This window comes from Eriocheir sinensis, chromosome 41 (assembly GCF_024679095.1).
Source record: "Eriocheir sinensis breed Jianghai 21 chromosome 41, ASM2467909v1, whole genome shotgun sequence".
Classification (NCBI taxonomy): domain Eukaryota; kingdom Metazoa; phylum Arthropoda; class Malacostraca; order Decapoda; family Varunidae; genus Eriocheir; species Eriocheir sinensis.
Genome location: NC_066549.1, coordinates 10,189,829 through 10,261,917, shown reverse-complemented (window position 1 = coordinate 10,261,917; position 72,089 = coordinate 10,189,829). Strand labels below are relative to the sequence as shown.

The 72,089-nt window shown below is 42.8% G+C and overlaps 2 protein-coding genes across 4 annotated transcripts in view; both read left to right on the top strand.

The window, feature by feature from the left end:
- The first annotated feature begins 15,144 nt into the window (after positions 1–15,144).
- On the top strand, positions 15,145–36,728 carry LOC127009630 (lactosylceramide 4-alpha-galactosyltransferase-like). The gene is made up of 7 exons (XM_050882867.1): positions 15,145–16,123; positions 16,594–16,770; positions 18,524–18,696; positions 20,746–20,991; positions 31,100–31,186; positions 31,366–31,565; positions 32,417–36,728. Exons 1-6 carry the CDS (start codon positions 16,022–16,024, stop codon positions 31,562–31,564), a joined length of 984 nt encoding a protein of 327 aa, XP_050738824.1. The 5' UTR covers positions 15,145–16,021; the 3' UTR covers position 31,565; positions 32,417–36,728.
- Positions 36,729–71,831: 35,103 nt separating this feature from the next.
- Positions 71,832–72,089, top strand: part of LOC127009629 (probable G-protein coupled receptor No9) — a 219,498-nt gene continuing 219,240 nt past the window's right edge. For 2 of the 3 annotated variants that reach the window (XM_050882864.1, XM_050882863.1), the window contains exon 1: positions 71,832–71,872. The gene's annotated coding sequence lies outside the window, so the exon portion shown is untranslated. The remainder of the gene's footprint in view (positions 71,873–72,089) is intronic. The other variant, XM_050882866.1, reaches the window with a different exon arrangement.

The window sequence follows — 72,089 nt, the reverse complement described above, 5'->3', positions numbered from 1 at the left end:
CAAAGACGTTTTATCAACGGGGACGTTATGATATTTCGGTCACATAGGTTACAAACTCCATTAAGCTGTGCTTACCTTGCATAGAGGGGCCCTTGCTCAGAGCCCTGAGTAAGCACGATACAGGAAGGAACTTTGTCCGAAGGGGAAGGAAGAGGCAGACTGTTAAGGGAATTGATGAAGAGAAGACGTGTCTTCCGACTTCGCTATCTGCATGCTTCTGCAGGAGCAGAATCTCTTGGTCCTAAGGAGGGCGGACGAACGACCGAGAGCCCGAGGTGCTTAATAGACCCCGAAAAGTGTAAGTTCCGCTGAAGGTGTGTTTTTATATGATATAATACTCCATATGTTGGATTTGTATGTATGTCAGTCAGTTGGAGAGCTGACGGTGTGGTATTATGTGTTAAACTGATCAATATATTGTTTTTTTGTGTACGTTCTCGGCTGGACACCAATTAGTTATCATTGATGTATTAATACAACGGTGAATAGTTAACGATAGATGATTCTTGGAGTGTGATAGTATGTACTTCATTTGATGGGTCTGATCGATAAAATTAGAGATCGCATCAGACAGACGGGTCTTTCAAGAGACCAGACGGACTTCATATGGCAGCTCCTGAAGATGAGTTGTTCACCAAATTCTCTTCCCCATCCATAAATGCATCTAGTCTCCATTTACAGCTGTCAATGGTGATAGCCTCAACTACTGACCTGCTCAGTCCATCACCTTGTTCGTGAACTAATTCGTGCCTATTTACTTACTGAGCTTAAGTTTATCCAACATATACCCGTTAGTGCGTGTCCTCACATCAGTTTTCATTATAAGTAGTACATTTAAATCGCCCTTGTTAATTCCCTTTAATCCATTTAAATACCTCAATCAGATCCACACAAAGTTTTTTTAAAAATTCCAAGTCTTTATGGCTTTCTCTGTACGGGAAGTTTCTTAGCTATTGGATAATTTCAGTCATTCTTCTCTCTATTGCTTAGAGGGAAATTATACGCTCCCCGTAATAGGGATAATATTATTGCTGAACAGCATAATCCAGGTGAAGCCTAGCCAGTGCAAATACAGATTAGTGATAGGTTATGGGCTCCAGTTCCTTGCGCATCTCGAAATAATATTAATAATTATAATAATATTAATATTAATAATAATAATAATAATAATAATAATAATAATAATAATAATAATAATAATAATAATAATAATAATAATAATAATAATAATAATAATAATAATAATAATAAGAAGAAGAAGAAGAAGAAGACGAAGAAGAAAAATAATAATAATAATAATAAGAAGAAGAAGAAGAAGAAAGAATTATATGTGTGTGTGTGTGTGTGTGTGTGTGTGTGTAATAATAATAATCATAATAATCATCATAATAATAATGATAATAAAAATAATAATAATAATAATAATAATAATAATAATAATAATAATAATAATAATAATAATAATAATAATAATAATAATAATAATAATAATACAAAGAATAATAATAACAATAACAATAATGATTATAATAACTGATAATAATAATAATAATAATAATAATAATAATAATAATAATAATAATAATAATAATAATAATAATAATAATAATAATAATAATAATAATAACAATAATGATAATAATAATAATAATAATAATAATAATAATAATAATAATAATAATAATAATAATAATAATAATAATAATAATAATAATAATAATAATAATAATAATAATAATAATAATAATAACAATAATGATAATAATGATGATAATAATAAAAATCATCATCATAATAATTATATAAAGACTTTGAGTGGTTTCAGGTTGTAATGCAATGATTTCTGGGTCAAAGGTAAGAGAATTATGGATCAAAGTTCAGAGCTTCTGGGTCAAAGCTATAGTTTTCTTACAATGCACACACACCAAACAGGAAACATTTACCTCCCCGCCACGCGGATGGTAAGCAATAAAGGTGAGGATGACAGCGACAGAACAGGACAAAAAGAGATTCTAGTATTTGCTCTGAAATGCGTTACTCACACACACACACACACACACACACACACACACACACACACACACACACACCTCTCTCTCTCTCTCTCTCTCTCTCTCTCTCTCTCTCTCTCTCTCTCTCTCTTTCTCTTCCCCTTTCTCTCTTCCCCTTTCTCTCTTCCCCTTTCTCTCTCTTCTCTCCCTTTCGCTTTCCCTCTCTCTCCCCTCTTCTCTCTCCCTCCCTCTCTCTACCCTCTGTCTCTCTCTCTCTCTTCTCTCTCCGTCTCTCTCCCTCTCCTCCCCTGTCTCTCTCCCCTGTCTCTCTCCCCGTCTCTCCTCTCTCTCTCTCTCTCCCTCTCTTCTCTCCCTCTCCTCTCTCTCCCTCTTCCTCTCCCTCCCATCCTAGAGTCAGAACAACCGGAAAATCAACTTCGCTCTCCCACGCTTAGATAATGAGATTGTTGCAAATGGCCTCAGATTCCCAAATGGTGATTGAATCTAGCCCGTAACGTAGTTTGTCCCATAGAGCGTCTGCTGAATTATGAAAGTTGAGAGAGAGAGAGAGAGAGAGAGAGAGAGAGAGAGAGAGAGAGAGAAAGTTAGTGGAAGGGAGGGAGAATATGAGCAACCCGACTCCGACCTTGGCAGATCACAACAACAAAGCTATATTCTCTCTCTCTCTCTCTCTCTCTCTCTCTCTCTCTCTCTCTCTCTCTCTCTCTCTCTCTCCTCACTGTCCCCTCTCTCTCTCCCCTCTCTCTTTTCTGCCTCTTTTTACTGCTTATTTTTTCTGCTTCTCTCTTTTCTTCTCTCTCCTTTCTGCCTCTCTCCTTTCTGCCTCTCTCTTTTCTGCCTCTCTCTTTTCTGCCTCTCTCTTTTCTGCCTCTCTCTTTTCTGCCTCTCTTTTCTGCTATCTCCTGTCTGCCTCTCTCTTTTCTGCCTCTCTTTTCTGCTATCTCCTGTCTGCCTCTCTCTTTTCTGCCTCTCTTTTCTGCCTCTCTTTTCTGCTCTCTCCTGTCTGCCTCTCTCTTTTCTGCCTCTCTTTTCTGCCTCTCTTTTCTGCTATCTCCTGTCTGCCTCTCTCTTTTCTGCCTCTCTCTTTTCTGCCTCTCTCTGTTCTGCCTCTCTTTTTTCTGCCTCTCTCTTTTCTGCCTCTCTTTTCTGCCTCTTTTTTTCTGCATTTCTTTTTTTCTGCATCTCTCTTTCCTCCCTCTCTCCTCCCTCTCTCTCCCTCTTTCTCCCCTACTCTCTCTCCCCCCTCTATCTTTCCCTTTCTCTCTCCGCTTCTCTCTCCCCCATTTTCCTCTCCCCTTCTCTCTCCCGATTTCCTCTCTCAACCTGTTTGATCCCCTTCTCTCCCTCTCCTTCCCCCCCTCTCTCTTCCCTTTCGTCTCCCTCTTGTGTGGCAGCCATAATAACCTGCCACAGAGCACACTACATCAAGGATATGCCAGGCCCACTTAAAGCCTTATAACACAGCAGACGCGCCACGGCAAAACAAACCGAGAAAGAAAAATAATAAACACTCGCTGCTATTGGCCACGAGGCAGAAAGGGAGCAGGAATGTTTGAAGAAATAACAAAAACAGACGCGTGACAGAAACAGTGGAAGCTCAGAAGGACGTTGGGAAGAAAACAATTCAATCCATTTGACCTTGAGGAAACGTGGACTCGCTGAAGAGGATGAGGAGGCGGACGAGGGAAGGGGAGAGCAAAGGAAAGAGGAGCAAGAGGAGGAGGAGGAGGAGGAGTAAGAAGAGGGGGTGAAGGAGGTGGAGGAGGTGGAGAGGGTAGAGGGAGAGCAGGAAAGGAGGTGTTAATAGATTCCCCTTCACCTGTCTATTACCTCTTCTCTCCAAACTCTGATACCTCGATGATGGTGCGGCTCCTCCTATTACGGATCATATAACAGACAGACACACAGACACATAGACATAAACAATCAGAAGACAAAGAAGGAGTAGAAGGAAGAGAGACAGACAGAGAGAGAGCTGGGTCAGACAATCTTGAATTAATTTTACAGTCAGTGATTTAAAAGGTCAAAGAAAAGGAGAGAAAGGGAGAGCGAGGGAGTGCGGGAGGCTGGGAAGGAGATTTAAGTGGTATGGAGTGGAAAGAGTTACTGAGGGGGAAATGCGAGAGGACAAGAGAGAGAGAGAGAGAGAGAGAGAGAGAGAGAGAGAGAGAGAGAGAGAGAGAGAGAGAGAGAGAGAGAGAGAGAGAGAGAGAGAGAGAGAGAGAGAGAGAGAGAGTAAAAGCTCCTCGTTTATGGCAATCTAAGAAAGGAGTTCGGTCCGGTGTTAAATCTGTGGCCCGGAGGACGAGAAGTTTTGGGCCACCAAGTTAAGGCCTCCCACTCCCGTCCCCCTCTTATTATTATGCTCCCTCTTCCTATTCCTCCTCCTCTTACTTCTTTTATTTCTTCTTCTTCTTCTTCTTTTTCTTCTTCTTCTTCTTCTTCTTATTATTATTATTATTATTATTATTATTATTATTATTATTATTATTATTATTATTATTATTATTATTATTATTATTATTATTATTTCTTTTCTTCTTCTTCTTCTTCTTCTTCTTCTTCTTCTTCTTCTTCTTATTATTATTATTATTATTATTATTATTATTATTATTATCATTATTTCTTCTTCTTCTTCTTCTTCTTCTTCTTCTTCTTCTTCTTCTTCTTCTTCTTCTTCTTCTTCTTCTTCTTCTTCTTCTTCTTCTTCTTCTTCTTCTTCTTCTTCTTCTTCTTCTTCTTCTCCTCCTCCTCCTCCTCCTCCTCCTCCTCCTAATCATCATCATCATCATCATCATTATCATTATTATTATTATTATTATTATTATTATTATTATTATTATTATTATTATCATTATTACTATTATTATCATTTTTATTATTTATTTTCCTATTCCTTCTCCTCCTCCTCCTCCCCCCCTTCTCCTACTCCTCCTCCTTGACCTCATTTTTCCTCCCATTACTCCGCTTGCACATATTCGTCTCTCTTCATCTTTTCCTGCTCCACCACATTCTTTTTTATTTTCCAATTTACTTTCCGACCTTCGATCAGGAAAACGACACACGCAAACAGAAAGTTTCCAACGATGAGACGCCACGGAAGGAAAGAAGAGTAAAAGCGAAAAAAGAACTACAGTATGTAAAATAAAGACGAGTCACGTGAAAAGAAGAAGAAAAAAACACGAGCATCATAAATTATTACAACTTATGTACACATCTTTTGTTAATAAGACGGGATGAGTGTAACTGCAGGATTTTAAGCCATGTCACCCAAGCAATACTACACTCTAAACGTGTGTGTGTGTGTGTGTGCGTGTCTCTGTGTGTGTGTGTGTGTGTGTGTGTGTGTGTGTGAAAGAGAGAGAGAGAGAGAGAGAGAGAGAGAGAGAGAGAGAGAGAGAGAGAGAGAGAGAGAGAGAGAGAGAGAGAGAGAGAGAGAGAGAGAGAGAGAGAGAGAGAGAGAGAGAGAGAGAGAGAGAGAGAGAGAGAGAGAGAGAGAGAGAGAGAGAGAGAGAGAGAGAGAGAGAGAGAGAACAGCGGTAAACAGAAGGAAAGTTAGACAAGATTGGCAAATTGAGAAAAATGAACTTAAACAAGACTTTTAAATAAGAAACGACGGAAGATGAAGAAGAGCATTAGAGTCGTGACTAAAATATGATCGGGATCAAAAGATTGAAATTAGGAGAGAGAAAAAAAAAGATGTGGAGGAAGTGGAGTTGGATCCGGAGGAGGGAAAAGATTATGATGATGAGGATGGTGAGGAATAAAAGATGGAGGAAAGGAGTATGACAAGGACGGGAAAGAGATGAGAGCCAAGAGGAGGAAGGGGAGGAAAAACTAAAGGAGGAAAATGAAGAAGAAAACGAGAAGGGAAGTGGAACAAAAAAAGAAATCAGAGGAGAAAAATGAGAAAGGGGGAGGAAAAGGAGGAGGAAACGAAGAAGGGAACAGAAGATGAGCTTAGGGGAAAGAAAAAAAATACTGAAGAACATTAAAGAAAGTAGCCAACATGATTCTTACATTATATTATTTTTTCTATCACAAGTCTTCGTCCATGCACAAGTAGAATCATGCAGCAATTCTTTCCTACCTGCTTACAACGCCTCGATCTTATTTGTATGGTAAGTGAGTTCCTATAATGTGAGATAGATCGATATATACAGAGAGGACTCTTTATCTAATGCTCTGCCTTCTGCTTGTCATTATAGATCAATTCCCCCCTTCTCTCTCTCTCTCTCTCTCTCTCTCTCTCTCTCTCTCTCTCTCTCTCTCTCTCTCTCTCTCTCTCTCTCTCTCTCTCTCTCAGCCATGCATGTAGGATAAAAAAACAATGAGCTGAGAAGTGAGAATAGTTGGAGCACACACACACACACACACACACACACCACGCTCCCAAGCAAGCACGCAAGCACAAATAAACAAAGGCGTCTAGAGAAAGATGCCGTGGTTCATATGAGGCTTGGAAAAAAAAGTCCGCGAGAAAAATATACATAAGCAAACAAGACGCCGATGGAGCCACATCCTGGAGTTTTGGAACCTGATCTTAAGTGAAGGAAAGATGAGAAAAAGTACGCCACGGGGAGGAGAAAAGAAAGAGCAGGAATGTGAGGTCTTGAAGGACGTGAAGGGAATGGAAGGAATGCAGTGAACTGGACGTGAAGAAAGAGGGCAAGGAGAGACAGGAGGCAGGGGAAGAGAAAGTGAAGGGGGCAGAAGGGAAGGTGGGGAGAGAAGTGAGGTCAAGTGATGTGAGAAGAGGGGGAGGTATTTGAATGGAAGTGGAGGAGAGAGTGAAAGTTAAGGGATGGGAAGAGAGGGGAAGGGAGGGGAAAAGAGACACAAAACAGAACGAATTGGAAACGAATGGTAGGAGAGAGAATGGAATGGAAGAACAGGAAAAAGAAGGGAAGGGATGGGATGGAAGGAAAGGGCTGGAAAAGAAAGGGAAAGGAGGGGAGGGAAGGGAAGTAAAGGGAAGGGATGAGAAGGGAAGGGAAGGGAAGGGAGGGGAAGGAAAGGGAGGGGGGAAGGGAAGGGAAGGGAAGGGAAGGGAAGGGAAAGTAAAGTAAAGGAATGTAAAGGAAAGGAAAGGAAGGAAAGGAAAGGGAAGAGAAAGGAGGGGAAGGTAAAGGAACATCAAAAGAAGGAAAAAGGAAACAAAGAAAGAGATGGGATGAGAAGAGAAGGGAAAGCAGGGGAATATAAAAGGAGGGAAAGGGAAGAGATAGGAAGAGAAGGGAAGGAAGAATAAAGAAAGGAAGGGAAACGGAACGGGGAAGGAAGAAAAGGGAAAGGAAGGAAGCGGGACGGGAGAAAAGAAAAACATATGAAGGTGTAAGGAGGAAAAGAAAGGAGTTATCAATGGCTAAAAACCCGTGTTGAGAAAGGCACCAGCTTTAATGCGTGATACTGTGATACTGATTCCTTTATTTCGGCTTTCTTTTTTAATTACCCGCCTCTTTTAAATCCTTCCACTGCCACACGAGGACACGTAGAGAAAGGGGATCAACGAGAACATCCGGCCTTCCACTGCCACACGAGGACACGTAGAGAAAGGGGATCAACGAGAACATCCGGCCTTCCACTGCCACACGAGGACACGTAGAGAAAGGGGATCAACGAGAACATCCGGCCTTCCACTGTCACACGAGGACACACAAATATAGAGAAATTACGAGCGAACATCCGGCCTGCATATGGCACTTCCTGCGAATCAGTGAGTTACTATCTTCTCTTTCAAAATCTATTTAAACTTCATTTGAAATTTTCTATAGTATTTGCGTCAAGCACATATTTACTTGATTTGCTCCATTGATCCCAACCCTGTTCATGGACCAGATATTACTTATCTCCTTAAAACGAACTTTACCCAGTTTGTTTACACTGCTGGGGATTCTAACATTTTTGCAGAGTGAATACCTTATCGATATTTCTCATTTTAATCCCTAACTAAGTATAAATGCTCAAGTAATCGCCACCTGACCTAAAACTTCTTAAATAGCAACGCAAAACTGGTTGGGTCATTTTTGTCATTCTAATCCGCACTGATTTAAAGGAATCGACGTCCCTTCCTCGGTAAAAGGACCAAACCGAAACCACATAATTAAGGTGCGGACGAACAAGAGCCAGATACGATGCAAGGGCAGGTTCCGCACTCTTGTTTTTTATCGTGTCAGCAGGTAATACGTATCACACAGTTAGTCGGTTCCTGACCGTTATACAATGATTCCTGGGTATTGTTACTTTTCTCTGTCTCATACACACACACACACACACACACACACACACACACAGCACAGAGCACTGAAAACACATACAACTGACAGTGTGGGTCATATTGGTGACCACTCTTGTGGATACCTAAGTGTGTGTGTGTGTGTGTGTGTGTGTGTGTGTGTGTGTGTGTGTGTGTGTGTGTGTGTGTGTGTGTGTGTGTGTGTGTGTGTGTGTGTGTGTGTGTGTGTGTGTGTGTGTGTGTGTGTGTGTGTGTGTGTGTGTGTGTGTGTGTGTGTGTGTGTGTGTGTGTGTGTGTGTGTGTGTGTGTGTGTGTGTGTGTGTGTGTGTGTGTGTGTGTGTGTGTGTGTGTCTGTGTGTGTGTGTGTGTGCGTGTGTGTGTGTGTGTGTGTGTAATTCACCTCTCGGTCTGCTGCGGGTCTCTCTCGACACAGCCAGCCGTTCGCCTACGGAAGAGCAGAGTTCATGTGTGTGTGTGTGTGTGTGTGTGTGTGTGTGTGTGTGTGTGTGTGTGTGTGTGTGTGTGTGTGTGTGTGTGTGTGTGTGTGTGTGTGTGTGTGTGTGTGTGTGTGTGTGTGTGTGTGTGTGTGTATGCTTGTTTCTTGCAACCTGCTTTCCCGTGCTGGCCTCACTTCCGTCAAGTGGGAGCAATGAACCATTAAAACCTCATTAAGCCTCACTTCAAGAGCCCTCTTCACCTCGTGACCCACGCGCGCCACACCTGCTAGGCCAACACGCTCTCTTTTCAATGCGAAAACATCAACCGCAAGATAATTTTCGGTAAAGCTTAAAACGCTCTTTAAGCAGCGATCAAGGAGAAACCTGCTTCTGAACTAAGAATGAGGAATAAGAAAAATGGGTATTCCCTTTTTTCATGCAAGTAAAGTTTCCGTCGTTTTTTCTTGTGGGAGGATCGCAAAACTCATACACAAAATCTCATGCACGGATGCGCTCCACTGCCTTCTGGCGATATGTCGTGGTAAGTTTTCAACAGTGATTTCTTTTCTTTAATATTGGTGTACTTTTTGTTTCAAAGAGCAGGATCATTAGGACAGAGCGCTATCTTGGGGGACGCGGGAGGCCAGCCCAAGACAATCCGTTGTCATCGAGGGCAGGAATTTCGTAATGACGCAGATTGTTCATGTTTCCAAGCTCATGCTGCCTCCGCTACTCCAAATGATCGATTCGTGGTGGTGAGGGAAAGTTTGACAGGGCAACATGGAGGTGATCCTCGGCCACCTACTGGTGAGTTGAAAGTCAGGGGTCAGGGAGACAAAAATCAGAACCAAACATAATTGCTCGGCTAAATATTCCTCAATTATCCTTCCTAGTTACAAATTCGTATCGTTAATCAAGATGTTTAAGTTAACTGAGATGTTTTCTTAGATTTTTAGAAATTATGTTATGTGTGTAGGCAGGGTACAGCCAGTACAGCCTGCATGGTGGCGTAGTGACTAGCGCGCTCAGTTCACAACCAAGAACTCACGGGTTCATTCCCGGGCATAGTGGAGACAGATGAAGTCTTCTGTTATTCGCCCCCTCCGTCCACCCAGCAGTGAATGGGAAGCGGGGTGTCAGTCGGGGGTTGTATCTCGCCTCCCGGGTGCGTGTAAGTGTGATTCACTCAGGAAAAATCTTTGCACTCAGGAAGGCTGACTAACTGACAGGCTGGCGACTGCGAGTTCAGCCCATGATCAGACGATGATGATACATGTGCATATCTATCTATCTATCTATCTATCTATCTATCTATCTATCTATCTATTCATTCATTCATTCATTCATTCATTCATTCATTCATTCATTCATCCATCCATCCATCCATCCATCCATCTATCCATTCATCTCTCTCTCTCTCTCTCTCTCTCTCTCTCTCTCTCTCTCTCTCTCTCTCTATATATATATATATATATATATATATATATATATATATATATATATATATATATATATATATATATATATATATATATATATATATATATATATATATATATATATATATATATATATATACTTTTTCACATGTTGACAAGGTCTTATACTACCTTCGACACGCGCCAACATTTTCGTCTTTCACTCAACAGATTACCTATATATTTCATCAACACCATCTTTTCCGATTTTTCTATTTATAGGTTCAGTGGAAAAATGAAAAGAGGCAATTGTTGAGGAAAGAGTCCTCGCTTTGAATACCTTATGCAATTTTCTGGTGTCCCTTCCATTTCTCGTGCACTCAAGGGATGCAAAGAGCAGGAGTGAAGGAATCAAGAAGGTGAGAAGAAATAGAGAAAAAGGGTTAGGATGGAGTGGCGGAGTGAAGAAAAGTTAAGCTATTTTGAGTATTCTCTCTCTCTCTCTCTCTCTCTCTCTCTCTCTCTCTCTCTCTCTCTCTCTCTCTCTCTCTCTCTCTCTCTCTCTCTCTCAGGGCCTGTTTACATTCTGACAAGGCGGACAATCTCATTAATTAGAGACATTATTTCACAGACCTTTTGCATTCCCTTCGTTACCTGCCATGTGTTCTTCCAATTAACTGATTATCAAGGGAGGTGGAGTCTCTCAAAGGGTCCATATCTTTTCCATGTTTGACAACACTAATTACTCGACCTTTGTACCACCTCCCACACCCCTTCCCAACCCTTTCTAATCACACTCCCTACACCTACAACAACACTTTCACTTCCCTTCCCAACGAACCAACAGATAAACGCATACTAGCCAATAAGATAGACAGTAAAACAACCAACAACCAGCAACAGCTATATAGGAACATTTGACTATTTCCCACAACACACACACACACACACACACACACACGCACACACACACACACACACACACAATGATGATATCCATGCGTATTCGTATATACAGAGTGCGCCGAGGCTGCTTAGCAAGGGTACTCAGCTCTCTGTCTGATGCCACTCCAGAAAGAGTAATGGCTTTCTAACTTTACCCCCACTCAACCAGCATCATGAGAGGTCCTATTCTTTTGCCTGTCCTCTAACCAAGCCACCAGCCAGCAATCTACCTACCAGCCAGTCCATCTAGCCATCCCGCACGACCATCATCCCGCCAAAGAACCTCCCTATGCGTTTGTTTACTGGCTCGTCTTGCCCGCTCGGCCCTCCGCGTCTCCCAAACACTTGCGCCCTGAGTAATGACTTGCTGCTATAAACACCTGTCAGACATGTCTCCTGCTGGGGCTCTCCACCCGCAATGAACGAGTGCAAGTATTCGTTGAGGCCGCTACTCACTAGCTGCCACTCACTGCACGATTAGCACGTCCTCGTTATAGCATTATCTTCTCTTCTCTCCTCTTCTCTCTTCTCTTCTTTAATATTCTTTTCTCCCTCTGTGTATGTCTGTCTGTCTGTTTGAATCTCTCTCTCTCTCTCTCTCTCTCTCTCTCTCTCTCTCTCTCTCTCTCTCTCTCTCTCTCTCTCTCTCTCTCTCTCTCTCTCTCTCGTTATTTTAGGACAATTTTATTTTTCTTTGTGTTTTTTATCTCCTATAGCCCTTGACCTCTTCTCAGGAAGCTTGATTTTTTTTTATATATCAAAGTTTTATTTTCTTTTATATCTCAAACTCAACCTATACAGATTTTAGCACTTATCTCATTATGAAGCTTGATTTTATGGCATTTTATTGTTTTTTTTTGTTTTATAACCCAGGCTCTGCATGAAATGATTTCGTTATTGTTTATCTAATGACTCTAAGGCTTCTGTCTTTAATTTAAATTTAAATTATCTTTTTACTACATTTATTTACTTTTGATGAAGAATAACCATTGTAGTATGGAAAATAAACGTTTGACTTTGACTCTCTCTCTCTCTCTCTCTCTCTCTCTCTCTCTCTCTCTCTCTCTCTCTCTCTCTCTCTCTCTCTCTCTCTCTCTCTCTCTCTCTCCGTTTTTGCGCTAATGTGTAAGTACCCACATTTACAGATAGGTACACATAAATGTATAATTGCATAAGTATCTATGTATGTATGATTGTGTGTAAGCGTCGATAATAAATGAAGATACGTATATTCCACTGAAAGCATACAGGCATGTGTGCATTCTATTCTGGTAGTCGTCCACTATGCTTATGCTCTAGCCATTCAGCTACAGCTCAATCCCTTCCAATCTTCCTCTCCTCACCTCCAGCAGGCATTACGAGTCACCTGCCGATAAGGAGTGACAGTATACCCTTAAGTCTACACGGCTGCAGTGTGTGTGTGTGTGTGTGTGTGTGTGTGTGTGTGTGTGTGAGAGAGAGAGAGAGAGAGAGAGAGAGAGAGAGAAACTTACTTCATGGAAAGAGGGAATATATACGAGATGATTATCTTTCTGTTATCATCCTCCCCCGTATGCTCACTGTTTCCTGCCTATCTCCCACCAAGCGACGGACTTTTGTGTTCCTTTCCCGCCCCTCCACCTCAAGAGAGAAAGGACAGCACTGGAGAAGGTGATAGGTGAGAAGCGGAGGTGTTGTTGCAAAAGAGAACAGGTGATTAGAGACTGCTAGTGGAGCAAGCAAGTGAAACAACGAAAGAACAAACAAAGAAAAGGATGGGAAGGAGGAAGGAAGCGCCAGCGGCTGTCCTTGAGAAGCTGGAATGGGTGAGGCAGAAGGCACTAACAATACTGGCGGTAGGTGGAGCCTCCTGCGCGTGGCTTGTATGCTGATGACAGATGATAGACAGCCGACAGGAACCAGGAAATATTTTCTAACTGTTATACTATATGAAAAACAATAACACGTAAGCCTAAGAAACAAGTTCTTGGTAAAACTAAAGGTGAAGGTAAACACACAACCCAGTCATTGCCTCGGGATGAATTTTTTTTTTCACTTAATAATTTTAGCAAATGTTCGCAGTTGTAGTGAGGAAATGAAATCCATAAGTACCGCAACATCAATAAGCTGCCGACCGAACCCTTGTCGTTATCAACGTGTTAAAGGCTAGAAATCAGTGTGTTCTTCGCGCGCGCGCGCACACACACACACACACACACACACACACACACACACACACACACACAGAGTTGCCAGGCCTTATTCAAACATTAGAAGCAACAATACCATCTCTTATCTTCGTTATCACTCGACTATCACGGTGCGCCCACACGTGCCTGTGGAACACTTGTTGGCAACACTGCTACCAACATGTACGATGACATGACGGGAACAGCTAATGCCTATGTGTTTCCTGACAAGTTAGCAACTTTGTTGTTAACATGTTTGCAATTAGGCTGCGGTAACAAATGTGACCACACGAGGTGGATGAGATAAACTCAAATTGTGAGCCGCTGAAAATGCTGCATTGGCGGCAGGTCTTGTACAGTTGATCTTCATCATCACCAGATTTCCTCTCCTTAATCTTGCTCGTGATGGCAATATGTCAAACATTATTATCAATTACAAGCTGCCAACTTTAGTGTCCAGTGTTTTAAAGTTCACAGTAAAACAAGGGTTCTATGATGAAGTAGGTACATCAGACATCCTTCCCCAAAATTAGATAAGAATAGGCATCACAGAGGATCCCCGGCAGTAACGAAAGTTGAAGAGGGAAAGCTCCCGGGGCTTACTATTATTGTTTACAAATTACTCATAAAAACAAACACTTTTAGACATATTCTAACCAGTCCAGACGACAAGCTGGCCTTCAAAGTGGGTTCTTAACATTGCAAATGAGCGCAGAAAAACGTTTTGTTTGACATTCATCAACTACTCACTCGACTCGATGGAAACTTTAGCGCAGCTGTAAGCGATCTGACAACAGTGTGTGAAGAACTTTTGTCAAACAGTTTTCTTGAGGACAGTGATACAACAGCAGCTATTAAGTTTCATACATCTATGAAAAAGGTTTAACTAAAAAAAAAAAAGTCAGGGCGATACCATGACACTTAAACTGAGGTTAAAGTATTAACATTGGATTCAAGCACCTATGTAATCACCGATTTGCAGATAACTTTTTTTTTTTTTCATAAAGTCGTGTGGCACTCTGCAAGAAATTAAATAAGAACCGAACAGGGAAAAATCTACAAATAGTCAGATAGTCAATAAAGGAAAAGCTGAAACAGTTAAAGAATATTTTAAAGACAACGGATACAAACCAATATCCCACTCGAACTGCCGACAAAAAGACGTCTACGTGGAGTGGAGTGGAGAGGGAGCGCTTTCGGGAAACATAGTGCGTCTCTCCAACGTTAGGGCTAAAACGAAGGGTTTCCAGAGATTGAGTTCTCTCTGTCATGATATATGTATCAGAAACACGTACACTGACTGGGTCTCTGGAAGTGAAGGTAAAACTGCCGAAAGAGAAATGGAGAGAAGTATGTAGGAATCATTACAATGGATAAAAAAAAATCCAAATGGATAAGCGAGAACACAAACACAGATGTCACTGTATAGGCGATTAAATCAAGAAAGAGCAATGATCAAGATATTTATGTAAGTGCCAGGACAAGAGATAAAAAAAAAGTGACTGTTTGGGAAACAAATTTTATACTCCTAAACGAGAGTTGAAAATAATTAGAGCAAGATAGAATGCATTGTCATCAGGCAGGAGAAAAATAGTGGAAAAAACGTTTGTCCTGTAGTGGACTAATAATATGCTGCTGCTGTTGCTGATGATGATGATGATGAGATTGATGAGGAGGAGGAGGAGGAGAAGGAGGAAGAGGAAGAGGAGGAGGAGGAGGAGGAGGAGGAGGAGGAGGAGGAGGAGGAGGAGGCGGGGGGAAGGAGGAGGCTACAATGATATTCACAAACAAGTTGCTAACTGTTATAAAATATCTGTTCAATTACAGTCGCCTTAATGAACCCGGACACATGGGCAGCAGCGTTGTCAGCAAGTGTTCGAAGGGAAGTGTGGGCGAAACTGGAGTCGACTGATAAGCGGTGCGATAAGCGGCAGAGGAACAACTACTCAGTGTGTGAGCGAGCTGTAGCTGGTTCAGACACTCATATATTGCCTCCACGTATTGGGGCATCCGAGTCACACCTCCGCCCTAACCGATCACACTGATAGGTCCTGTGTATCAGAAATGAAAACCTGATTATGAAAGAAACAACGAAAGCGTGCAACAGTTCTCCTCATGTGATCACCTTCGGCTGGACATTGATTATGTGTCGTGACCGAGGTGAGCAGGGTGTGCGGCACAGCTGACGGGTGGGCGGTCCAGACAAGATGCTGCCCGTGACACCTGACCCGACCAGTGCAAAATAAATTCTTCAAATTGCAACAGCCATTTTGTCGAAGAGATGTGCTGATTTTAAGTGCGAGGACTGTGGTAAACCTCAAGTGAAGTGAAGTCTAATACGAAGAAAATATGAAACACAACAACAATGATAAAGTTTCGAGGGACAGCAGAGATGTCGCGAATATGATGCAAATTCAAGCAACTAAAAACGACCCAAGTAGCACAGACGAAGCCTCTAGTGAGCGATGGCGCCGTGAGTGATTAGGAGATTATCCCGTTATCAGTTATTTTTCACGACAACAACACCGCTTCAGGACAAGAAAACGTGATAAGTGAAATTTATTGTGATAGGAAACAAAGGAAAGTCTGTTACCTACAGTATGTAGGGGGACGTCATGGGTGCATAAGTTACAACTAAATGAAAGATTTTAAAATTATTGGGATTCCCAAAGTGAGAAACACCATGAAAATGTAAACAAGCACCAAATTAACATATTGAAACACACACACACACACACACACACACAAGGACAACTACTGAGAGAGGAAGATACTGATACACAATGAAGGACCCAAGTGAAAGAAAATGAGATTCAAGTTCAAGACAAGTTTAGCTGTGGCCTTGACGGTGGCGGCGTGCCTGACGGGGCTGTGGCAAGCGTGTTTTCACCGCGTCCCGCTTAACCTGGTAAGGACAAAGAAGGAAGAGGGGAAGGAAGAAAGAATGGGAAGAGATGATGTTGTAAATAAGAGGTGGTAGTGATGGAGGGGGAGGGTAAGAATAGAACGTTGACCAAGAGAGGCAATTTGAGGCGCAAACATCAAGAACAGTGTATTGAAGGACATAATGAGGAAAAAGTGAGAAGTGAATCTTAACTTAGAAACGGAGGGGGAGAAAAATTCCTCATGAATATGGATGAAAGAACAAGAAAATGAAAGTTGCATGAAATCATTTTAATGAGAAAGAAAATTTGGGAGTCAGACACTCATAAATTTGTAAGGTGACGTGGGGGGGGGGGGGAGAGAGAGAGAGAGAGAGAGAGAGAGAGAGAGAGAGAGAGAGAGAGAGAGAGAGAGAGAGAGAGAGAGAGAGAGAGAGAGAGAGAGAGAGAGAGAGAGATTAATCATCTCCCTTACTCCTCCCTCCCTCCCTGCCAGGTCCCCCCCTCTCTGCCCCCGCCCCTGGTCCTGCCCACGGAAGAGCCAGCCCCTGACGGCGTGCTGCTGCTGGAGGGCCATGGCGGGGCGCGGATCACCTACAGGATGTTCTGCTCGGTGGAGTCGGCTGCGAGGCATCACCCTGACCTGCCCGTGACCCTGCTTATGACCTCCCCGGTGAGTGCGGTGATGGGCGGTGAATACTGACAGAGAAGGGTGGAGGTAAAGGAAAGGGGTGTAAGTAAAGAGGGGTGGAGGTAAAGAAGAGGAGTGGAGGTAAAAAAGAGGGGACCAAAAGAGATGGGATGGAGGTTATGAAGTGTTGAAAATGGAGGAATGAGTTTAAAGAAAATGGCTATGAAAAAAAAAAGAGTGTAAAAATATAAGCTGGAATGCAGAAGAAAGAAAACTGGGAACGTGAGACAGTGCAGAGAAGGGGGCATGTATGGCTGATGAAAATGTTGGTATTGTTTGAGATAGAAATACTGAAAACCTTTCAAAGTGATACTATAAGTCAGTGAAGGAAGTGTGAGGAGCGTTAAAATGAGTGTCATTCGCTATAGATATCCTGTTCGGACATTTTTTTCTGTTGCGTTTCGGCCTCTGGTGGTCTTCAGGACAGCATGTGGGTAGTCTTAGGTCACTCGACGATGACCGAAAAATGCCAGCTGTGGCGGAGGGCAGGACTCGACCCAGCGTCCTCCTGGACACGGCGCCGCCACGCTAACAACTCAGCCACCGCCTTCCCATGTTTACCTTAATGCCTCCTTGCTATAAACCCTGTTTATTTAAATGATTATGTCTTCAGGAACCTTTTTATGCATATCACTAACTTTTCGTTCCTTCATTATGACCTCGTCCCTTGTGTGTTTTTAGCCAAGGCTCCCTCATCTTTATACAAATTGTTTGAATAACACAAAAATAAGACAGTAAATGTTGAATAATATCACCTTTAACAAACGAACCATCGTAATGTTTGTTTTTTCTGTGAAACTTGTAATAAACTTCTCATATGAAAGGAGCGACTACCCTTATGCATTTTATATGCACCTCAACAAACATAGGTCTACGAAAATCATTGCAGTGCCTCTTGCAGTTATTGCGTCCGGCTCTCAACTCATCGATTAAAAAGTCGTCAGGTTCCTGGAAGTTAATATATAAAAAGAAATCTCGATTTCAATGAGGGAGAAATTGAATGGTGAATAAGTGTGCAGGCGCCCTCATATCCGACGTCCTTCGGGAATACTGAGAGAGAGAGAGAGAGAGAGAGAGAGAGAGAGAGAGAGAGCAAGAGTGAGCGTAAGTGAGCGTGAGAGTGAGTGAGTGAGTGAGTGAGTGAATGAGTGAGTGAGTGATTGAGTGAGTGTCTGTGTCTATCTGTCTGCGTGTCTGTCTGTCTGTCTGTGTGTGTGTGTGTGTGTCTGTGTGTGTGTCTATATGAGTGTATGTTTGTGTGTGTGTGTGTGTGTGTGTGTGTGTGTGTGTGTGTGTGTGTGTGTGTGTGTGTGTGTGTGTGTGTGTGTGTGTGTGTGTGTGTGTGTGTGTGTGTGTGTGTGTGTGTGTGTGTGTGTGTGTGTGTGTGTGTGTGTGTGTGTGTGTGTGTGTGTGTGTGTGTAATTCACCTCTTGATCTGCTGCGGGTGTGTGTGTGTGTGTGTGTGTGTGTGTGTGTGTGTGTGTGTGTGTGTCTGTGTGTGTGGGTGTCTCTGCCTGTCTGTCTGCCTGTCTGTCTGTCTGTCTGTGTCTGTCTGTCTATCCCTCTGTCTGTCTATCTGTCTGTCTGTCCCTCTGTCAGTCTGTCTGTCTGTCTGTCTGCCTGTCTGTCTGTCTGCCTATCTGTCTGTCTAGAGTGAAGTGGAGTGGAGTGGGATGAGAGGGAGTCGAGAGCCCATCACCCCCCCACCCCTGTCAACCCCCACTTCTTGTCGCAGGTGGTGGACGACTCTCACCTCCTTCGGAATCTCAAAGCATCCCTGGGCAACCTTCACCTAGCGCACCTGGACTCCCCTCGCCTCTTCAATGGCACCCCCCTCGAAGCCTGGCACAAGCGGCGGGCGTGGGAGGACAGCGCCTGGCCCGCCTACCACTACAACGACGCCCTCAGGTACGTGTACATAAATACTACTGCCCTACCTGGCCCGTCAATGCGTGTGTCCTCTTTCTCATGAATATGGCTACCCTCGAATTGTGTGTGTGTGTGTGTGTGTGTGTGTGTGTGTGTGTATGGGTGGGTGTGGGTGGGAGGGTGTGTAGGGGGGGGGGTTAGTGGGCCGGGCATGCATGCATGTGGGCGTGCAGGAGTGCGGGAGTGCGGGCTGGTGTGTGTGTGTGTGTGTGTGTGTGTGTGTGTGTGTGTGTGTGTGTGTGTGTGTTATATTTAACAACTCCTTTTGCATTCACTTAATCAACTATTCATATGTCCACATTAGTACACTCCGTGAAATTATACTACCTTATTTTACGTTTCTTCTTTATAATTTTTTTCTTCTCGTGACTTCTCTTTATCTCTTTTCTTATCTTTTCCATCAGCGTTGTCACCCATCTCGTAGCTCCCTTGTGCGAGTACTTCCAAGAGCTTTACTATTCTACCTTGACTTTAAGAGGTTGATAGATTGAGAGATAGACGGATAGATAGGTAAACAGACATAGAGAGAGAGAGAGAGAGAGAGAGAGAGAGAGAGAGAGAATGGAATCGGTGTGATCTACTATAAGCATGTTGGGCAAAAGGTAAAGTGGATGACTGAAGTGCGTGAGAGGCACAAGGCGAGGAAAAACTCGATGAAAGTGCAATCAAGGAAGAATGCAGAGCGAATGGCGCCATAGATAATAAAAACAGATTAAAGGAAGACCTCGAGAGAAGACAGAGTGGCTGGATGGAGTGTAATTAGACTATGAAGGACATGAGGAGAAGAGCCAAACAAGTGAAGCTGGGAAAGCGAAATAAAAGAAATAAGAGTAAAATGTGAAATTGAGAAAATAAAACGGTGTGATTGCGATGGACTCATAGAAGCCGAGGTCACGTGCAACATCTTTTTTTTTTATTCTACCAAGCGATTTTGAGCAAGTAGTACATGTGTGGGATATATGAAAAATGTGCGGTGAAAATGACAATGGAATAATACTAATAAAAAAGTGAGATGTGCAGAACTGGCGGACGGTGAGTGGGTGACATTGAAAAAAATAACTCCAAGAAATGAAAATGAAAATATGGACTAAATATGGATAGAAGTAAGGCGGTAAGCTGAATGACATAAAAAAAATGGTTACAGTGTAGGAGGCCGATTAGGAGTTTGTGAGAAATAATGAAGATATAAAAAGGAGGAAAATTATAGTTGGAGTCTCACTAGCGTGTGTGTGTGTGTGTGTGTGTGTGTGTGTGCGCGCGCATAAGTCAGTGTGGGGGCAGTTCCGCTTGTGTGTGTTCCAATAACTGCAATTTCTCTCGGCTATTCCGCCTATATTAACTTTCCAACAACTTTTTTGCGAGGCGAGATTCATTTCAATGCACCGACGCTTTTTCTCTCACAAGCTAATTTTCGAGCAATATCCTATACTCCCGTTTTCTTTGGACTCACATCCTTGGTAATAAAAGCGGTATCCGACTCTCCATTCCCACACACACACACGCATGGGCGGCGATCCCATTTTTTTCATCAAGTCTGTATGACTGCACCCGACTGCGTTCCCGTTTTCAATAATATTTCATTTGAATCTTTTTAATTCGTTTAACTCACTTTTACATCGCTGCTAAAAGCTCTTCCGCTCGCAACTAAGTAGAATTTATAAATGTAAACAAATCCGCGTCATTTGGAAACCACATAAAAGTAATATTTGTTTATGCCGTGGGATACTAAGCTCTTTATTCCTTTTGGTGCATTTCACGTTTTTATTTATCTCTTTTAATTCTTTACTGAAACGTACTACTTATATTTTTTTCCAAGCATCCGATTCCATCCATCTTTCTATTGATTACTAACACAGCTTATGAAAAATATGGCACAAAGGATATGTTCATAACCTGTATTTTGTTTACACCCCCGCCCACCACCCCACACACGTCCCAAACCTACGCCCCTTCTCACCAGCACACAACTAACCACCTCCACCCTATACCCACTATGGTCACCTTCCCCTCACACGCGGTCCTCGTCAGGTGGCTGTTGTTGTGGCGTTACGGCGGCATCTATCTTGATCTGGACGTGGTGGTTTCGCAGCCCCTCACGACCCTCCCCAACTGCACGGGCCTCGAGTCGGACCGGTGGGTGGCGGCGGGCGTCCTCAAGTTCTCCCCTGCCCACCCGCTGATCCTGGCCTGCCTCAAGCACTTCGCGGCGCACTACGACGGGCAGGTGTGGGGAGCTAACGGCCCGGAGCTACTGACACAGGTGCTGATGGACAGGTGAGGTGTGTGTCTGTGTGTGTGTGTGTGTGTGCGCTACGGGTGACATGGGACAGCTGTTGTCATTGTGGTTGATGTTGTTCTTGTCACCATTCCCAATCTGGTGGCGGTGGTGGTGATGGTGATGATGGTGGTAATGGTGGTGGTGATGGTTCCAAAAGTCAAGGCGGTGGTGGTTATGTTGTTATTGAATTTCTTAAGGGATAGTCACTATACATCACACGTAAAGGTGTAAATAGCCACACCTTTATGACACACACCAAAAAGAGTAGCTAAGGTGTTAAAAAAAAGCTATCCCACAGCCTCAGAAGGAGTGACAAACACATTTAATATTCATAGCGACGCTCACATTGATTTTTCTTCCAATCACGGCGAATAACACACGGGTGGTGAGGATTTTTGCGTTGGCCCTGTTTTATTTGCATTGATGGGAGATCCATAAAGAAATTAACCTCAGTCCTTCCAGGAGAGTATAGAGCGACTTTTCTTCTAGGCTTCTCTGATTGTTGAAAAAAAAATACACGCTTAATGTTTACACTGGCTCTTGTGCTGTTTTTTTGTCATCCTTCCCTGTTTAGTTTCCCGTGGTATACATTCCTCCCTCATCCCGTGTCACCCTTCCAACCCTAATCTCTCACTCTCACAGGATTCTGCTTTAATCTCTCTCCTCTTTGTGAATATTGCTTCTACTGTTCCGTTACCATATTCCTTTCCTTCCTCTCCTCGGTAGACTATTCATCCCTACACTCCACTCCTGACCTCTACCATCCTATATTCTTTCCCTCTCGAATTGGTATGCAACACTTCTTCTATCACATTGGCCTCTCCCTGTTCCTAATTTCCGTAGTATACAGCCATGCCCTCCACCCCCGACCTCTGCAACCTTTCCCATCCAATATTCTCCTCCCTCTGACTCCCCTTCCTTGTTTTTTTTTCCACCTTCCCGTTGTGTGTATCTCCCCTTTTTTACCTCCTCCCTTTTCTTCCTCCCTTGGCACTAAATCCCTCCTTCACCCCACGACACCAGCCACAAAACCTTTCACTATACTGTTCGGCACCGTACGTCTTATTTTCGCAGCAGCGGTCTCCTTTCCCTTCAATATTCATCTTCTTGTGTATGGTATATCGTCTTACGCCCCTGACACTTTCCTTTATTACTTTTTTTTTTACATTTTCTTCTTCCTCCTCCTCCTTCTTCTCCTCCTCCTCCTCCTCCATCTCCTATTCATTCTCCTCCATTACCATACAGTATCACTTTGAGCCAAGTGCCAAAGTGTGACCTTAACTGCTTTCCTGACTCGATTACTTTTCCTTTTACGGCGTCGTTAAGGTCATAAAAATCACACACACACACACACACACACACACACACACACACACACACACACACACACACACACACACACACACACACACACACACACACACACATACACAGACACGCACACACGAGACTAACTCCTCAGTTACATTAAAAACTACAATCGCAAAATCATTAAAGAAAACATGATTATTCTTCGAAATGTTATCCTTCGACACATAGCCAACTGCTGTCCATAATTTGTTACACACATGTACCCCCGAACCATTAAAATTATCAATAGTTAAATAGTTAATAACCGGTTATTTGTACCATTCATATATTACATTGTTATCCCTGAAGCGAAAACAGGCAATATACTTTGTAACCAATAGTTGACTGGCCTCTATACATGAATGATTTTTGCACACCATTATCCCTGAGAGTTCAATACCCGTCGTACGCGCGTTCAGCAAAATTAAACACGTTAGTCATGTAAACAATAAATCTCTCTCTCTCTCTCTCTCTCTCTCTCTCTCTCTCTCTCTCTCTCTCTCTCTCTCTCTCTCTCACACACACACACACACACACACACACACACACACACACACACACACACACACACACACATACGCACGCAACCTCCCCTTTTCAAACCATGCAAACTGTTTCACCAACTCTCTCCCTTTGGCAATTCGTAAATTAATGACCAACACGAACCGCATCATTTAGGGCGATGCCACAGTGCCATTGAAACCAAAACAACACCAATATAATATAAACAACAAACAATGAGAGCAACAACAACAATAACAGTGATAGCAAGACCGACAACTAGAGCAACAACAAAAACAATAACAACAACAGCAACAACAACTAAACACTCACGCTAGACACCAACCACAGAAACAAAAATACCCACCCCTATTGCCCCCTCTTCCTCGCCATCGACCTTCACCACTTACAACTAACGGCTGGCGGGGAGGACGGGGAGTGACGAAGTGCAGACATCACCAAAGCTTTCCCCAGTCCCCCGCCCTCCATGCCGTTCCGACCCTAACCTCACTGGCGCACTGCCCAACCTCGCTTCCCTTACTTCCCCTCATCTTCCCCCTCCCTACACGACCTTGATACGCCGCCACTCAGCTGATTCACACTCACTTTTTACCTAACCTGCAAACCGCTATACAGTCCCGTTGGAGCGCCACAGTAGTAGTAGTAGTAGGAGGAGGAGGAGGAGGTGTAATAGCAGTAGAAAGCAGCAGTAGTTTCGGTTTTGAAAGAAGTCCAATTGCACACAAAAAGTAGTTTTAATTCTCTTTAAATTTCTAATGGATAATCGATCAATAGATGATGCTCGTCATTACTGGCAAACATTTTCCCCTGCACGGCACTCTGATGTTGCTGCCAAGAACACCGATGATGCAATCGTTGCTTGTTTTAATGCACTAATTATAAAAATACATGTAAAATTATAATAGTAATAATAATAACTAATATAATAATAATAATATAATAATAACTAATAATAATAATAATAATAATAATAATAATAATAATAATAATAATAATAATAATAATAATAATAATAATAATAATAATAATAATAATAATAATAATAATAATAATAATAATAATAATAATAATAATAATAATAATAATAATAATAATAATAATAATAATAATAATAATAATAATAATAGTAAAAATAATAATAATTATTATTAAATAAAACGCCAAAGAGGTGCACACCAAGCTAAGGAGAAATAAGTACAATACGAAAAAATATCTGACGTAACAAAATAAACGAAACGTCTCACTCACTCTGACAGGCTGCTGATGGGACGCCTTGATGGAGGTGCATGCAAGCAGGCAACCACGAGCGCGCGCGCGCATACACACACACACACACACACACACACACACACACACACACACACACACACACACACACACACACACACACACACACACACACACACACACACACACACACACACACACACACACCTGGGTCGCCACCAACCTGTCGAGAGAGAGAGCAAAGGTGTTAGTCAAGATAACCAATAATAATTTTCTTCCTGCTCTCATCATCACCATCATTACAATCACTGTTCTTGCATATAAAACTTGCCTGTCTGTTTAAATTAGTTCACTCCTTGCAAAAAAAAAAGATAAAATGAATAAAGGAAACAGAAGACATACATACATTAGAAATAATGAGAATAGCAATTCACTGAAATTCAATGATTACAGAAAGTGGTCATGGCTTCGAACTTCTTTTCCTTTTTTTTTTTTTTAATCACGAATGTGTTTTACAGACCTTAGCAGATTAAAAAAAAAGAATAATTGAGTTCATGACCGTCTTAATCGCCTCCACCGGCATCAATCTTTGGGTTTCTCTTGAAGGTGCTATGAACAAACCAAGAAACTGTTCAGATTTTCGTCCAACAGAATCAGCATTACGAGGAACCAAGTATATAATGCACCTGCACACAACTGCGTCACCTCCCTGATGCGCAACAGAGTTTATCGTTGTCATTTGCATGCCACGCATCATTACCACAATCGCCTGCATTCTCCAAGCCGGATAATACCTCAGGGGAAGGTCCCAAAGCTCCACTTTACAAATGGAACAATTAGCAGTGTAACCGGAAACCCCTGACTCACTGAAGGGCAAAGAAAGATACGACACCAAAAATAGTGACAAGGACTAAGAAGGCAGCCAAGATATATCATCAGTCTGATTTTCCCTGAGAACACACCGCTCCCAGCACCACCACGACCACCGCCACCAACGACGAGACAGAAGCGACGACAAGGACAACAATAACCTAGAAAGCATGACTATCGATACCAATAACAACAGCTACAATGTCGGTTGATGGGCCGCCAGCACGAAGGCACATGCAATAGTCATCAGCAATAAAGAAAAATGACAGGGAGAACAAGATTGGTGTGCGTAGTTCCCCAGTAATAAGAAATAACATAGGAAAATCAAGAAGAAAAGTAAACACACCCGCTAGCACACTAAGTCCCCCGCTCCCACTCCCCCCGCCTGGAATGTACAGCAAGGGACACAAAAACAAACACACTCGACATGATGAGTAACAAGACACAAAGACAGCCGAATAACAGATTGATATTCTCTTTGAGAAAACCAGAATGAGAGTATTTATGAACAGTACAAAAGACAAATAAACAACAACAGCAATAACAACAATAATGATAATAATAATAATAATAATAATAATGATAATAATAATAATAATAATAATAATAATAATAATAATAATAATAATAATAATAATAATAATAATAATAATAATAATAATAATAATAATAATAATAATAATAATAATAATAATAATATTAATAATAATAATAATAAAAATAATAATAATAATAATAACAACGATGCCTAACATGACATCATTAATGCTCCCCATATTGGTTCCGCTCTGTCCATAACGAGAGCACTTTATTTTTATATTGAATTTCACTCCCGGTATATTCACCTCCCCAAATCTCACACACACACACACACACACACACACACACACACACACACACACACACGTGCCCCATTACTTCCCAGTGAAGGACGCCTGGCCACCAACAGCGTACTACAACATCGATAAAGAACTGATCATTTTTATTTCTGGGCACAATGAGGCGCTGGTACATCGAACTTAATGAGACAAAAACGGGCCCCAGCTGGTCGAGGGGGCGTGTCTTCTCTCCACAACCTTCCTCTTCCTTCTCCTTCCTCTTGACACATCTTCAGCAACTCCATACACCCAAGGCCCTTTCTGTCTCCCAACCCTTCCCTCTCTCTCTTCCTTTTTCTTTATATCTTTTCCACTCTTCCTCTTGTTCCTCTCCTTTTCATCGATCTTTAACTCGAGTCCCACTTCTCCCGTTCCCCGCTTTCCTGTTTATTCGGGTCTTCCTTCTCTATGTTTGTCCTGAGTTGTCTTCACCCCTTCCTCTCTCATCATTGTACCTGCTCTTGGTCTCTTTCCTCTTTCCGTTCCGTTCCTTTCTCCTGCGCTCTCATCATCTTCACATTCCGTTGGCCTTTGTCCCCTGTACCTCGAAGGAGGGGGTGGCCGGGGTGGTGCAGAGGCTGCGCCCGCCCGCGGGATCAGGCCAGGGGTTAACCTTCGGAGGGCTCTGCGTGTGGGCTCCTGGAACGTCCGCTTCTTTCCCGTGAATGCTGGAGTGAGGCAGGACTGTGTCCTTGCCCCATCGCTTTTCAACACTTGTATGGACTGGGTACTGGGCAGAGTTGTGGACCAGAATCATTGCGGAGCATCCATTGGCAATACCAGGGTCACTGACCTTGTTTTTGCCCATGATGCAGTAATCCTGGCGGAGTCGCTGGAGGTTTTCGTGATGGCTCTCGAGGCACTGCACGAGGAGGCGAAAACCTTGGGACTTCAGGTATCCTGGGCCAAGACCAAGGTACAGGTGTTTGGAGGCTTGCTAGATGAAACAGTACAGTCTGTTCATGCATGTGGCGAGGACGTTGAGATCTCAGAAAGTTTCACGTATCTTGGTAGCGTAGTTCATAACAACGGTGAGTCTCGCCAGGAAGTCTTACGGCGGATTGGCCTGGCCCACGGTGTTATGGACTCGCTCAACACGAGTATATGGCGTTGTCGATACTTGTACAGAAGGACAAAGATCCGGATCTTCAAGTCCTTTGTGCTCCCTGTCTTACTCTATGGTTGTGAGACATGGACACTAAATGGGGACTAAATGGGCGCTGCTGTTGCTCTCTCTCTCTCTCTCTCTCTCTCTCTCTCTCTCTCTCTCTCTCTCTCTCTCTCTCTCTCTCTCTCTCTCTCTCTCTCTCTCTCTCTCTCTCTCTCTCTCTCTCTCTCTCTCTCTCTCTCTCTCTCTCTCAACCCCTCCGTTCATTTCTCTGCTGCCGAACCTTTTCCCATAAATTGGTCTAATTATATTGTATAATTCCATCCCAGAAGATAATTACAATTTTGAAAGTTCTGAACTTGTCCAATCAAGAGACCATATAACTCGTTTAACAATAATCAATAACCCACTCATTATATTATCTATCTATCGACCTATCTATCAATCTATATATCGCTTTATTCTCAGTCATCCAATCAATCATCTGTGCACTGTTATTCTAATATAATAGGCGCACCTAACATCACCATAGCCGATCCAGGATTCAGTACGTTTCCTAACTTATAGGCGGTAATGTTATTTTTTTTTTTTTTTTTTTTTTACAGCAAAGGAGACAGCTCAAGGGCACAAAAAAGTAAACATTAATAAAAAAAAGCCCGCTACTCGCTGCTCCTAAAAAGAATCCAAAGAGGTGGCCGAAAGATAGGTCAGTTTCGGGAGGAGAGGTGTCCTGATAACTGTATTTCATAAAAAAAAAATAATTATAACCAAAAACTAACTAAAATCATGAGTATTCTTTTTTCTCGAGCAGAACATTGAATAAACAACAAAACAGTAGTATGAAAATACGTTCATATTTTATACGGCAACTGGGGCCCGAGGCAGCGGCCCACGCCATTATTTTTTACTGCGCAAAGCAGGTGATGTTACTTAATGTGACTTCGTGAGCTTTCCTATTTATGTATTTGTGTATATTTCATGGAGGCATAACTTACATTACTACTTTCAATTATACTAGTGACACGAATTTGTGACTGTTTATCACAATAGAATTTCACTCACTTATGTGAATCAGACACCATAGAAATATAACCAGTGTGTGTATGAATGAATACAAAGATAAGCACATACATTGATTTAACTCTAGGATGTCTCGTGGATCATTTATAAATAAATAAAAAAAAATCAGGATAGGTTAATCTTTAGCCCGCTACCGTCACTCGAGGCACAAAAACAGTCCCTCCACCAAGTTTGTACCCTACATTTGGTGATGTTAGGTGCGCCTATTAGCTGTACGACTTGTGTTGAGTCCAAATCGACCAATAGGAGTCACGAACATGCTTTACGGGAATTGATGTGCCACACGCGAATAGATGCAACCAAAAGCTGTAAAATAAACGGAAACAGAAAACAAGAAAACAGACAATTACAGCTCTGCAAAACACGCGCTATATAAGTTTCTTGAACAAACTGCTTTATTATTATTTTGGAGGATGTTACTTTGCTCTCATGATCCAAATAATTGCAAACGCCATCAGTAGTCGATAGATTACTTATTCCTTACTCTGGCAATGAAAATTAAGAAAGGCATGTTAAAAAAGAAAGCACAGGAAAAAAAAAGCTATTATTATATGCAGAGTGAAAGCCCGCTGCCCAGAGTGACCTAAAAGTGGCCAGATACAGAAAACGATGGGCTAAAAGGGGTGACTATCATAACACGGTGATGAAAGTGAAAAAAAAAATCACTCACCTCATAACACATAATCGTAAGAACATACAGGGTATTTTTTATGTTCTTCTCTAGTTAATGAGGACTGAAGCAGCAAAATAAGTTACAAAATCAAATATAAAAGACAATGAATCCCAGTGAGAGAAAAACACGAAAAAGCGTAAAAAGAAAGGAAAATGAAAATGAAAAAAATAAAAAGAAATTCAAAAAAGATACAGAAAAATTCTAGTTCCTCAAAAGCTGAGCCGACACATAATAAAAAAATCAGAATCTACAGTGTCGGAGGCCGAGGATGTGTGGGGTGCCTTGCCCTTTGGTGCCCCGGCAACCCAGGAGCCACACCCACGCCCCACGTCAGGTTACCAACTCCTGTTCCTTTCTTTTACGTCCCAGCTCCGGTCTGTGCCTTTATTTTTTTCGACTTTTTCAATTAGTTTTCTCTGTTGTCTATCTAGCTCTACCTTTTCCTCTTATTTTTCTTCTCTCTCTCTCTCTCTCTCTCTCTCTCTCTCTCTCTCTCTCTCTCTCTCTCTCTCTCTCTCTCTCTCTCTCTCTCTCTCTCTCTCTCTCTCTCTCTCTCTCTCTCTCTCTCTCTCTCTCTCTCTCTCTGACCTTTGACTCTCTCTCTTTCTATATTTCTCTATATCTCTTTAATCGTACACCAGAGTCATTCGTTAAAGCAGATAAATGACCTTGATGATGGAGTTCACTAAGTTTATACAAAATTCGAGAATAGCACATTATTGACAAACATATATTAGTAATTAGTGAAATCCTAACCTGGTGTGCATGGACGTTCGTGTTGAGATGATGGAGTCTCAAAAAGTAAAAGAAATAAAAGTGTGTCAATATGAAGAAAAAGGTGGTAAAGGAGAGACAAAAGGAGAATGAGAAGCAGGAGGACCAGAAAGAGGAGGAGGAGAAAGAGATACGCAAGGAGGAGAAAGAGTAACATGGAAAAAAAGGAAAATATTGGGGGAAAAAAGTGTTAATTAGAAAGACAAATAAAAAGGTGATGAAATGATGAATATAATGAGAAGAAACAAAAATCGAATAGGCATAAAACTGGAAATTAATGGGACAATGAACACGTCATCAAGGGTTGAAGATGAAAGGAGAACAATAAAAGAGAATGAAGATGCACGAAAAGAACGATAATGAATGCAAATTAAGGAAAATTGGCCCTTCAAAAACACAAAGAGGGGAAAAAGGAGCCTATCAAGAATAATGAGAAAAAATTATGATTCCTTTAATGAATCTTTAGAGAGGAGCCCCTCTTTGCCAATACTACAGAGAAACCAGGTCAACGTAGTAAGAACACATCAGACATCGGTGAGGAAGAGAAGAAGGAGTAAGCAGGAAGAGTAGGAGGAAAGAGATGATCGGTGAGGAGGAGAAGGAGTAAGCAGGAAGAGTAGGAGGAAAGAGATGATCGGTGAGGAGGAGAAGGAGTAAGCAGGAAGAGTAGGAGGAAAGAGATGATGGGTGAGGAGGAGAAGGAGTAAGCAGGAAGAGAAGGAGGAAACAGATGACCGGTGAGGAGGAGAGGAAGTAAGGAGGAAAAGTAGGAGGAAAGAGATGACCGGTGAGGAGGAGAAGGAGGAGTAAGCAGGAAGAGTAGGAGGAAAGAGATGAGAAAGGAAAGGAGGAAAAACAACACCAAAAAGTTGCAGTATGGAATAGAAGAAAAAAAAACAAGCAGTAGGAAAACAATCTATTATTCCACTGAGGGTAAAATGATAAACACACTCCACTGAAACGCTAACATGATTTGCTGTAATGTGAAAAACAGAGGCACAAATATTATTGAGAGAGAGAGAGAGAGAGAGAGAGAGAGAGAGAGAGAGAGAGAGAGAGAGAGAGACGAGTTGAAAATGGAAAGTGAAGCAAGAGCCGCCCATAAAATTACAATGCGAATTTTACACCTCCGAGACCCTTCCCTCGACTGCGTTTGTCCTCCACATTACCATTTATATGACGGAGTGACGGTGACTGCCGCCTCCACCCATCGATCTCAGCCTCATCTTTGCACGCCGGAGGGGGGAGGGGGAGGGAGGCGGGGGGGAGAGAGAGAGAGAGAGAGAGAGAGAGAGAGAGAGAGAGAGAGAGAGAGAGAGAGAGAGAGAGAGAGAGAGAGAGAGACGAATAAAGACGAAGACGAGAGGAAGTGGGAGAAAATTATGAGGTTTTAGCAGAAGAGTAGACCATTCATAGTCTCTCTCTCTCTCTCTCTCTCTCTCTCTCTCTCTCTCTCTCTCGTGCCAAGCTGTTGTAATTCCCATCCATAATTTTTGTTGCAATCATCGTATTTGTAGTGTTTGTAACTTATCAACGTGTGTGTGTGTGTGTGTGTTCCAGTGTATCTGAATGTATCGACTGTGTCCCAAGAATCACCAAGGTGCTACTTCTCCTTTCCGCAGATGTGACCTTCAGCTGCCCTCAGGCCGTGTTCCGAAATGTGATGACGTGTCTGTGCTGCCCCCACGAGCCTTCTATCCCGTCCCATGGTGTGTGTGTGTGTGTGTGTGTGTGTGTGTGTGTGTGTGTGTGTTGCACGTATAAGACGAAGTACACCGGTTTATGTATATTGCAATTTGAGATCATGTAACACATAAACCAGTGACTTTAGTAGAGATAGCAAATCGTGTTGTGCGTTTTCTGACTCTCCTGTGACCCGTATGTGCAGGTGGGAATGGAGGCGCTATGTCACCGAGGATGCGGCGCTGAGTGATGACCTGCTGAATGACCGGCACGTCTTGGTCCTGCACGTGTGGAACCTTCACACGCAAAGCTACCCGGTGCGCCTTGACTCCCAGCAGCCCTACGCCCGCGCCGCCCTAGCCTCCTGTCCCACCACGGCTGCCCACGCTGGAGCCATCATGTGAGGTACGGTGATTCAAGTGGTGCGCTGCCGTGCCTGCTTGCGTGTGTGTGTGTGTGTGTGTGTGTGTGTGTTGGAAATTACGGATGGCGATATCAGTTATGATAACGATGATGATGTTCATAGTCATCCTAATTATTTCACTATACATATGATATGTATAGTAATATTAAAAAAAACCCATCAATATTGATAATCATCGTGCAGGGTTGGTTGTCTTGATGTGTCTCGGTAGTCGGTAGAGTGTTGCACTAATGGGCAGTGGAGCGCCATCCTGCAGCCGGCGGGAGTCTGTGTCGTTGGGGGACTTGCTTTGCATCACAAATCGCTTCATTGCTTACTATGCAACGCGAAACTATTTGGCCTTAAGATTATCTTGGGTGGGCTCCGCGACCGCCTCTTTGGCAGGATGAACTTTGCTTTGCTGCCCAAAATATGTAAAGAAACAAAAACAAAAGAGCCGCATGGGAAGAATGACTCAATTGATGATCCCCCCTAACGAGTGGCTCCCTCGGTCGCTGGGCAGAGGGTTTCGTGTTTTTACTATGAATCAGATCGTAGCAGTTCAGACCGAGGTTTTAGCCGTCGTCACTCCGTTAGCAACTGTGACCTGGCAGTTGTTCAAGGGCAAGCTAAAAGCAGCCTGGTAATTAGATGCTTGAACCTTAAAATAACAGGGGCCGTTAAGAATCAAACTGTGTAGGACACTAAGTTGTTTGTGACGGATGGGAGTGGTTCTGAGAAAACTCTCAGATTATAGACGGTTGGAGTTCACCATTAAGTAATTACATGCGTGAAAGTGTAATGTTTAGCGTTGCATATGCTTCATTTTCATTAATTTCCTGTGTTTCTGCAGGAAGAATTATTAAGCCACGCCGAGGGCAACACTTCCACAAGGGCGGGCGCTATGAAGCATCACCACGCGGACTCCCTCCTTACTCCGCTGCGCTAGAACCGAGTGCCACCTGAAATATCTACCCCCGCCCAGACCGGCAAACAATGCCTCAGCAAAAGGCCTTACCAAGAGATATCCAACCCCATCACGCCTTCCTACGGAGTAACAAAGACCATCTGATAGCCGATAAGTTACTATGTGAGAGGGCTCCCGTGGTCCAGTGCCTTGCATGCCGGCGAGATGCTGGAGCGTATAGGTTCCAGTCCTAACCGGTGCCATTGGGAGTGGAAAGGTTGGGCTCTTTCCGTCACCCCAGCCCCGTTGTTGGGCCTCCACTTGAAGGATTGGGCATCTCTCTACCCGCCGTCTGGGTGGTTGCGCGGCATGCACCGCCTTCCTCCCTTGGGGTACATTTCCCGAACGAAATACCAAAAAAAAAAGTTACTGTGTGCTTGTGCTGAATACTTGATACTCTGACACACATACACACACACACACAGGGGTTGTGTCTATCACCCCGTGTGTGTGTGTGTGTGTGTGTGTGTGTGTGTGTGTGTGTGTGTGTGTGTGTGAGAGAGAGAGAGAGAGAGAGAGAGAGAGAGAGAGAGAGAGAGAGAGAGTGCAGTGGTTAGCACGTTCGGGAGTGAACAGAGACAACTTGGGTTCAATTCCCTGGCGGAGTATAGGACTAGATTCCAGAAGGATGGGCAGTCTCCTTACTCATGTTCCCCTGTTCACCCCAAAATGAATGAGTGGCGGCGTCAGTCTAGTTGCGAATAATCCAAGGGCACATGAGCCATTAGCTCAGTCCAGGAATATATAAATTGATGAATTACAAGTTGGTTAATTCCACACACACACACACACACACACACACACACACACACACATGCACAAACACGCAAGCTGGTAACAGAAGTCAAGGGGCTGGTGAAGCAGAGCATGGGGCGCCACACAAACACTCGTCATGGCACTCAAGGATGCTGCGCGACGTGTTTAGTTGCTTGAACTGTTTGGCCCGAATACTTTGATATGGAAATAGACTAGAACGAGATGAACAAAATATATAGTTTTCGAAATATGTAATTGATTTTCACTAAACAAACACCACTACAACTATTACCACTAATAATAATAATAATAATAATAATAATAATAATAATAATAATAATAATAATAATAATAATAATGATAATAATGATAATAGTAATAATAATGATAATAATAATAATAATAATAATAATAATAATAATAATAATAATAATAATAATAATAATAATAATAATAATAATAATAATAATAATCATTAGAAGGCAGCACAACTTACAACAACTACAAAGGAAACTAACGACAACAATGACACTTTAATTCAGCCACCGTTATCATCATCAGAAGCAACAAAAACATGACAGGAGGCGCTAAATATTCAGAGGAGAAGTTCATATACGACTCATTTGATAAATCACTGATGTTAAAAAAAAAATTCTCTCTCTCTCTCTCTCTCTCTCTCTCTCTCTCTCTCTCTCTCTCTCTCTCTCAAAAGTAAGCAAAAATTAATTAGAGGCCACTTGCCAGTCTTCCATCAGGGACAGACCGCAACCCCACTTTGCCAGTCATCCTGAGGCCGCGGCTCTCAGTCCGTCAGTCAGCGTCGTCCCTAGGAAGCTTTACGTAACCCAAACACGTGTTGAGGCGGCAGTCTTCAAGGAGCCAGGCAGCATCCACACCTCACTCCCACGCGGCACTAAAACGACTAAAGCGCACACACGCAAGCACGCCCACTTACACAGACAGCCTCGCGTGCATCATGATAGCCTGACACACTTATGCACTTGGGAACACAGCCTACGCCCTGACACAACATGAGGCATCACAGCAGTCGGCTTGTCGAGTAGGTTGACCACCAATAGCATTCATTACCTCTGCTATGTTATCAGTACCACAGCATCAATAGCAGTGTGGCAGCGATACCGCCACCACCACCACCACTGTCGTCAACACAGCCGCACGCACCACCTATGTCCACCACCACAGAGAGCGCCGCTTCCAACAAACACGTCAGGGTCACCACTGCAACACCATCCCCGCCACGGCCACCATACCACTGCCTACCATCACAGCCGCAGCGCTAGGACACTTGCACCCCTGAGATAGTGGAATGAGAGAGAGAGAGAGAGAGAGAGAGAGAGAGAGAGAGAGAGAGAGAGAGAGAGAGAGAACCCGTTTTACAATGATGTTACCCACTTATGGTCAATTGAATTCGCACTTTGTTACCTTCCTCCCCGCCCTCGCGCTCCTTCCGGCTCTCCCATAGTTCACCATGTCTTCCCCTTGCCAACTCGACCATTACATAATCCTCCTACGCTTTTTTCCCTCCTTCCCTCGGTTCCTCTCGGTTCCCACGTGGACAGAGCAGAGAATGATGCGGCATTAGTCTCGTATCTAGGAAGAGCCGAGAGCTGCGGGAAGGGCTGATGAAAGGACGGGAAGGGAGTGAGTTAAGGGACGGTCATGGTTAGGTTTGCAGGTGATATCATTAACGATGATGGACACGCTTTTAACTGTTCCATTACAGACCCAATTTATGAAGTACTTTGATCTTCGTTGAATTTTCCTCTTTATCTTTTCTTTATTGTTTTCATGCCTTGGTTTACCCTGTTCTCAATTTAACGACTCAACCTTTAACATTTTCCTCCTATATATATGTTTGTGTCCAGTTTCAATTTGTGCTAGTACGCAACGTGAAGCAAGAATCGTAAATAAACTCGTATTTCCAGAAGCAATAAGATTTTGACACGAGTTTCAACAGTGATTGTGAAAACATTTAATTTCAGGTTTTTATTAAAATTTCGGAGAAAACACCTAGCGGCAAGTACGTGCGTGCTTGAGTGTGTGCGTGTGTGAGTGGGTGTGTGGGTGTTGGTGGGTGTGGGTGAGAGAGAGAGAGAGAGAGAGAGAGAGAGAGAGAGAGAGAGAGAGAGAGAGAGAGAGAGAGAGAGAGAGAGAGAGACACGCACACAGGCACACACTTCAATATAGCCATCAATAATTGCAGTACCAAAGAATCAAATCAGCATTACGGAAATCATAAATCCTACAGAGGAATCAAACTTGAAAATGGAGATGAAAAAATAAAGCGGCGCGTGAGGGAGGAGGCTCGGGCTAGATTTTGGGCATAAGTAAACTGAAACTACTATTGCTCTTCTCCCTCTTTGCGTCCCCTCGTACATTATCTAAATACTTACCACTTCACTCTCTCCCCTACTTTCAAACACACACACACACACACACACACACACACACACACACACACAAGCAAAAAGGCGCGGCTTCCCTCTATACCCAACTTTTGTCTTTCATATGACGTGTCCCTTTTCCCTTCTCGCCCCACAATATATCCTATTACAGCTTCCCTCTTCATCGAATAATAGTTAACACCCTGCCACAGCTCCCCTCGTCCCTCTTCCTGCAACCGCCACACTCCTGCCTCCCTCGACCCTCATCTGTACCCACCAAATTCTATATTCCCTGCATCCCTTTCCTTGCGCCGTCCGATGCTTGGGTTCTCCTCGACTCTTTCTTTCTCTGTGACCTCTCAAAAGCCCATCGGAATCTATACTTTTGAATACCCAAGCGATATATTAATCTACTCATCAACCGATACCCTGAGGAACTAAAGTGGGAAAGTTGGAATAGATATGGCTGCATAGATACTCCTTGTTTCTGCTAGGCTTTTGGTTACTGGGTGAAAAAGAGGAAATAAAAGAACACATGCCGAGGGGAAAAATATGTTGTGTTTGACGGGAAAAAGGTCGACTGGACCTACCGTCCATTCAACACTACCCTACCGAGTTGAATCACGACTGCCTGGGTTAACTTGTGAGGGAGGGAGAGGCGATGGTGAATGGAGAAGGGAGAGTTGGAGGCTGGGTAGTGGAAGTTAGATATATGTAGAGGAACTGGAGGAGCACGAGGAGGAGTGAAAGGAGGAGGAGGATCAGAGCCGACAAAGGGTCTTCTTGAGGTGGTTCCAAGCTACTATCGTGGGAATACCCGACAAAGGCCACGTGTGGATCCTGAGGGCAGAAGAAAGGAGGAGCTGAGGCTTTGAGGACCAAAGGAGGTGATGAGGATGTTAATAATGGTGATGAAGATGTGATGGTGAAGATTATTAGATTAGGTATATCATTATTACTATTTTATTATTATTATTATTAGTAGTAGTATTACTATTACTGATAATAAAAATAATAATAATAATAATAATAATAATAATAATAATAATAATAATAATAATAATAATAATAATAATAATAATAATAATTAAATAAATAAATAAAAAATATTGACATCACCATAACTTTTTCATTATTATTACAATAATCGTTTTAACTCTCATTTTTATTATTATCATTGTTATTTTCATTATTATTATTATTATTATTATTATTATTATTATTATTATTATTATTATTATTATTATTATTATTATTATTATTATTATTATTATTATTATTATTATTATTATTATTATTATTATTATTATTATTATCATTATTATTATTGAAATGCTAACATTGTTACAGGCTTGTTCTAGAGAACTGAAATTTGGAATCTCTCTCTCTCTCTCTCTTTCTCTCTCTCTCTCTCTCTCTCTCTCTCTCTCTCTCTCCTCTCCTCTCCTCTCCTCTCCTCTCCTCTCCTCTCCTTTCTCTCCTTTCCTCCTTTCCTCCTTTCCTCCTTTCCTCCTTTCCTCTCCTTTCCTCACCTTTCCTCACCTTTCCTCTCCTCTCCTCTCCTCTCCTCTCCTCTCTTCTCTTCTCTTCTCTTCTCTTCTTTCCTCTCCTCTCCTCTCCTCTCCTCTCCTCTCCTCTCTCTCTCTCTCTCTCTCTCTCTCTCTCTCTCTCTCTCTCTCTCTCTCTCTCTCTCTCTCTCTCTCTCTCCAACGTAATTAATTAACTGCTACGTTAAGGTGGACTGGCCTGTACAACTGTTCATTCCACCGTCCGTATTTCAACAGACGAAGAGGACGAAGAGGCTTTCCAAGTAAAGCGTTAATGTGCGCGTAACAGACTACTACTATTCAGGATTTAGTACAAATAAAAACGACCAGCACCGAGTATAAGCGTGAAACATGAGAAAATAGTGCCACGGAGAAGGTTTAGTGCTGTGTTGATGGTGGTGAGTCCCTGCGGCAGAGCTTATCAGGTTTAGTTGCACCCCGAGGTGGTCCCCTTTTAACATAAATCCTATGATCCTTCAGGTTTATGGGTACTTCTCAGGCCCCTTGCAGGTAATAGCAGGCTGAAGACGAGTCCACCTGTTCCGAACTCACGGTAGACATCGTTGTAAACACAGAAAGCTTCCCAAATGATGGTAGGCGGGGCTAACACTCATTTACCATCAAGTCAACTTCTAAACTAAATTAATATTAACCACAAATTATTGCCGCTATCGATTCACAATGACAAACAATGCCCGAAGAAGAAAAATCATAAGTGCATCAACCATCACACCTTTCACTGAACGATTCTGAAAGATTGCCAAACACAGGATAAAACTATAGCATCCATATTTCTTCGATAATAATGAAGTAAACAGGTGTGTGTATGTATGTTTGTGTCGACGAAGAGATTAATGCAAACTCGTGAACTTGTGATTTATGTAACATAACAGAGAGAGAGAGAGAGAGAGAGAGAGAGAGAGAGAGAGAGAGAGAGAGAGAGTGTAGGAGGGGTTATATTACGTACTCTCTCTCTCTCTCTCTCTCTCTCTCTCTCTCACTGCAAACAAAACGTATGGCTTCCGAATTTCTTTATAGTATTAGAGTTTCTGGAATAAAATTACAGAGGAAAACAACAGCAGCAGAGAGCGAACACCAAAGATAAAATGTTTATTTCATTACGGTCACCATGGAGACGAAGCAGACAACATTTATTTCTTTCCTGACTAAATAATCGCTTTTGTGCATGTGATACGGCATAGACTTCACATATATTTGGAGAAATCATTGAATATACTACTGACTCTCTCTTTGAGCAGTGAAGTACAATACCTCCTATTCTGAAGACCATGGCCAGACAGCTGAAGAGTGAAAAACAAATTTGAGACATGTTCACTTAACGTGCCTGCCAACTATAATTTGTCCTCAAGCACCTGTCCCTCCCTCACCTTCTACAGTACAGCTTATATATATATATATATATATATATATATATATATATATATATATATATATATATATATATATATATATATATATATATATGTTTGCTTGACTCCTCTGGTCGAACTGAGCTCATCAAACGGTAAATGACTTGAAGTACAACTTTGGTCACACTACTTCGTTCTTACAAGAGTATAACTTCACCCCATCATTCATTTTCTTGGGATGATTGCTAAAAAAAAAAGTTAGACAAGATAAAATAGAGAAAGTTTGAGGATGGAAAGGAAAGCCACAGCGAGGCTATAGAGTATGCACCCAACTTAACCAATACCTACTTCAAGGCTAACGCATCTATTAGAATTGGTTGAATCAATCAGTAGACCAATCAGAGTATACTTAATGAAATACGGTTTCTTTTGATAAAATAGCAATTTGATCAAATGGCAATGAGGAAGGCAAAAAATAAATAATACGTATATCACATTTGGAATGACACGTCTACGCTCATATTTATCCCTGTTCTAGCCCATTCAAATAATGCAAAATACGTATACAGAACACGGAGACGTAATTTCTGGGGCGGCTAGCCCCCTAATGTTTTCTATGTCGGCCTTAGAATGCCCTAAATGTGCTTATTTTCCCCCAAAAAATCCCCCACCTGGGCATGCTAGCTTCGCTCGCCACCCTCCCCCATGATGCCCCCAAAAAAACAAATCTGCCCAAATTACGGACCTGTAACAACTACATATTACACTTCATACCAATAGCACACACACACACACACACACACACACACACCGCCCCGTCGTGCAACTGGTTACTGCGCCGTGCTGCCAGGATTCACGGCCCGACAGGGCGGCGGTTCGAGCCCGCTCAGGCCGGATTATTTTCGTTGACTAGGAGTGGTTACTGTCCCTCCTTGAGCATGGGGGATGGGGTGTGTGGTGTGTGAGGTCCTGGCAATACCCATAGATCGACGATAAAGAGCACTGGCTCATGTCGGGAGGGTAACTGCTGGCGATTACGAGTCAAACACGTGATCAAGCCGTGGTGAATTACACACACACCGACGGCTACTATGAGAGGGTTTAGAGCTGACCTGAATGAGAACAAAGACCATTCATAAGTACCATTAGGTCAGAGAGAGAAACTCGGCCCTTCCCAGCAGCCTTAGGCACACTCGAGAGAGCCACACCTATCTATCACGCTGAGTACCGTTCATCCATCACTGCCTAACACGCCTCTTGAAGCAAATCACCGGCTCGCCCACGGAGTGTTTGGACAGCGGGACGCTAACGGTAGAAGTCAATAGGCCTTCCTCAGGTGAGAGATAGAAAAAGAAGATATAGCCTAATTTCTTCTTAAGTGGCTTTAATCTTTACATGAAAAGTCTTCAGTCTTCAGGGATATTCGGTTTTACTGTGCTATATATTCACACTACAGTAAGTATTATATATAGATACTACTAGGAAATTAGGATGCATCTCTAGGGCAGTCAGGGATTAACCATTTTCTTTATTCCACGCCGAGTCAGTGTTCTATAACGAAGCTTTGGGGGAACTATGTCTAACAGCAGTAGTCATCAGTCTGGCACTCATTCCTTGAAGTTACATTGTCACACACACACACACACACACACACACACACACACACACACACATGGGCAGTTTCCTTTCATCCGTGCCCGCTGTCCCAGGTGAGTGTGGGTGTGATGTGAGGTTCAAACCGTACCCAAAGATCCGTAAATATGTAACTCCATGCTAAAAACGAGGAGGGTAGTCTGGCGATCCCGAGTCCAGCACGTGACCATACCATGGTGAGTAAATGACACCAATACGTAAGTTCCCAAAGACATGGGGGCGTAATCCCCTCTAAATTGCAGTCTGTGTGACTCTTCAGCAAACCACGACTCCCGGCCTCCCTTGCATGCGGCTGTTAGTGTCAGGCAAAGTATATTGTGCCGGTAGCTGACAGTCATCTTGTGCCTCAGAGCCGTCAACTTTGAGCAAGCTATGATGATTGCAAGTAGAGAGAGAGAGAGAGAGAGAGAGAGAGAGAGAGAGAGAGAATGTAAGCTATATAAGTTTTCCTTCGTATTTATTGAAAGAAAACAATTTACCACCAACACAGAAAATGTAATTTCAGGCTAGACAGTTAAATATTACATAAAATCACAACAACTTAATACACTGATAAAGTATAACCGTAATAGAGCCATCACTTCCACCCATCCCTTCCTCTACCCTCACGTCAGCCCCTCCTCCCACCAACGCCTCTCACGGCCACGCTTCACACCCGCCCTCGCCCTGATAGCATCGCTGCCAGCCCGACGCCACCCCTCCAGAGTGAGTGGCAGCAGTACTTCCCGACGCCTACTATGGGGCACCGACCTTCATCTCACAGGGCTGCGCGAAGGAGGGGCGAGGTTGGGGGTGGACAAGAATGAAGGGTAAGGTAGGGTTGGGATGGGGTGGGACGGGACGTATGCTGGCGTCGGGTGGTGAGGAGGGCGGAGGAATATGTTTATGGTGCGGGAACGAATGCAAAACGCAAGCAAAACAAGGCACCTATCCTAGTTTAATTTTTGCCATTCTCTCTCTCTCTCTCTCTCTCTCTCTCTCTCTCTCTCTCTCTCTCTCTCTCTCTCTCTATCAACACCTCTGATCTGTTTAATGTATAGAGAGTCGGGAATATAAGGTGCTTCGAGGATGTCTGGGCACCAGCTCGGGCTACAGTAGTCCCAAAAGTCACGCGGAAAGTCTGCACTGTGTCACACACAGCGTTACGCGCCACCTTCAAGGTGACTATCAACTTTTTAGGTTTCTTTACATATTTACCATCAAGCATGCTGTTAAGAATACCAGCAGTATTTACATTAATAAACCGTATTTCTACCGCCAAAACAGTTACCGTCTTAACTTTCGCGAAGGTAGCAAACACACCAACTCTAACAACTTCTAACAACTCTAATAACACGCAATGAAACCGACTTAAATATAGAACACATCAACGTAGCTAGAAAACTGAAGTATTGCTGTGCACTTTCTTTGTCGAGTTAAGGAGTGTCCTCGTCTTCCAATGGAATCACCTCCGCCGGCCTTGAGACGGCCCCGCGGAGTGACAGGCCATAACACAAGTGACGAGAGCCAACCCGCTTACAAACACACGGCTAAGGCGCGAGACACGGCACTGACAGTTGAGGTGAGGCAAATCACCTGCTACTCGAGGGCAACATCTGGTCGGATGCTTTGATAATCCCGGCTCTAAAAGTATTAAGAATAAATATTTTTACACCCTTTAGCAAGGGTTATGACAAGCAAATGTTTCTTCGTCACTGCAAGTAAAACCATAAAATACTAGAGTGACGAATAAGGCAGTTAAGCAAGTAACCTACCCCCTGTTCCTCTTATTCGTAAAATAAAGCTTCCGTTACGGCCTCCGATATGAGCCCATAACACACGTCACTCCCTCGGAGAGTGTTTACAACGCGGCGCTGCCTTGACGCCGGGCAGGTGTGCTGCCTCTCGCATAAACCGACGTGCTGGATTGGAAACACACCTCTAAGACAGAGAAATATGTCAGGATGGGTATGTAGAAGTGTGAACACGTTAATTTTATTAGATAAAAAAAGTCTCTACTTAATCTGAAGATATTGTGGGGATCAATAAAAAAATATAAATTGTAACACACACACACACACACACACACACACACACACACACACACACACACACACACATACACCTGTATAGAGGATTGAAGTCAAAACAGAAATTGTAAAGTTAGGAACGGAGTCGTCTTGATATTCCCTGAAGACATGTCTAAATCGTAGGGTAGAAGAATTGCCGAGGAGGGAAGGTTGTCACCAATGAGAGGTAGGAACGACTGAATATACAGGTAAACTCGTGCATCATTTGATTAGACAGTCAAGGAGTAAGCGTTGCCATGCAGACTGTTTACCATTCATATACATTGGAATCACATTGTCAGACGTCAAGCGATGCGTGGCTAACACTGCATAAGCAAACTCCAAGACCCTGGCCCCAATGAGTGCCCTGCGCCAATACTCCTCAACGAGCGCGTGTGTGTTTCAGGCTAGAAGAATCTTTTCCTGCTGGACTGATCTTAAGTGATGCACCAGATTGTTGACAATTTTGGAAGGAAAATTTAGGCTCTAGGTTGAGCAAAGTAACTCCACAGTTGGTGTTATTAAGATGGGGGTAAACTTTTGTGGAAAAATATTTAGGCTGCGTGATTAGACGGAAAGTATATTTTTTGGTAATACCGCTCGCCAGAAGTTCGAGGAAGAAAAGTCGACCATAGTCTTTTGTATCCAGAGAAAAAAATATCTGAAGGACCTGTCGAAAGGTTCGTGTGTTGGGGACGTTGAAAAGAGACTGCTGTATTATTAGGCTGAGCGGTGATCTGAAGAGGTGCCCTTAATGCATACAGTGAGGCGCAGACGGGTGGTAGTGGAGCTACAATAGCAGCCATAGGAAATGTTGCTGACAGACATTTTAGAGCAACTGTGAACGCCTGTTACGACAGCGATATGGTTAAAGTGACCACAGAGCAAACGAAAAATGGAGGAGCAGGGAAAGGAATGAAAAATATGGAAAAAATAAATCTTGAAAGTTGCACCAGATTTTTTTTATAGTTTGCACTTAATAAAAGCTGATGACAAAACTCTCACTAAAGAGCTGTTTATAATTTTGGCCTTTCCTTCGGAAAACTAGAAAAGAAAATACATATTGATATCGGGAATGAGGCGCCGAGTCGTCAGGGAGTTTTCTGGAATTAAGAACAACCTGCGGAGCGAAATTTTTTACACTTAGTTCATTCTGTCCAAAATTATAACTTTGTACAAAAATATTTTGCCATCACCCACGAAGGTTGTTCTTGAAGTCGTTGATGTGTTCAATGTACGTATGTGAAGAGGTTTCTTTGCCATTTCGTCGAGAAATATCCGTGAACTGTCTTCAGGAATTGTCTTCTTGTGGCCTTTAGAAAACTGTTTATGATTATCGTGTAGAGTGTGTGTGTGTGTGTGTGTGTGTGTGTGTGTGTGTGTGTGTGTGTGTGTGTGTGTGTGTGTGTGTGTGTGTGTGTGTGTGTGTGTGTGTGTGTGTGTAGATATATATAGATAATACATACATATATACATGCATACATACATACATACATACATACAAGTAAATAGATCGATAGGCAGAAATAGATAGAGACAGATTGACACCTAAGAACCTTAAGACTTAAGATTGCATAAACTAAAGGAGATGTGTAATTAATGTTTCTTTCCGCCACTTAGAATCAATCCTGTGAAACCAGAATTAGGTAGCACCAAACCTCGACAGACTGAAGCATGTAACATACAAAACATTAAGAACTCCTTTAGAGTGGCATGAACACACATTTCCGAGATACATCCACGGACTATTAATCTAAATACGTTAAGGGTAAGTGGAAGGTCACTCTCGTCCTTGCCCACTGCCCGCTTCTCCTCCATAGATGTAAACAGCCATTCATCACCGTTGAGAGGGGTCTCCCAAGGGCTTGTCTTATCACCTCTCCTGTTCATCAACTGCGTAACAGGAGCTCCAAGACAAACGGAAGTATCATCTTGAGTAGTTACCAAGCAAACGCATAATATGGTGCAGGCAAGATCAAAAACACAAGTATATAATCACACGTACAGATGCAACAACGCTAATAGTTAAAAGAAAGATAACTGAAAATCTCGAGAAGCGAGCAGAGGCAAGGACGAGTGACCTTCCACTTACCCTAAACGTATTTAGATTAATAGTCCGTGCATGTATCTAGGAAATGTGTGTTCATGCCGCTCTAAAGGAGTGCCTAATGCTTTGTATGTTTCATGCTTCAGTCTGTCGAGGTTTGACGCTTCTTCCTACCCAAGAATGACCGCTGAATAAGCAGATTACGGCATTTCTAAGGTCAGTACTGTTACAGGTTCTCATGACAATGTCTCTACTTCAGCAGTTCATGCGGAATATCACAAGAAAAAGAGTATCCGCAGATTCATTATACTCAAAGACCCTAAAGCATAAGAGTATCGGTATATATATACAGCAATACAAACTCAAGGAGGGTCTACTAAAACAAATAGTCGACAACTGTTACAACTATTACTGCTCAAAATTCATGCTGCACATTCAACCAAGATTTCTTCCTCAACTATTAAGCTGTAGGAAAAAACTAATCGGTCAGTTAGGAATCAGAAAACAAGTCTATAAACAAAAAAATATTTACGTGCATACTGTCTGAACTGTTTCAGTAGCATCTGCCAAACAAGGGTCCACTGTTTTTTGCTTTTACCTGTGTCCTGTGTCTATTGCTTAGACATCTCAAGACGTCACCCCCCGCCCTTTCCTCGAATAATCTCTTTCTTTGTGGTTGCAACAGAACCAGTTGAGTTCAAAACGCCCCCTATGTCGCCATCGGACTGATTTCTGACTTGGAACATGATAGGACGAAGCCAAATTTAAGCGGAATGCAGTTGCATGCTTAAAATGGCACATTTCTTACTACGCCTCGCTCACCCCTAGAGCATGAGACGACGATTCTTGATCGCGAATCTGTTGAAAACTATGTCAACCTCGATGTCTCGCTCGGCATGAACGGAACGGCCATAAGAGCGAGTCCATTCAGGTGCTCTTCGCCCATGGTGTTGTGCAGGTACGTCTTCAGTCTTTTAAAAGGGTGCTGAAGCTCCGTTCCGCCGAAGCGTTGGAAACGGGAAGTGTTGCCAGAATTTTGAGAAGGACGACAATGTTGGGTAAGTGGTTTTCTTTGTCAAAGTCAAGTGCTTCCATCACAGTTGGATGTTCTTTTGAGCGAAACAGCCAGCGATCGATCTCGGCGTGCACGAGAGATTCCGGGTCGAGATCGTTGGAGTACAGCTTTGCCGCCTCGAGTAGCTCCTGCCGGCTTGGTACCTTCTTCAGCAGCTCTCTTAGGAAAGACACTTGTCCGAGGTCTTTGTCTCCGAACCTGCTCTTGAGCAGAGATATCATGAAATCGACACACGGGCGCATCAGCGTGGCCACGGGCGGCGGCTGCTGCCTGCAACTATCACCACAAGAACCACAGGTAGTACTCCTAGGGATTTCCAGCCTGGACATTTGAGCGGTGACACTGATGTCCGGCCTGTCGTGGAATGGAGATTGCGTCTGCCCCTATCTCAGCAGCAAATTCTTCGGCCTTGGAGAAGGCTCGTAAAACTTGATATCTGCGTTTTCTCTGACCTCGGAGAAGGAATCCGCTGAAATTTCGGGGGGGAGTGGGCTGGAGCCCCCTTAGCCCCCCTTTGTATCCGAACTGTATCTATGTGTGTATATATATATATATATATATATATATATATATATATATATATATATATATATATATATATATATATATATATATATATATATACCAACAAAACATACTAAAGAAAGTAGAAAACCCATATTAAATCGTGTGTGTGTGTGTGTGTGTGTGTGTGCTATGAGAGAGAGAGAGAGAGAGAGAGAGAGAGAGAGAGAGAGAGAGAGAGAGAGAGAGAGAGAGAGAGAGAGAGAGAGAGAGAACTATAACAAAATTCAAGATACATATCACGCGCTAATGCACCAGTAACCTCGGCGAGACTAAAACCAAATTTGTAAATGGAGGATACGCGGAAGTGAGGCCGCGTCCCTCGCCGCCGACCCCGCAGCCTCGGAAAAGTGTGAGGCCCCGGTGACGTGCCTTATGGGGCGCGGGAAGGCTCGGGACGGTATGGAGAGGCTAGGGAAGGCGAGGGGCGGTATGGAGAGGCGAGGGAAGGCGAGGGGCGGTATGGAGAGGCTAGGGAAGGCGAGGGGCGGTATGGAGAGGCGAGGGAAGGCAAGGGGCGGTATGGGGAAGTCAAGAAAGGTGGTGGAAAGTGCGGAGAGGCGAGGGAAGGCTAGGGACGGTATGGGGAAACGAGGAAAGACCGGGGAAGGTGTGGAGAGGCGAGAGAAGGCTAGGGGCGGAGTGGAGAGGCGAGGAGAGAAACGAAAAGAGGGAGAGGAACAGAGCGAATAAATCCCTGACCTTTCCAAGCCCCCACCTTATCCCACCTCAAACACACACACACACACACACACACACACACACACACCACGCTCCCTAGTGACATAGCTAACCATATTCTGCCAGGGTATGAGCATGTTGGGCGAGCGCGCACACGCACACACACACACACACACACACACACACGCATACACACACACATATACACACACACTTATGTCAGGCATATTCTCTCTCTCTCTCTCTCTCTCTCTCTCTCTCTCTCTCTCTCTCTCTCTCTCTTTTCCGTATTTTCTGTCCAATTGCTGTTGCTTTGTATAGCCATATATGAAGCCAGGGTTGGCGGCGGTGGTGGTTACGGTATGGGTGCCAATGGTCGTGGTGATAGTATGTGTTGGTGGTGGTAGTGGAGGTGCTGTTGGTAGTACTAGTAGTAGTAGTCGTAGTAGTACCAGTAGCAGCAGTAGTAGTAATAGTAGTAGTAGTAGTAATAGTAGTAGTAATTGGTGAGTGATGGTGATGGGGAAAGTGGTGATTGTACCGATAGTGGGAATACGAGTAGTAGGGTGATGGGGTGGTGGAAGTAATGGTGATGGTGGTGATGATGGCGGCGGTGGTGGTTTCAGTGATAGTGGCGGTGGTGGTTATGGTGTTGATGGTAATGGTCCGGGTGATGACGGGGGAAATGGCGATGGTGGTCTGGGGAGCTTGGGGGTGGGGGGGTGGGAGGCAGTTCCATAATTTATAGTCTTCTTGAAATATACATCACGTCTGAGGCACGTGCTTACACAGCCTCCCACAAAAATCATTAACTATTATAAAATTACACATCATTATCTTAATTATCACCATCGTCATAACTATTGTCATCATCGGCTTTAGCATCCTCACCGCTGGTCATCTCTGCCAGCTTCCTTCATCTTAGGTACCCCTGTTCTCCATTACTATCATCACCGCTATCTTGCATCTGGTTCTGTTTGTCTGAAATCCACTCACCAGGATGTTCCCTTGCCTATTTTTCTTGTTTGTGTGTGTTGGGAGGTGTGTGTGTGTGTGTATGTGTGTGTGTGTGTGTGTGTGTGTGTGTGTGTGTGTTAGAAGAGAGAGAGAGAGAGAGAGAGAGAGAGAGAGAGAGAGAGAGAGAGAGAGAGAGAGAGAGAGAGAGAGAGAGAGAGAGAGAGAGAGAGAGAGAGAGAGAGAGAGAGAGAGAGAGAGAGAGAGAGAGAGAGAGAGAGAGAGAGAGAGAGAGAGAGAGAGAGAAACTGATCTATTTTGTGCGAGCGTACTGAATTGCATTGTAAAAGGAAATAATAATTTCACGTTTGTCTTTGGCGGGATGTCCCAGCAAAAAAAAAAAAAAAAAAAAAAAAAAAAATCTTATGAATTCTAATCCTGTATGCAGACCTCCCAGCTTTAAGGCATCGTCGCCGGCACGCGCGGCAGATCGAAGGAGAGGCGCTTCAATTAACGGGCACCAAGCTTTGTGCAGGCTTGTCAAAATGTTGAATACACTGCCTTGTCACACCGGGGACAGCATGACACGCTTTTTCCTTTTTTGTGGTAGAGTATCTTAACCTGTCTTGATACGGCCAATAATTAATGAAACTAATAACAATAAAAATGACAATTGAAATAATAATAATAATAATAATAATAATAATAATAATAATAATAATAATAATAATAATAATAATAATAATAATAATAATAATAATAATAATAATAATAATAATAATAATAATAATAATAATAATAATAATAATAATAATAATAATAATAATGAAAATATTGACAAGAATAATATTAGAATAGTACAGGCCTTTAATCGAGAATGTGATTTTTTGATAAATATCTTGTTAATTACTTCTTTGCTGATATTATGTGTATTAGATTTTTTCTAGTCTCACTTACGTTAAGAAATCCCGATTTGTTTTATCTTTCTTCTGTCTTTCGTTTATTTCATTAATTAGTGGATTTTTTAATATTTCGTTGCCTATAACTCCATGGATTTTATAACATATTTTCGTTAGTCAGGAGATACACAAGTGTATACCTATGGATCTGAATTATAGCTAGAGAGGTAATTCCTATAATTTGCTGTGATTGTTCGGAGAATGTCTTCACCACCAAGGTTTTTATGATGTTCTGTTCCAAGCGGCCTCAAGTCACGACATGCCTGGCGCAGCGATGAGGAGACCATTTTACGATGAACTATTACCTCTTTGCGCTTCAGTTATCGTCACAAACTTGCATTCATGCGTAATAACCTGCAGTGTTCAGTGCGGCCTTCAGTCTCTATATTTAAAAAAAAAAAATTAAGCTTAATGGAGTTCATATTTAGTATTCTGTGTTTATTTTTATATAATGAAACTCTTTCTAAGATGAAGAGAGTCATTCCCTCGTACTTCAATGCGAAGAGCAAATTAAATGACTTTAATTAAACAAACAACAGAAGAGAGAGTATTTACGGCAAAGGACAACTTCTAAGGCGCTAACGATTTAGTTTTACTATTCGTGTCACACACCACGAACAAAATGATGTTTATCTATGTAGATGCATTATGAGCATGACAAAAAAATAATAAACTACAGTAATGGATTCCTTTAAATAGTAAAACATATACATAAGTGCAGCAAACACTACAATAAAAAAGAAAGAAAATAAAAACACTTGACAAGAGCCTCATGTCAATAACTTCCTCTTTGTGATGAGTATTCAACAAGTTATTCTCGATATAAAGTTACTATAGTCAGCGAGTGCCCCGGATGCTGCGTCTCGGAGAGGGACGTTCTTCAATCTTGTTGAATATTGTTGTGTAAGCCTGCCATGTCTATCAAACAACCCTCCAGACAAGCGAGAGAGAGAGAGAGAGAGAGAGAGAGAGAGAGAGAGAGAGAGAGAGAGAGAGAGAGAGAGAGAGAGAGAGAGAGAGAGAGAGAGAGAGAGAGAGAGAGAGAGAGAGAGAGAGATAACATAAACACACACACACACACACACACACACACACACACACACACACACACACACGCACACACACACATACACGCACACACACACGCACACGCACACTCACACACGCACAAGCACACACACACACACACATGCGCGCGCGCGGGAAAACACTGGCAGAAGTCGTGATAGACAGACGGAGGGAGGGAGAATACCACTTTAAGAGGGAGCAGGCAAGCATTTTCTACACACACTTGTCACTCCTCAACCTGGCGGGAGCTGGTTGTCAGCGGGGACTAAGCCTGACGAGCCGCTCGGGGGCTGACAAGGACAGAGAGGTCGAGGACAGGAAGAGTTGACGAGGAGGATTAAAGATTGGCGAGGGGTAAGTACAATGAGAGAAAGAAGGGTAAGGGCATCATGGATGGAATCTCGGCAGATGATAATGGACGTGCAGAATTATTAAAAAAAAGAGCTGTATGGAGAACTGGTTGATGTAACTGTAAAGAGAAGTTCTTCCCACCAGCTCCTCGCATGACGGCTACGCTGCGGCAAGTCTGCATACTGTGTGGACATCAAGAGCTCATGACTCACGGCAATGGCTGCCTCGATTTTGCAATTATAAGAAGTCTTTTTGTAATCTGTGCATCGTCTCAGGAATGACGCCACTCATAAAAAGCACCATCCCTTTGCCCCAAAAGATATACACAACACAGAAGTGCATTGAGAATAATAACGGGGACATTCACATATTTCAGTAAAATTCAATTAAATTTTTTGTCCCTGTAAAAACGATTTGTCTCACTGCGGTGGATAGGTGACGTGTCCTTTTGTTTAGCAATTGTATATTTCTAACCAGTATTTATAAAAATTATGCACATCATGCTGTCTTTTCAAGAGATGACGCTCATGAGTACCATCGTTCCTTCTGTTACAACACTCGGGCAAGCAGCGCCAGTCCCGCAGCTGGAAGCCGCCCCCCACCGCCCAGCACACAAAGGCACCAGTCACATGATAACATTTTAAGTGTATGCGCAGACTCTCTACACGTGAGGACTTTGTATATACGGCACCGGCCACATTCCGGCACAATGACATCAAAACTGATTGAATGAATGATGGTGGCCATCTTTAAAATAAAATTTTACCAAATTTGGAGGGTTATAGTCATTTCTATGACCAAAATACCTTGAATCTTCTCAGCCCGGGCAGGAAAGGAGGGGTGGAAGGGAGGCAGAAAATGTATTGACACTACTTAATATCTTTGAGTTTAAAAATAATCGCAATTTCCTCTCCAATAAGTGCAACGAAAAACATGAATCACTATTTTCCCTTCGCTGATGAAAAAAGCAGGAATGACAAAACATATCCTCCCTTTATTCAGAACGTTCGTTTGCTTGGTTTGCTTGTTTGTGTGTGTGTGTGTGTGTGTGTGTGTGTGTGTGTGTGTGTGTGTGTGTGTGTGTGTGTGTGTGTGTGTGTGCGAGTGTGTGTGTGTGTGTGTGTGTGTGTGTGTGTGTGTGCGTGATCATCAATGTAAAAAAATAGTGTAAGAGGAGATATAGAACTGGTTATTCACTACTGAATGACAATAAAAAAAAATATATATATATATCCCTCATATCGGCCTTGGCATGGGCCGCGCGCCAATCACGGCGCTTCACAATCAAAACACCAACAATCGTCCGCGAGACAAAGCATTGATTGGCCGGCCGCAAACAAACTTGTTTCGCCCATTGCATACACAAGGCGGGTTTACACGCGACGGAAAGTGGACGATAGGGGAGGCCATGAAAAGGAAACAAAATCCCAAAGCTAGGAAGTGGACAAAATATATGGCAGAGGAAAAGTAGAAGTATACTTACACAAGGATCGGCAATATGATAATAAATATATTGACAAGGAATTGTAACAAATCGTTCATTGAGAGCTAATTACTTTTAAAATAAGGACATCCTATAACATCCTCCAGCCTCTCACCAGTGATATTTTTATTACAAGTTCTCTAACTCATAGTTGGTGTGAGATAAGAGAACGCGTTCGAGTTGAAACAAAGAAGATAAAAAGAAACATACGAGAAAAAAAGAAAACGACTGGTGGGACTAAAAGGACTGATTCGTTTAAAAGGATAAAAAAGCCTCTTGAGGTAACAATCCCCTCTGCCGGGCACACGACACTGGCCTGAAGGCCGCCACAGCCACGCTATTGCGGTTTGTACTTGTATTGCGTCGGTCAGCCTTTTTGCCACGTTTACATGCATGTGGTGAGTTTCAGGGTCACGCTTGCACGTTCGGGATAATCAAGTAATGAGCGTATATGATGTGTGACAGCGGACGTTACAAGAAAGAATTAATGTCTTTTGTTTGGTTTGGTTGAGCACTTAACCAAACATTGCCAATGAAAGGGAAGCGTTTCAACACGAATAGCAAGGTAACATCTTCTCCGCAATTATTTCCGTTTAGTCATTTATCACACAATTTTACACTCCCAGGATGGCATTACTTCCTCGGGACACTGCCCTATATTTGTCTGATTGTCTAATTTAGATCTGTCATCTGTCATGTGTGCTCTATAGACAGACGTTAGTATACATTTTTATTTCATTTCCATCGCTTTGTATTCCTGCCACAACTCTTCCACTCGATACATCACGGTCGGCACAACATCCCATTATGGAGACGCTTCGCTGCCTCTACTTCAAAATTCCTATAATTAGTCACGGTTTTAGTACTTTCTGATTACCTTCGAAGTCCGTAATGCTCTTCTCATACTTATTAGATAGTGGAGCATCTAAATTTCTTATCCCTTAATTAAGACACAAAATACAAAAGCTAATGGTATCACAACGTACACTTCATTATTTACTCGGCCATCACACTCCCCAACTTTGGCTTTTACTCCAAAACTTTACCATTCCGGATAGCGTCTTTCATGCCTCTGTCTCCGCGCGCTGCCGCCAAACTTCTCAAGTGCCTATTGGGGCCTATTCATTCTCCTCCTCCTCCTCCTCCTCCTCCTCCTCTTCTTCTTCTTCTTCTTCTTCTTCTTCTTCTTCTTCTTCTTCTCCTTCTTCTTCTTCCTTCTCCTCCTGCTGCTCCTCCTTCTTTACCTCGGTCTTCTCTTCTTCCTCCGTTTCTTACTCCGCGAGAAGTGAATTAAAAACATAATAATTCGATGTCATTAATAATAATAATAATAATAATAATAATAATAATAATAATAATAATAATAATAATAATAATAATTATATAACAATGATTATGATTTATAATTATTAATATTAGATATTAAATATTATAATAATAATAACAAATAATAATAATAATAATAATAATAATAATAATAATAATAATAATGATAATACAAGAAATAATAATAATAATAATAATAATAATAATAATAATAATAATAATAATAATAATAATAATAATGATAATAATAATAATAATAATAATAATAATAATAATAATAATAATAATAATAATAATAATAATAATAATAACAATAATAATAATAATAATAATAACAATAATAATAATAATAATAATAATAATAATAATAATAATAATAATAATAATAATAATAATAATAATAATAATAATAATAATAATAATAATAATAATAATAATAATAATAATAATAATAATAATAATAATAATAATAATAATAATAATAATAATAATAATAATAATAATAATAATAATAATAATAATAATAATAATAATAATAATAATAATAATAATAATAATAATAATAATAATAATAATAATAATAATAATAATAATAATAATAATAATAATAATAATAATAATAATAATAATAATAATAATAATAATAATAATAATAATAATAATAATAATAATAATAATAATAATAATAATAATAATAATAATAATAATAATAATAATAATAATAATAATAATAATAATAATAATAATAATAATAATAATAATAATAATAATAATAATAATAATAATAATAATAATAATAATAATAATAATAATAATAATAATAATAATAATAATAATAATAATAATAATAATAATAATAATAATAATAATAATAATAATAATAATAATAATAATAATAATAATAATAATAATAATAATAATAATAATAATAATAATAATAATAATAATAATAATAATAATAATAATAATAATAATAATAATAATAATAATAATAATAATAATAATAATAATAATAATAATAATAATAATAATAATAATAATAATAATAATAATAATAATAATAATAATAATAATAATAATAATAATAATAATAATAATAATAATAATAATAATAATAATAATAATAATAATAATAATAATAATAATAATAATAATAATAATAATAATAATAATAATAATAATAATAATAATAATAATAATAATAATAATAATAATAATAATAATAATAATAATAATAATAATAATAATAATAATAATAATAATAATAATAATAATAATAATAATAATAATAATAATAATAATAATAATAATAATAATAATAATAATATTAACGAAAATAACGTAATTAAACTAATATACATTTCAACCCACGATAAGACTGTAAATTAACTTTTGAAAAACACATACGGTAGTTGGTGGCATCAATTTCACCCCAAAACAGGGTTGCTTCGTAAATGCAAAAAGATATATATGGATGATTCAGTTATTTTAAGGAGTTTTTACTCATTCATCCTCCCTTCCTTTGAATATTGCTCCCCTGTATGGCTTTCAGTTGTCAATTCCCATCTTCATCTTTTAGAGAGGGCCTTCAATAAAACTTGATTCCTACTACCCAATCTTAATATTACATTGGAGCATCGCCGGTTGGTAGGAAGTTTGACATTTCTATATAAAACTGTTAGTGCTAATGACCATCCCCTTCATAGTAAACTTCCCCCACCTTTTAACCATGTTCGTGCTACTAGGTTCACAGAATCCCTTAATAGTAGAGCTTTTTCATATATACGATGCAATATCAATCAGTTTTCAAGATCCTTTATCCCTACCCTAGCGAAACTATGGAACTCTCTTCCTGAAGAGGTTGTGAATTCCTGTTCATCTAATTTATTCAGAAGTTGGGTTAATTCTTTTCTTCTAAAAGACCCTATCTCATTTCCATAGCTATGCTGGGCCCTCCTTAGAGACCCAATCACGTTAGGGGTTATAGTCATTTTGACTTCTTTGGAGCTTTGGAGCATAGTGGTGATAATAATAAAAATAATAATAATAATAATAATAATAATAATAATAATAATAATAATAATAATAATAATAATAATAATAATAATAATAATAATAATAATAATAATAATAATAATAATAATAATAATAATAATAATAATAATAATAATAATAATAATAATAATAATAATAATAATAATAATAATAATAATAATAATATCATGCGTTAATTCCGGTTATTCTCGCGTGATTTCTTTTTTTTTTTTGTCGTTTTTGTTTATGTGATTGGATCGCTGAATTTATTCTGCAGGAGAATAATGAGCCTAAGATGTAAGGCAGTGTGTTTTGATAAGTGCTAATTCAAAGTGAAAATAAACACGGAAGAAAAATCTCGGGAAGAATGAAGGGCGGTGAAGATGCCGGCGGCAGAATGTAGTAGACGTGTGAAGGGGAGAGAAGGGGCGCCGAGGTAGCGGCGAGGAGGGGATGATGAGGACGAGATGCGTGGGTAGGCATCGAATCTCTTTCCCTCTTCTCGACATTATTTTTCTTATCAGCGTCAGCAGCAGCACCACCTCCCTTTCCAGCGTCGCAACCTCATTTATGCATCTGTATCCTATACGTTCTACTTGACTCTTTCTTTAACCATTTAACAAATTACCTATTCCCAGTTTATTCATCCTCTACTTGCAAATTGCTGTTAAATGTCAGTGCCACCCCTCAAAAAAGGCTTACTCTGCCTTGGAGTTGCATATATACAGCTTCTACTGATTCGTTGGTATACGTCCGGCCAGTGAAAATATATCACTTATAAATTTCCATGTCTTCTTCCCGACGATCTTGAACGTCTCATCCTAAATTGTATAAGGAATTAAGAATATTAACAAGAAATGACCTATACACTACTAACTACAAAGAACTTGATCCTTGATTAGCTACCCTCTTGTTCAGAATGTTGTAAAGAGTCTGAGGCACCTTCGTTAATTCTCGACCCGCCATTCTTGCGCTGCATGTTTATTTACAGCCGCTTGCTTGTAAATGTCTCTTGGAAAGGCAAGACAAATTTCGTTTTCCTGTCCTGCTTGACTATGTTTACGTTTCTAAGTTTTCCACAAGGCAAATTTTTCGAGCCTTTTAACACTTTAATGCTTCCCTCTCATTCCCAGCCCCGCCAACTGAGTCGTTGTAATATTTTTTGAGCCCGTTGAGAAAGATCCAATTCCATTAATCAACAGCCGTAGCTTGGGCAACCTCACGACACTCGTGTAGGCAGGGTTCGCTGCATCGCCTCGTTGCCTGCCTCTCCCTCGCGACCTGTTTGCGCCTCAGATGAAGCCGCCATTCCCTGTGAATTCCCCGTCTACACTGAGCATCACGTTTCGCGATGTGTTGCGCCACTTGATGCCTCGAGCAACATTCCTGCAAAGTTTCAAACCCCCATAGACTTCTCCGCCCTACACACAATGAAATTACCAAAGTTTTCCTTCATTATCCTGGAGATCAGGTCAAAACATACCTATGCTAAGTGTTATATATATATATATATATATATATATATATATATATATATATATATATATATATATATATATATATATATATATATATATATATATATATATATATATATATATATATATATATATATCAACATAAAAAATGCTCAGTGTAAAAATTATAATTTCTTTATACTAAATACGTTATCTTTTGCTTCAACACATAAATTTCGTAATCACCTTACTTGTTGCTCTAAATTTGTATTAATTACAGGACTGTCTTACACACCAAGAAATGAGACTTAACCTATCTTAGGTAGCGTACACAGAGAAAGTAGCTTTACTCGTGCGGGTTACCGGCGCCTACCCGCGCAATGAATTATACCACTGAAACAGAGAAAGCGGGCTCGAGCGTGTCGGCTGCACCGACACCCTTTCTTGTTTCCACAGACCATTTTATTGCTTGCTCAACCCGCGCGGACAGACGTGCAGAGTGAGATGGACAATGAGCTCACAGGGTTTATATTACTATGACGGTACTTATAGTTATGATTTATATACTACTATAATTACTTGAGTTGTCATCAATTACAATTGTTTGGTTATCTATTAGTATTAATTTTGTAAGAAGCAGCACTAAACATAGTATTTAGGTAATTGTTTTAAGAAGGACCATTATCTCTGATTATACAGCCTTAACAATTTTATTAAACACCAATAGCCTACCAGTTAATTAAGGAGTAGTACAGGCTGTAGATTTTGATGCACCTATTTCATTTCCTGAAAAAAAAAAATTCACGTAGGTACTGACATATTTTCATTTAAATTTTGAATGGACACTGTCCAGCAACATGAACTCATCAGACCATGAGCTTGACATCTTGATTGAACACTGGGTGAATCACAGCTGACATAGGTATATCCACCCGTCCTTGTCCTTCGCCGCGCAGGGCGGAGTCAGTTCCCTGCGTCTTTTGTGAACACCTTCCAGTGTGGGTAACCAGCGTGGGTCGGCTCCGGTAACCAGCGCGCGGGCAACTTACTTTCTCTGTGTGGTCCGCACCCTTACGGTTGACATGAAATCGAGTTGCCGTAAGAATTGTGCAACACGTTGTGCAACTTGATGCACATGGCCGTATTCCTGTTTTTTTTTGCAAGTGTAATAATAATGATACAATCTATGCCGTGGCGATGCGCGTCGTGGTCGCATAGTTTGGTATTTCCAGCAGCCTCTCGCATCATCAAGCAGGGATTACCAGCCAATATATAAAAAAAAAAAGCTTGATATAATAACTTATCTTTATTTTAATGATTACTCCTTCAGTTATGATTAAAGCTTACTTTTACTGCATTAACTTGCATCTATAATATTAAACCCGTAAATATGGGGGTTTTGTGAGCATTAATCGAGAGCGGCAAGTCAGTGGCTGCGTCTCAACACAGCTGATCTCATAGTGCACGCAGCGATTCCCTCAGCAGACAACGGTACATGGTTTGTCACTGCTTCGATTTCAAGCTTTTCACGGTAGCCTGACGCAACTACAGAAAAATAAAACATGAAATATAGGCCTACTAATGTTCATGCATACAAATTGACTGATTTTGCAGTTGTGATAAAACAAGAGTTCAAAAACTTCATTACGACCGTCCTTTTTTGTTTTGTTTTTTCAGCATGGAAGGTAGAAAATAAACAACGAAAAAAACCTCTAGGCGCTGTTACGATAAAAGAAAAATGAATGAGAGGCCAGAAGCGAGGTCAATTTCGGCAGAAGAGGTGTCTTGATTCATTCTCTCTCTCTCTCTCTCTCTCTATATATATATATATATATATATATATATATATATATATATATATATATATATATATATATATATATATATATATATATATATATATATATATATATATATATATATATATATATATATCGTCTTAGCTTCTCCCTACCTTTCCTTCGAATCAGTGTAAGGTCAGCGGAAAGTCAGTGTGTGAGGAAGATATTGTTTCCTGTTTCTCTGGTTACTTGTTACGACCTTTCCTTCCTTTCTTCCCGCTATCCGCGTCTCCTCTCCCTCTTCCTCCATCGCGGCTTCTCAGCCTCCTCTCTATTATCCCAATTCTCTCTTCCTTTGAAAAGCAGATATCTCTTTCAGCAAAATATGTCACCCTAACATCAATACACACCTGCCAAGGCAACGTCAGAACTCCCTGGTAAACACGCACGCGCACCATTCATAAAAACACCCACTATCTCCATAATAAAGGAATTTTTCACACAACGAGCAGCCCGACGTATTGCAGCACAGTCTTTAAAAACTTCCATATCATCGTTTTATTTTTCCATGTTTCAAGACTTTCTTCCTTCCTACCTCCGCATTATTCGAGCAACGTCTAGGCTTCATCCCATCATCGGAAATAACCCCACCTTCATGACGCTAATCCTACCCGGACAACCGCGCTGCGTCACCAGGAACGCCGCCACCTCATGCTGCTGGGCGGCCGCGGGAAGGAATGATCATCCGACCACTCCCTGGTTTTGCTTGGTCAACCATGTCCCACTGGCCCACATAACGTTAGGGGTGCTAGTCCACTTCAGCGGGACATGTGTGTGTGTGTGTGTGTGTGTGTGTGTTCATCTGGTTATCCATCTATTTGTCTGTTTCTTGTATTGTCTTATATATCTGTTCATGTGTTCATCTCTCTCTCCTTTTCTCCTTTTCTCCTTTTCTTCTTTTCTCCTTTTCTCCTTCCCTCCTTCCCTCCCTCCCTCCCACTCTCTCTCAACCAAGAAAAAACACCAACTTAATAAAGAATAAAGGAAACGAAAGAAAAAGAAAAATAATCCCGGAATAAGCCATTTGGTGGTGTAATTGGTTTTCATTGCCACGAGGTGAATATCTATCAACCATTGCAGAGAGCTTGTTATCTATCACAGCGAGAGGCGGAGGTATTGATATGCATTTTTTTTTTAGGAGCAGTACCATTCCATCGACAATCTACTCAATCAACCTTCTCCCTTCTCTTCACATACAGTCCACTTTCTTCCCTCCTCTTGTTGCTGCCTCTACTTCACTCATTCTTCTTCTTGTTTTTATATTCGTTCCTGCTCTTGATTTCCTCCTCCTCCTCCTCCAAGTCCTCCTCCTCCTCCATCAAAGAAAAGTAAGCAAGCAAGCAAGATCATCCTTTCCCCTTTTAAAATCCCACAGCCAGACTTAAACAGCAAATTCAATGAAGTCTTATAGAACAGAAACTTTCGCGGCTTTCACTCGCAGACTCTTAATGCAAAAAGAGAAATTCATAATCAAATCAGCGAGCACTCAAGAAGTTAGCTCTGTTAATTAACTTTCTGCGGCGAAAAAAATTAAGTGCGTGCGTTGGCTTGTGTGCGTATTTGTATGCTTGTTTACGAGAGAGAGAGAGAGAGAGAGAGAGAGAGAGAGAGAGAGAGAGAGAGAGAGAGAGAGAGAGAGAGAGAGAGAGAGAGAGAGAGAGAGAGAGAGAGAGAGAGAGAGAGAGAGAGAGAGAGAGAGAGAGAGAGAGAGAGAGAGAGAGAGAGAGAGAGAGAGAGAGAGAGAGAGAGAGAGAGAGAGAGAGAGAGAGAGAGAGAGAGAGAGAGAGAGAGAGAGAGAGAGAGAGAGAGAGAGAGAGAGAGAGAGAGAGAGAGAGAGAGAGAGAGAGAGAGAGAGAGAGAGAGTTTTGGAATATCCTATGAAGTTGTAAATGCACTCTGCCTGGAACGTGTCCGCGGCACTTCAAGCGGCGATCAACAGATGGATGGACGTGACACAAGAACAATCCCTCTCCCTTCTCTTCACCGTCAGTCCACTCTCCTCCCTCCTCTTGTTGCTGCCTCTCTCTCACTCTCATTCTTCTTGTTTTTATACTCGTTCTTGTTCTTGATTTCCTCCTCCTCCTCCTCATCATCATCATCATCCTCATCCTCAGGTGTTACGAAATGAAGATGAACAAATTGAGGTTAATGATTACTCCTATTAATTAAAGAGAGAGAGAGAGAGAGAGAGAGAGAGAGAGAGAGAGAGAGAGAGAGAGAGAGAGAGAGAGAGAGAGAGAGAGAGAGAGAGAGAGAGAGAGAGAGAGAGAGAGAGAGAGAGAGAGAGAGAGAGAGAGAGAGAGAGAGAGAGAGAGAGAGAGAGAGAGAGAGAGAGAGAGAGAGAGAGAGAGAGAGAGAGAGAGCGAGAGAGAGAGAGAGAGAGAGAGAGAGAGAGAGAGAGAGAGAGAGAGAGAGAGATTTACATAGATTTACATAGAAAATCAGACCACCCAGACCCCATGGTCCAGACTTGGTGGTCTGTCCTTAAACCTAAGTGATTTTACATTAATCAGAAGACTCCAAAACGTTGCATTTCTACTCTAGTTGATATTAAGTTGAAGGAAGTGACGGTCGAGCTTATTTTTGAAGGAGTCAATCGTGTTACACTGGACCACTGACGGTGGAAGCTTATTCCATTCTCGCACTACAACGTTGGTGAAGAAAAATTTGGTGCAGTCTGAATTTACTTGTCTACATCTGAGTTTTACGCCATTGTTCCTCGTGCGCAAAGTGTCATCGATCATAAACAATGTTGATCTGTCTACATTCGTGAAACCATTAAGTATTTTAAAACATTCGATCAGTTTTCCTCGGAGGCGACGTTTCTCAAGAGAGAACATGTTAAGGGTAGAAAGCCTTCTTCGTAGGATTTGTTGCGCAAGGAAGGATCATTTTCGTTGCCCGACGCTGAACACCTTCTAATTTAGCAATATCCTTTGCATGGTGGGGAGACCAAAACTGTACCGCATATTCCAAGTGGGGTCTGACTAAACTGTTGTAGAGCGAGTATTACATCTTTATTCTTGAATACAAAGTTTCTTTTAATGAAGCCCAACATTCTGTTCGCTTTATTTGCTGCATCGATGCATTGCTGTGAGAATTTGAGGTTTGACGCGATTTTGACCCCAAGTCTTTGACGCATTGAACGCTTTTGAGTTTAACGCCGCGCATTTCGTATTCGAACTTCTTATTCCTCGTTCCAACTTGAAGGACCTGGCACTTGTCTACGTTAAAGGGCATCTCCCATCTATCCGACCAAGTTGAAATTTTGTGCAAATCCTCTTGGAGGCTTTGCCTGTCTTCGTCAGTGAGAACCGAGTTGCCAATCTTTGTGTCGTCTGCAAATTTACTAATGCGGTTATTGAGTCCAACATCCACGTCGTTGATGTAAATAATGAAGAGCACTGGGCCAAGGACCGAGCCCTGAGGGACGCCACTAGTGACAGGCGCCCACTCTGAGTTAAATCCGTCAATCACTACTCTTTGTTGTCTGTTGCTCAACCAATTCGCGATCCATTGGTTTACTTGACCGTCAATACCTATTTGCTTTAATTTGTAAAGTAATTTATGATGCGGGACTTTATCAAACGCTTTCTGAAATCAAGATAGACTACGTCCAGTGATTTGGTTACGTCATAAACAGTGAAGAGGTCGTTATAAAGGTTAATAGGTTTGATAGGCAGGATCTTTTGTTTCGGAAGCCATGTTGTGAGTCCCCAATCAATGAGTGGCTTTCAAGGTAATTCACAATTTTGTCTCTAATTATGCCCTCAAGTAGCTTACCTACAACCGAAGTTAGACTAATGGGCCTGTAATTACCTGGTACTTTTTGTCTCCTTTCTTGAAAATCGGTGTCACGTTAGCCTTTTTCCAATCTGAAGGGACGATGCCTTGTCGCAAGGACATATTGAATACGGTTGTGAGGAGGAGAGTATTTCGCTCTTTGTTTCTTTCAGCAGAGTTGGATATACTTTGTCAGGTCCAGGACTTTTATTTGTTTTAAGTGAATGGAGAGCTTTAAGGACTTCATCGGTTGTTATTTCAAAATTAGGCAATGCATGCTCGAGATTTACAATAGTACTGGTGTTGGTGGTAGCGAGAGGAAGACTGTTAGTATTAAACACCGAGGAAAAGTAATTGTTTAAGAGGTTTGCAATGTGTTGGCTGTCAGTCACTAGTGCACCGTCGCTGTTTGTTAAAGGTCCAATACCACTTTTGATCGCCTTTCTGTTGTTTATGTAACTGAAGAAAGATTTCGGATTATTTTTACAGTTGGCTGCAATATTTTCTTCGTATCTACGCTTTGCCTGACCTACTAGTCTTTTTACTCGTCGCCTGGCATCATTATAAAGTCTAATGTTTTCGGGCGTGCTTTGTTCTTTCTTTAACCTGTAAAACAATTTTCTCTCATTGACTGATTGTTTAATTTCGCTATTAAACCACGGTGGGCTTTTATTAGTGTTAATTCGCTTCTCGCACAAGGGGACGAATGTGTTCTGCTGAGTGAGTAAGTGATTTTTAAGGCTTAGCCAGGCTTCCTCTACGTTGCCGTCATCTGATAGTTGTATTTCTGTTAGTTTTGTCGGATTTCTACGAAGTTAGCTCTTTGAAATTGGGCACCTTTACTTTATTTTCAGTCACTGATGATTGAGCTTTAATGTCGACGCGCACTAATTTATGATCGCAAGAACCGAGGTGTTCTCCTACCGTGACACTACTGACTAGGTTATCTTGGGTTGTTATAACAAGGTCGAGTATATTATTTTGTCGAGTTGGCTCAGAAACCATTTGGCTTAGATAATTTTCTTCTAGAAATTAGATCATTCTATGTGACTCGCCTTATGTACCTGACAGTGTTGACCAGACGATAATGGGGAGGTTAAAGTCTCCTAATATCAGTGAGTCGCTGTTATTAAGTGACTGCCTTAAGACGCTGTACATTTCAAGGTCGTCATCGAGTGATTGCCCGGGAGGTCTGTAGGTGACAGATATATTTAAGTTGACTTTTGCAATGTTTACTCGCACGCACAAATGTTCAACGTTACTGTTTCCCGGTGTTTTGTCAGTGGGTTGCAAATAGCTTTTGACATAAAGGGCGACGCCACCGCCTCTACGGTTTACACGATCTTTGTTGAAGAGTCTGTAGCCATCTATGTTGTATTCGGAACTTAAATCAATATTTGTGGTGTCGATAAATGTTTCGGTTATAGCAATTATGTCAAAATTTTATGTTAAAGCAAGACATCTCAGTTCATCAAATTTGTTTCTTAGGCTACGCGCATTGAAACTAAGGATTTTTAAGTTATCTAGAGGCTTAGTAATAGAGGTGGTGGTACTTGCGGGATCACGGTTACGGGTTTGTTGCGATGCACGGCGTCTATTTACACGGGTGGGGTGGAGGGACGTGGCCGTGACTCGTTTTTTGTTCGGATGACACGCACTGCTTCGTTGAGGAGCCTTCCGAGTCTGGCTGCCCCGATGGGAGAAAGGTGCAATCCGTCCCTGTGAAAGAGCTCATTTTGTCCATAGAAATTGTCCCATGTGTTGAGGAACTCCACGTCAAGCTCCCTGCAAAGAGTCTGTAAGCGGTTGTTGAGGCTGAAGGCCTTACTGAAAAAGTCGCTCTCCGCCCAAGTCCGTGGTAGAACTCCTGAAATCAAAATGTTAGGGGATTTAGTCTTATACTGCTGGATGAGCCTACGGTACTTCTCCAGGAGTTCCTCAGACCGGGTCGTGGTGATGTCGTTCGTACCTGTGTGAATAACAAACAGTGAATCATTAGTAGCCTGGGGGGAGATCTCCTCAAGAGCAGCAGTTATGTCGTCGATCCCAGCACCAGGATAGCAATAGTTCCGTCTTCGACGAGGAACTCTGCCGTAGAACTCAACGACCTGCTGGCGAATCATGGAGTCACCCACCAGGAAGGTGCTCTCCTGCTCGTCCTCCTCCTCCAGAATGGCAAACCTGTTAAAGCAATGAACAGGATAAATCGCTTGTCTGGCTGGTTTGGCTCCTCCATTCACGACGGTGAAGCCATCATGGGCGGTGCCACTAGCATCCTCCCGTTGCGTGGTGTTGTCCGCTGGTGTCGACGGTACCGCTGAGGGCAAGGGGGCGGTTGGAGAAGGGTTTGGCACCACAGCAACGTTAGCCTGGATGAATTCCTGCAAGGAGGCAACAGTGCGAGAAAGCTCTATTATTTTATTCTGACCTGCTTCCATCTTCTCTTCTTGCTCCTGCAGTCTGGTCTCGAGATGCTGCCTGGTGAGAGAAAGCTCTATTATTTTATTCTGGCCTTCTTCCATCTTCTCTTCCTGCTCCTGCAGTCTTGTCTCGAGATGCTGCGTGGAGAGAGAGAGAGAGAGAGAGAGAGAGAGAGAGAGAGAGAGAGAGAGAGAGAGAGAGAGAGAGAGAGAGAGAGAGAGAGAGAGAGAGAGAGAGAGAGAGAGAGAGACAGATAGAGAGAGAGAGAGAGAGAGAGAGAGAGAGAGAGAGAGAGAGAGAGAGAGAGAGAGAGAGAGAGAGAGAGAGAGAGAGAGAGAGAGAGAGAGAGAGAGAGAGAGAGAGAGAGAGAGAGAGAGAGAGAGAGAGAGAGAGAGAGAGAGAGAGAGAGAGAGAGAGAGAGAGAGAGAGAGAGAGAGAGAGAGAGAGAGAGAGAGAGAGAGAGAGAGAGAGAGAGAGAGAGAGAGAGAGAGAGAGAGAGAGAGAGAGAGAGAGAGAGAGAGAGAGAGAGAGAGAGAGAGAGAGAGAGAGAGAGAGAGAGAGAGAGAGAGAGAGAGAGAGAGAGAGAGAGAGAGAGAGAGAGAGAGAGAGAGAGAGAGAGAGAGAGAGAGAGAGAGAGAGAGAGAGAGAGAGAGAGAGAGAGAGAGAGAGAGAGAGAGAGAGAGAGAGAGAGAGAGAGAGAGAGAGAGAGAGAGAGAGAGAGAGAGAGAGAGAGAGAGAGAGAGAGAGAGAGAGAGAGAGAGAGAGCGAGCATGCAGGGTTCTAGGAAAATCACACCAAAGCGGCGACAAACACGGCGTCAGAGTGACACCGATGAACAGGCACGACAGCACCACCTCCACCACCACCGACAAAAAACAACAACAACAACACCATCACCAGGACAGCAGTGGGGAAAGTAACAACGGCAACAAAAGGACACCGACCGTACAAAACAACATCAAACAGAAAATAAACAAACACCAAATAAAAGTGCAACAACAAATGCGGAATGGGCAGGAACGAGGGTAAGTGACAGGAGGATAAAGCAGAGGAGGAGGACGAGGAGTACAACAAGAAATACAACAACAACAACAGGCCAAATGGCAGTGGCGGGTACAATATAAGGAGTTTTATGCCCTTAGACACACAAGCAAGCACTCTCTCTCTCTCACACACACACACACACACACACACACACACACACACCACCACCACCACTACCTCTTTCTTCCTTCCCTTGCAGTTCGCCTTCGCCCACCAGCCAGCACCGTCCCCGAGTTTGCCTCCACCAGCGCCACAAGACAGTCCGCGACCCGTCCCAAGGAATACAGGGCAACGTATACGTGTCGCAGGGAGCTTGTTTCGTACCCTGGACACGAGGAGAGGCGGGAAGAGTGCGTAATGATATTCTAACGTGCGCTGAAGCGTAAACAAATGCATGCCGACAGCCAGGCAGACAAGGGCCGCGGGGAATGAAGGGCGGAGACGACAGCCAGCGCATCACAGACAATCAGAGGGCGAGGATTAACCTAAGCCCTGCTAATGCCGGAGTATTATTAGCAGCAATGTATTCCACGGAGACTCAATCACCGGTGAAGCTATTGTTTATCATTACTATAATTATTAATATTAATATTTTATTGTTGTTATTATTACCGTTATTATGATAATGATGATGATAGTGGTAAAGGAAATAAAAATTATGAGTAGTAGTAGAAGGAGTAGTAGTAGTAGTAGTAGTAGTAGTAGTAGTAGTAGCAAAAGTAGCAGAAGCATTAATAGTAGTAGTCACAGCAGTACTAGTAGTTATTGTTTTGTTGTTGTTGTTGTTGTTGATATAGTAACTGGTGTTGCTGTAGAAGTAGTATTAGTAGTAGTGGTAGTTATAGCACCAGCAGCAACAGCAATAGCAACAACAGCAACAACAAACGTGACGGTGGTTACGGTGTAGAAACAAAAAATGCAGCAATAAAAAAAGAGGGGAACGCGAGGCAAGGAAACGGGAAGGAAGTAATTCGAGCAAGAAGGAAGTGAAGGCGGACGGAGAAGACAGGCAAAGGAGAGACGACGCCCTTGGTGGCGGGGAGGCAAGGAACGGGCCAAGGAGGACTGGGAAGAAAACCCTCGGGGGGCGGTGGTAAACAGGAGAGAGAGAGAGAGAGAGAGAGAGAGAGAGAGAGAGAGAGAGAGAGAGAGAGAGAGAGAGAGAGAGAGAGAGAGAGAGAGAGAGAGAGAGAGAGAGAGAGAGAGAGAGAGAGAGAGAGAGAGAGAGAGAGAGAGAGAGAGAGAGAGAGAGAGAGAGAGAGAGAGAGAGAGAGAGAGAGAGAGAAATATCCTGGAGTGCGTATTCTGTCTGCGACGAGGCCACACCGCTGACACCTGCTACACCCGTGTAGCCGAGGAGAGACAGGAGCGCTTCCTCAGAACCCTGCTGACGGAGAGACTCCAACTCAACCCACCACCTACCCCCACTCAAACACAACATCCACACCTCGGGCAGATCCCCGGAACAGCCAACAACAACTAACCGGCCATGACGCAAAATAGCCTTAGAATCCTGTCAGCAAATGTACGAGGCTTCAGAACCAACGTTGGCGAGCTCACACACGCCGTCCTCAGGAACCGAGCTGATATGGTGGTGGCAGTCGAAACGTTTCTGAACGATGAGTGTGTGACATCGTGTGACAGGAATCCTGGCTACTGCCACTGGGAGCGACGCGATCGGAAGGACTGACAGGACGGAGGTGTGGCTGTTTCTTACCGGGAGGGCCTGCATTTACAGCCACTCTCTGTCCCTGTCGCTGAGCACATATGAGGCCATGTTCTTCCGCCTCCTCCTCGCAGATATGAGTGCCGAACTTCTCGTCGCCCTGTATCTCCCTCAGTGGCAAGGCAGCGAGCCCCTCACCTTCCTCCCCGACCTGCTGGACACCATCCTGGACTCCTATGACTGCCAGAGCACAGCCATCGTGGGTGACATGACCAGCATATGGTGAGCAGGGCCTTAACTGAGCTGACAGTGGTCCACGGGCTCACAAACCACGTCACCTTTCCCACTCACGTGCGTGGGGGCTCGTTGGACCCTGTCTTGAGGAGACTTGCCCGGGGACTCAGTGCACTGCCGCCCTCTGGAGAGAATCGGCAGCTCCGACCATAATGCGGTGCTGACTGAACTCGGCCTCAACCCCTCGCGTGAGGAAGCAAGGCAACGCGTCATCTGGCTGTGGCAGCGGGCAGACTGGCAAGCCATGAAGCGGGCACTAGCTGACACTGACTGGGACGCCACACTCAGTGGTGACGTTGACCACAATGTGACAGCCTTCTCTGCCACTCTCCTCCAAGCCCAGAGGCAGCATGTCCCTCACAGAGCATATAAAGCCGACCCACGCGACCAGCCGTGGTTCGGCTATAGGTGCCGACTGGCTGCAGAGGATAAGTACAGCGCCTGGAGGCAATACAAGCGCCGTCCCTCCCAGCGCAACAAGGCTCTGCACCGCGCTGCATGCAAGGCCATGACAAGGACAGCAGCGTGGGCCAGGAAAAGGTGGGAAAACAGCCTCAGGAGGAAGCTGGCGTCCAACCTTGGTGAAGGAGAGGCAAGGCACCGTCACGCAGGACAGGATCCCGCCTCTCAAGACGCCTGCAAGATCCTGGAGCGGATTATTGCTGAGCAACTGACGCGCAGCACGGGTTCAGGCATCAGACCTCCTCCTCCTGCTCAGCAAGTCTTGGCATGACGCCCTGGACTCTGGTCGCCCCTCACTTGTTGTTGCCCAAGATAGTGATGGGGCATTCGACTGTGTGTGGCACAGGGGCCTCCTGGCCAAGCTCGAACAGCTCGGCATCACAGGACAACTGCTGCAGCTGTTTTCGAGCTACCTGCACGGCCGGAGTCTGAGGGTAGTGGTGAACGGGTGCACGTCAGGCAGTTACCCAATCACTGCTAGCGTTCCACAAGGATCAGTACTGGGCCCTATTCTTTGGAACGCATACTTCGACGAGCTGCTCCGTGGCCTACCAGTGGCCTCAGCCTACGCCGACGACTGCACCCTGTCCCACAGCTACACCAGGGCGGAAACTGCGGACGTGATCGAAGCCACCAACCGCCATCTTGGTGGCATCATGGCCTGGGGACGACGTTGGCAAGTCAAGTTTGCTGCCGAGAAGACCCGGGCCATGGTCATATCGCGTTCGGGGGAGGACGCCAGACTCCTGCAGGGACGGCTGAAGTTTGGGGACGACACCCTGGTCATCAAGGACTCCATCAACATCCTGGGGGTGGAGGTCGACTCCAGACTCAGTTTTGACCGCCACCTGGAGTGTGTGGCGCGCAGAGCCTCCCTGAGGGTGACACTCCTGCGTCGCGTGCGGCACCTGCTCGACGCAGACGGCCTCCTGAGGCTGTACAAGGCCCAGGTGAGGCCCGTCATGGAATACTCCCCTCTCTCCTGGATGAACAGTGCCCAATGTCACCTCTCGCTGCTGGACAGAGTGCAGAGGAGGGCAGAGCGACTCATCCGCGATGCCAGCAGCCTTCAGCAGCAGCGACCACATGGACACCAGTGGCGGCAGCGGCAACATCGACAGCAGCTACATCACCAGCAGGACGTCCCCCGCTGTATGCTCGACAGCCTCGGGCACCGGAGCAGGGTCGGTGCCATCACAGTCCTACACAAGGCCCAGGTCCAACATACACCTCACCTGGCGGCACTACGGGTCCCTGGGAGGAGAAGCCAGCACACCACGAGAGCGACGGTGGCTAACGGCCTCCTCCTTGAAATCCCGAGAAGACGCACAGCCAGGTGCCAGAGGGCCTTCACGAGTGCCACGGCCCACCTGTGGAGCGCCTTCACGGGTGAAGTGGGCGTTAGGGCAATGAACACCCAACAGGTGAAGGTGGCGGCTCATACCTGGTGTCGCCCTTACCCGCCCTAGTCACATCCGCCTGAGCACAAGCACAACTAGTGACAATGCTTTAAGATAGGCGACCTCAAGACAAAGGTCGTCTTTAGCATGGAGACAATTTCCCCGCCCCTTTTGTCATATGTATCTTGATGTTTAAATAAAAAAAATAAGAGAGAGAGAGAGAGAGAGAGAGAGAGAGAGAGAGAGAGAGAGAGAGAGAGAGAGAGAGAGAGAGAGAGAGAGAGAGAGAGAGAGAGAGAGAGAGAGAGAGAGAGAGAGAGAGAGAGAGAGAGAGAGAGAGAGAGAGAGAGAGAGAGAGAGAGAGAGAGAGAGAGAGAGAGAGAGAGAGAGAGAGAGAGAGAGAGAGAGAGAGAGAGAGAGAGAGAGAGAGAGAGAGAGAGAGAGTGAGTGAGTGAGTGGGGATTCGGCAACAATCCATGAGTAAGCGGACGAAGACAACAGAAAGTGAGGCAGGAGGAGAGGCAGGCAGGCAAGCAGGAAGGAGGGCGGATGAGCAGGAAGAGTTGTGTTGGTGATCCTGTCGAGAGGGCAACAGAGGCAAGCCAAATACATCCATAGGATCATGCGAGGGAGGCTCCTTCTGTGTTTGTCATCGCGCGATCTGAGTAAAGCTGATGTGCCGGCGGTGCATGACGGGTGAGAATCGTACAGCCATTCGTCTCATCCTTGTACGCACGAAATAAATATACTGTGAAAACGGCGATATAATGAGGAGTGAATATGAAGCCGAATAGAAGCCAGACTAGTTGGCAATGAGACGGGGGGGGCATTTCTTTTTTACAGGAAAGGAAGCAACTTAAGGGCATAAACAAAAAACAAATAAAAAAACAAATTAAATGGTTGAAATATGTATAAAATGGTGAAGTGAACTGAGCCCGGATGGTGATTATGGATATGAAATGAGCCGTGACGGTGATAGTAATGATGGTGAAATGACGAATCGTTGATTGATAGGTTGGCACTAAAGGTGAAGCGCTAATGCTGCACTAAAAATGGTAATAATTGATAGAGGTTTGCGCAGGTCAGGGTTGAAAATGTGCGGCGGCAGAATTACAACCTTGAGCTTTTCCCTACGGCAGAGGAAACAGCTAAAATAAACAAAATAAACAAATAAAGAAAAAAAAACGCTACTCACTGCTCCTTCAAAACCAAACAGAGGGAAACATTACAATTGCTAAAACTTATTAAAACCACCTTCTTGCCATAACCGTTAGCTAATAGTTAATATTGACATGAGCCGAGCAAGAGACACACTTGTAGCTAAAAAAGGCGGAGAGGAAGCTAGAGAAGAATAATCATAAAGCTGCCTCTAATTGCTCATAAGCCACGCGAGGGGTACTTATGAAAGATAATACTAGTCACGGTGATTTCCTTCCGTCTATTCTATTTCAATCCTTTTCTCCTTGTGTACATATCAACTTTTTTCCTCCCTTTCCTTTTCTACATTAGCGCTTTTCCTTTACTCTCTCCTGTTTTTCATATTTCCTTCGTATATTAATTCCATTCTCCCTTAAATTTCCTTTCCGTTTCTAAGTCGGTTTAATTTCCTCTCTCTCCTCACGGGTGTAATTTAACCTTCTCTTCTCCCTCTTTTGCCTCTTGTACCCTTTATTACATCAACCCTGACCTGTCTTTTTTCCTTTATCCTTCCTGTCTCTCCGTCCGTCTTTCCCTTGCTCTCTCTTTTAATAAATGGTAAATATGTTTTGGCTCCACAAAGAGACAGCGCGAAAGACTACCTATGTGGGTAGACTGGTACGCGTGATGTGGCGGTGACAAGAGGAAACCTAATTAATGCCTTACACTTGTGAAAAGGGAACTGGTTCATTATGAGGAAACTATTAAATATTCCATTCGTGTAATATTAATATGGACGCCCATATTACAGGTTAGGCGGAATAGAATATTAAAGTATGCCGCAGGGAAATTAGCCTGGGAGTAATGTTAATTAATTCCTACAGTGACGTTACTACAGAATGGTAATTAAGGTGATTAGCAAAGGATGCCGTTAGAATTGGCAATGTATACCCAGAGGCTGATAAAGCCGTGCAATGGAGGCCGTTCACTTTGCTGTCATTTTCTTGCGCTTCTCTAGGGACTGCCGAGCTTGCTACTAAGGGGCGATGTGATGGGTGTTGGGGACGGGCACGTGCGGTAGGTATTAGTGGTGGTGGTGCGGGTGGTGATGGAGGCAATGGCGGGGGTGGGGCGGGTGTAGGTATAGTGGTGGTGGTGGCGGGTGTTGTGGTGCCGTGAGGTCGGGAGCTCTAAAACGTGTGCAGCGATATAATTTTTTCCCCTATGCCAGAAAGTAGCGAAAGATGACATTCACTATTAATTAATCCTCCTATAGAGCGCTTATCCCTACAATAATAGCCTCAGGTTTACTTAATGGTGGTGATGGTGGCGGCAGTGACAGACAGGTGGAGGTGGAGGTGGCGGCGGTGATGGTGATGACGCGGTGGTGGCAGTGGCAGTGGTGACAGGTAGGGGCCAGGGCCAGGGCCAGGGGGTGTCGGCAGGGCAGCGGCAGCCTCAGACCTCAGTCGTTCTCTCACCACCGGGCCGGAGGGTCGTGCGGGATCCCGTCCCAGTGAGCCTCACACGTTGGCGCCAACATTTCAACACCACAACCACGACCGCTCTCCCCAACATTCACGCTCTGCCCCACCACCAGGCCCACTCTGTTATCCCAAGTACCCCCACACAACATTTGCCCATGCCGCCCACGCCAATACGCTAGCGTTCCCCACCTGCAATACTACGATGCCGCAAACCACAAAGCAAACTACTCGTACACGCACAAAAAT

Excerpts from the sequence above, each read along its gene's own strand:
- LOC127009630 (XM_050882867.1), top strand. The coding sequence starts at position 16,022 with ATGAGATTCAAGTTCAAGACAAGTTTAGCTGTGGCCTTGACGGTGGCG. Across the intron at positions 16,124-16,593 it reads ACCGCGTCCCGCTTAACCTG|GTCCCCCCCTCTCTGCCCCC; the intron begins GTAAGGACAAAG and ends CCTCCCTGCCAG. Across the intron at positions 20,992-31,099 it reads ACACAGGTGCTGATGGACAG|ATGTGACCTTCAGCTGCCCT; the intron begins GTGAGGTGTGTG and ends TCCTTTCCGCAG.